Below are 72,089 nucleotides of genomic sequence, written 5' to 3'. Positions count from 1 at the left end.
GGAAGACCACATTGAAGGAAATAAGAAAGGCCTGTGTTTGGCATGGTCACAGTATAGAAAAACATGGGAAGAGTGAAGAAAAGGTTAGAGGAAGTCAGGATTTAGAAAACCTGTGGTCCAGGTTTAGGATGAGTGACATGGGGTGTCATTAAAGGGGTTAGGGAAGAGCAGTATAAAAAATAAAATTTGGCATTTCAAAAGGTCTATTTTGACTTATCTGTGAGTACTAATTGTAAGGTGCAAGAGTAGAAAAAGCAGAGAGACCAGTTAGGAGGCTGTTGGAAAAAAGCCTTTGTCATAAATGATGGCTTAGTTCAAGAGAGGTCATCCAAGTTTGTTCATATTTTGATGGTAAAGATGAGAGGGTTTATTTAAAGATTTAATGTAGAGTGTCAAAAAGGAAAAAAAAAAAAGAATAAAAGAAAAAAGAAATCAAGAATGCTTGTATTGATTTTTTGGCCTGAAAATCTAGAAGGATGGCATTGTTTTTTACTAGAAAAAAACTGGTAGAGGAACATTTCGATGAGAAGAATCAGAAATTGATCTTTTGACAACTTCTTTTTGAGATGCTTACACATAGATGGAAATCTTGAGAAGGCAGTTGGATTATGAATATCAAGATTAGAGAAGGAATTCATAAATGGAAATTATTACTGGGGACTGTTCAGACTCAAGCTTGCCAAGGGAGTAAGGATAAATACAGAAGTTAGAGGATTAAGCCTGTTTGTTAAACTATCAGGGAGATAAGGAGGATTTAGTGAGAGCAAGGAAAAGGAATGGCTGGTGACGAAAGAAGAGAGTGCTCTTTCAGAAGCCAAATGGAGACAAAATGTTAAGGAACGAGTCATTAATTGGATTTGCCTCTTCATTTGCCTTTTAATCAAACAGGATGCCAAGGGGTTGTTTCAAAATAAACATCAAGATCATGCTATGTATGATTATAAATTTTTAAAAAATTGCCTACTAGAAAATATTAATGGGAGATTTATGTATAGTTCTCTGTTCACAGAATTACTGGTTGTTAATTAATTCTTTTCCACATATTGGTTGAGTCTGAAGAGATTTGCTCTAATAGATATGTTTGCATTCTCATAAAGAAGGCAATAGGGAATAAGTCAATAATTCTGCAGACTATTTTCCCTAGAAAGTCAGTATAGCATATTGATAAAAACTTAGGCTTTGGAGAAAGAGCACCTTGTGTGTGAGCCCAGTTTTCAAGTAGTGAGACCTTGGTCAGTTTGCTTTGCTTCTCTAAGGCTCACTCCCTTTCTCCTTAAAATGTGGATATTAATATTTATCTCCCAGGATTGCAATGAAAATTAAATTTTAAATATAGGTAAGTTGATTAACACATTGTAAACATGTAATATTCTTCTCTAAATCACTAAGTACTATTTACATAAACTTGTTTTAAAAGAATTACATTTCACATTAACATATTCCACATGAATTGACTATGAACTACTTGTTTAGTGACATGGACTTAGTATTTATAAATTTTAAACAATTCTTTACTTTCTCCCAGTTTCAACTCAGGGTTAAAATAAATAAGTAGAATACCTCTCCTTACCCTTCTCTCACTGAGCCATTCTGGCAAAGTCTCTCAACCTGAGAGGAGTAGCTTTGTCTTCCCAAGATTTTGTTCAACCCAGCTGGAAGATACAAGTAAGAAAGACCTCCCTGAAACAGCTGTTGCCATCAAGTGGAGCAGAATTCTCTGGAGAGAATATATTTTAAAAACATAAATAAAATGATTTTGTGACCATTTTTAAAAAAGCACTGTATTTATCCTCTCTAAATCACTCTTTTGCACAAACTCCAGTGAATAAGGAACCTGAGTTATTTATCTCATTTCAGTCTCACAAAACAATTGCTATTTGAATTCAGATGATGGATCTATAATCTATTACGAAATGATAGAAAATTTATCTTCAGAAGAAACCTGAATAAAGAGAAGATTCTAATTAGATGTTATTTGCTTTTAATGGCCGTTTCTTATCCCTGGGGTAAGTTTCACTGTCACCAAGACACTCTGTCGTTCAATTGGTGTCCCTGTTCTCTCCTGGCCACATAGCAGAGCCCAGCAGGGACTAGATCTGGATCTCTTTAGAGTCCATTAATGTGTAGTCTCTGTTGACTGAAGACACAGATTTGGTTAAACCTAAAATGTTCTTTTTTATCTCCTAAGAGGTTGGCCTTATTGCTTCCAGAGTGCTTGAACTAAGGGCATCAAAGATAATAAAGCTTAAAATTCTAAAGTGGATTTCAGATGTGGAAGAGAGAATTTTCTTTTTCTAATCTGGGTTAGACTAGAAGTAAAGGGGGAAAACAAAACTTTCATTGAAAAAGATGCAAAGGATTACTCTAATCTTTGACCCTCAGTAGTTTAACTAGCGTTCACACAGTTTACTTGCTAAGCATTAGAAAATTAGAATGCATTATTCCATTTAGGATGAGTGATTTTTTTTCTTTGAGTAAACATATTATTATTTAAACATATTTTCAAAATGATAATGTATTATAATGAAAACATGCATTGAAAATTATTAATACATAGGAGATATTTGATTAGAGAACAAGGGAGTAATTCATTAGAGAATCAGATATTTCTCTTGAATTTCAAATAAGAAGAGTCTATGCCTTTCCTTAAACACTAAATAAAATCAGAATACAAATTTAACATTAATACTAGACAGATGGTTATTTAATATAAAGTGTCTATTGAGTCCTTGCCATGTGCAAAGCTCTGCACTAGACACTGGGGATTATAACAAGGAACAAAAATGATATTTATAACAGGAGCTCAGTTTCTGGTTGGCTTGGTCAAAACCTCAAATGAACTAAGAAAAAAGAAAGACAAATTAATGGTAAAGCAGAATTTAGTGGACAAATCAAGGTACACTGAAGCAAAAGCAGACATTGCTAACTAGTTATCATGGAAACCTACTACTATTTAAAATAGTATTGCATAAAATATGCTTAAACAGGGAGAAAATGGGATATTTCTGGTAAGTAGAACAGTTGAAGCAAAGCTGTGAAGTTGTCAGATTTGTTCAGAAAATGGAGAATGAACTTGGGTAGCTAGAGCATTGAGCCTGTGGAAAGATGAAATAAGAAAAAAGATTGTAATCATAACCTACACATATTCGAAGGTCGACCAAGAAGCCTGAATTTTATCCTATACCCGTGGCAAGCTATTTTGGGGAAGGGTATAGATAGTTCTGGTTAAGAAGAGTTAATTAAGACTATATTTAACTTCATCAGCAGAAATGTAATTCACTGTGCTAGCTGTAAATGATGAAGCATAATTTTTTTATATTGGTTCAGTCTGCTCTGAGTTCATCCTTCTTCTTAAAATTCCAAACTGAATTTAAAATTCTTTCCTAACATTTAAAATCCAGTGAGAATAGAAATACCATTGGCAGAATGTTCTATAGAATGCTTAGATACACTTGGCATCTTGGCTCATTCCACAGCCTCTGTCTTTCCCAGTTTGGCTCACTGATTTTTCCACCAAGAGGAAATCCTACCCTTCATTTTCAATACATCCTGAGATAAAACAAATCTCCCAACTCACACTTCCTTTATTCTACTAAAATTTGAGGGTTGTTGTGTTGATCACTGTCTGCCAGCTGAACCCAGAATCTAGTTCCTTCTGATGGCATTGACCCAGCAAGGGTATTGCAAGCTCCTCCTCCTGTATTTCCCCCCACCACCCTTGGGATTAGAACCCACTCCCAAAACCTATACCAGTGCCCATGGCCTTGCTGCCTACAAACAAAGAGATCCTGGCTGCCTGTCACTCTACCTCATCCGTAATTTCTGTCCAAATCCCATTGCTAAATGTTATCTGAGTACATCCACAGCCAATCTCTATATCCTGTTTACCTGTTGGGTAATATTTCTTGTTAAATCTCAGGGTTTTTTACTCTTCTTGCATATTTCCATTGTTATTAGGATCTATTGTATCTCATATATAAGTGTCATAACTAACAATCTTCACAACTGTAGACTCTCCTAAAATATAGAGATCTAGAAATTCTTTCACAGAAAATCAACAAAACATGAACTTTTGCACTACACGAATTAACATGATGATCAAAGGCTGTTTAGTCTGCATTTAAACATGAAGGAATCAGAAGCTTAATGCTTTCCTTTAACTAAAACAAGCAAGTAAACATCTGCACTCCTATGCTCTGTAACAGGCTCTGTGTTGAGGTGACTTATGTCTCCTCATGCCCTGTCATCACTTTACTTCTCAGCCAGAGTGCAAACTGTACTTAATAACATGAACATGCCTGGAATGCAAACAGAAAAAGAAGGAAAGCAGATCAATAGACTGTTGATTGGTCTGCTGGCTAATCCCATAGCAAAAGCAGGTCTCTCTCACTTTCTTAGCATCAAATTTATGCCTTCCTATGTAGCAGGAAGGTCGAGAAGAACAGTATAATGGAGGGAAAAAAACAACAACTTAGGAACAATTTTTAAACTATCTATCTTAATTGCATTTTTATCTGTGTTGCTAACTACTGGTTTTAGGAGCTTAAATTCTGCAGTATATGCTGGAATAATGAAGTGTTGCCACTCCACAAATGGGGGAATCATGGTTCCCTCCCAGACCTCTGGACTGAAGATCTCCCAGTGATGATGCCTGGTACCCATGTTTTTAATAAGCTCCTTGGTGACATGAATAGATGTTATAGTAAGAAGCACTGATACCCAGTACAAAAATTTTGAACTGATATTAATTTTTATTATATATTTTGACTGACAATTTCCTTCCTAGAGTTTTCTTTTATAATCAGGATATTCTTTACAGACCAATTGTGTTGATTTGCTTTTAAGTCGTATTTTCCACTCTTATGACAAAAAGAAACAATTAAAAAATCTTGAGGTTAGGACAGTGAAAGAAGTTAGAGAGGAACATAAGAAAATCTAATGAGGGAGCAGTAGATGAGGCTTTCCAGTATTTGCAGGAACCAGAACGATGGTTTTTATTCTTCTTTAAAATAGCAGTTTTTGGCTAGAGGAGTTGGTAAAACAGGGACTTGACATCCAGCAGTTACTGCAAACAGTTGTTTAATTTGCACTTGTTGCAGACAAAATATTCAGTCTATGTCTCAATGGAAAAGTTAATATCATTATCTTTATGGTAGTCATTTTCCAGTTTTAAAATATTCTAATATAATAATATAAAAGTATTAACATTTTCAGAGGCCTGACTGGGTGGTAGTGCAGTGGATAGAGCATCGGCCTGGGAGGCACAGCACCCAGGTTCGAAACCCTGGGGATGCTGGCTTGAACACAGACTCATTTGGCTGGAGCACAGGCTGCTGGCTTGAGCATGGGATCATAGACATGACTATGGGTGCTGGCTTGAGCTCAAGGTCCCTGGCTTGAGCAAGGGGTCTCTGGCTTGGCTGGAATCTCTCAATCAAGGCACATATGAGAAAACAATGAACAACTAAGATGCCGAACAAAGAATTAATGCTTCTCATCTCTCTCCCTTCCTGTCTGCTGTCCCTATCTGCCTATCTTTCCTTCTCTCTGTCTTCATCTCTTTCAGTAAAAAAAAAAAAGTTCGGAAGCATACTATTTGTTCACTGATCTTGTCAGACACACACTCTAGAAGAGATGAAAATAGGCAAGTACCAGTTAGGGGGGAAGGAGAAAAATTTTTGTAGAAATTTACCCCCGGAGTTACAGAGATTGGCCTGAATACCATTTAAAGGAGTTTGCTTCAGAATTGTCCAGGTGAGTCATATAAGCCAGTAATATACAACCTAAAATAACGAAGAGACTCAATCTTCCAGACAAGACCATATCCCTTGTAATACAAAGAAGGAAAAACAGTATCCCCACTGTATAAAACAGAATTTTAAGTCCTCCCACTGAAAAAGTCCAAGACAGTACATAGATAATAGATAATCCCATTATACCTCAACACTCTCTGACAAATGCAAACTAAGTAAGGCTAGGATCAATTTCAGAGATCACCAAAAGGGCATTTAAGGCCTGCCTAATTACCTTATTTTAGTTTTCACAGCCCTGGCTGCAAGATACATTTCCTATCTATTTAATTTAAATCATCTCCCTGGAACATTAGCTTATTTTTCCTTATACTCCTTCAGTGGAGATGGAGAACAGCTGGTTAACCCACCCTTTAATGGTATATGTGGCTATTCTATATTTCTTAATAAAATTCAAGAACTCTAAGCAAAAGTTTTTAGAAATTTTACCTCTTTTCCAGTTTCCTTCCTTTCTTCCTTTCTTTCTTTCTTTCTTTCTTTCTTTCTTTCTTTCTTTCTTTCTTTCTTTCTTTCTTTCTTCCTTTCTTTCTTTTTTTCTTTCTTTTCCTTTCTTTTATATAAATACTTGTTTAATGGAAGCCGAATGGATAGATTTACACAAGACTGTTTCTCATCTGTAATTTTGTTCTATTTATCTAAACTTCAGCATATTAGAAAAGCAATTAAAAATATGTGCAGTCCTTTTGAATTGACATTTAATTATTAATATTAATGATTAAAAAGGCCTGTGGAGTCCAAACATTGGGCAGTGAGCCCATCTGTTGCACACTTGAATTTCTTATTGGGTACAAAGAGTTTCTAGACAAATTGCTTTGTCATTTCGAAATACAATGAACAGATCATCAAGGGAATTTTAGCCTCATTCCCTTCTCCTTCTCTTTCACTGTTTTCTCTCAGTTCTGGGATTTTCCATTTCTTGGATTTCATTCTGGTAGCCTCACTACTTATCTTTTTATCACTTAAAAAACCCACTACTTCTTTCCTTCCTTACTCTACGCTTTAAGGAAAGGGTTTACTTGCCATGTCTTCTGACTCCTAAAATGCTGCCTAAACTGAACCAATCGATAAACATTCAAAATAAAGTGAGAGTGTCCTCTGTAATGACTAAGGAGAATGCAGAGAAGCTGGAGTGAAATTTAGTCACCAGGTGACAGAGAACTAGCACTCTGCTTTGGGAAGCATACAGCTACTTCTGATCTTACAAAGATGGATGTGGAGGCTTCACTCTCCTTTTTTTTTTTAATCTCCCTGTGTCATTAATAAAATTTCTTTTCTGGAAGACTGAGGATTCAAGGAAATGGGGGATATTATTTCCTTGAGTAATGGGATCATCTGAGGGGAAAGAAGTACAACTTGATCTGGCTTTAGAATCAACTAAATCTCTCAGACTGCCCAAGAAAGACAAACGAAACCACCTAAGGTAAACAATTGCCTATTTGGGGCCATCGGGAAGGTTACTGTGACTGTGTTAAGATTGGTTCTAAGGTTTCCAGGGTAAATTAGTGGGTGCCAGCAGCTTCATATGGGGGACAAGAAACCACCTGGGAGGGCTGCTTGTCATGCCAATGCTTCCTAGGCGAATTTTTACTCAGTGTGAGATTATAAATTAATGTACAGTGGTTCAAATTTGATACTTTAATAAATTGTAGTGAATAAATGGTGTGTTACATTTTCTAAATAATATTCCTGCCTAAACACAATAGGACATCATGCTGTACTGGGGATTTCCCCCTCCTCTGAATGGTAATTTAGGAAATGAGCCATAAACTCTATGTGCACAAGTGTACCATAAAAAGCCCATTAACTAAGGTGCAAGTGAAATGGATCTGACTACCATGTGTCTAGCATGCCATCTCGAAAGGTGCCACTTAATAGCATTTCTGACATCACCTTGAGCCCTGAATGAGAAGGAAAAATGAGAAGAAGGGGAGATTTACCCACCCACACACTTGAGCAAATCAAGCAGCGTTTTGTCAAAAGCAAAGCAAAGTCAGGATTTAAAAAGCAACAACATGTTATATCTTGGTCTTTTTCCAGAATTTGTGAGCGTTCTCGCCAAAAAGCAAGAAACAGTATCTGAAATGTTTGAAAGGCAAGAGGCTGTGCCAGCCTTCATCCACAAGGTTCCTGGAGATGGGAATGAGGAGTTTCTGAATGATTGGCATGACTTGTTGCCATTATCAATTAAGGGTTGGAGCATTCACTTGATATGCCTGGCCATTTTATCCCATGCCAGAAAGGCAGCATTTTTCCACGGTGGAGAGTGTTTAAGGTCTGTATAACATAGCTAAACACACAAGCACTCTAAATGCAACAATAAGTTTAGCTTGAATTTACTTGACAACAGTCATTGGATGTAAGCCCAGGCCATGGATAACACACCAGTCATCACACAATTTGGTCTTGATCATCTCTCTCTCAGGTCAACTGGTGCCAGAAGGAGGGCTACCCAGGACTTCTCACTTCTGGGGAGGCCACGCAAAATGAAACATTTGAACATGGCTCAAAGTGGCAAACACCGAGTCGTGGGGCGAGGTGCAGACAATGTCCCATTTGGTAGCAAACCTGGTTCCTTTTTCTTATAGACCTGACTCTTTGTGGCCCTGCAGGAGTGCAGAGGGAGAGCAGTCGGGCCAAGGTCCAGAGTAGTATGTACAGTTAGTACCCCTGATCCCTCTGCCTTCTATGTGAATATAAAACAGAATGGGGCTATAGCAATGTAGGCAATGGCAGGTATTTAGGACTACATCAAATGTATTTTATTCTTTCCTCCTTACTACTCTCCACCTGTCAGAAGGGACAAAAATAATTTATAGGGTTTTAAGGTATAAAATGCTTTTTCCAGGCCCTTCTAGTTTGTGAACCAGTTAAGTACATAATTTCTTTGGGAGGTGCACTGATTCCAGCAGGTCAATGAAATACCCATTTTAGGATTGTTTCTTCTATCTAGTGAAACCCATGACACTGAAAGATGGCCTATCTCATTCATTATTGCATTCACCACATATGTAAGTACCAAGAATTAAGCTAGGCTCTAGGAATACAGCAGTGTTAGGACATTAGCTAACTGACTGAGAAAACTACATTGCCTTACAGAAATTGACATTACAAACAAATTGAAAGTAATCGTTTTTTTCTTTTCTGTTTTATTCTTTTGGGCGGGGGTGAGTTCTTAAAGGGAGATTGACTCAGGTTACACAAGGCTTTGAATAATTGACTGAAATTTCATTCTATAGGCAGTATAATTTAACATGTTGGGTACATTGAATGCAATGTTAACTTTGAGGCCAATTTAATGGCTTTAGAAAATTTGTGCGAAGTGTCATTTATAGTTCATAGCTTCAGAATATTTAGAAGTCATCTCAGAAAAAAATATTCAACATTCTCAATTTAAATGAAAAAATAGATATCCAGAGATATTAAATTGAAACTTGAACTTAAAGATGATGGCTTGAATGCACCAGAAACCCCATTCAAATGACAAAGACAAAGAATGCCACAAAGACAAAAACAAAAGAAACAATTTTTAGGAAGCTAGGGTGCAGATGGCTGAGTGGTAACAGAATGGCAGGTTTTAGAATATGATATTGTAAGTCAGCAGTAGGAAAAGTGGAGAAGCAGGTGGATCTGGCAACTCAGAGCTTCCACTAGGTGAGGACTGGGTGGTATGAGGTACCATTATAAATGGAGATTATTGTGGGGACAGAAACAAGCAAACAAACAAATAGAGACAGCCCATTGTCATATCTGTGGATGAGACACATGTTGAAAAAAATCAAATAATATTTTAAAGGAAGAACTGCAGCAAGAGCCTTGAAATCTGGCTCACGGTACTGTTTTATTTATTATGTGTTTAGATGTACTGTGTGTGTATATGTTTGTGTGTGTGTGTTTGTATGTGTGTGCATGCATAGGAGAGGGATTATTCATAACACATTAGACACTAATAAAGAAAACTTAATCATTGATATATCTCAAAGGCTATCATAGAACTGAGTCATTATATGGAAATTACAAAGAATTTCTGCTCAATTGCTTAGATATTACTTGGAAAAAAAATTTTGGAGTGACTGACTTGATGTTATTTGCTTTATATATTAGTGTAGGTTGATCCTGAGGCTTTTTTTTTCTGATTAAATTATGGCTGTTTTTTCAAGGTGTCTAATTTTTTGTGCCAACCGAGGGAACGCTGGAAATTGGGCAGCCTACCGCAATCTGGGGTAACGTGAGTTACACGGCTCTGTTGGTAGACAAGGTCCAGGACTGCTTACAGACTCACAGTAGTCAGGGTTATAATTCTCACACTAAGAGGTAAGAAGAAGGCTGTTTAGAAACTGGAAAATTTGTTCTAATTTCCTCAAGAAGAGACTGAACATGTAAGGGGAAAAAAGTTATTTTAGAAGATATTTAAAAAGAAGCATTTAAAGACCAGAAAATCCAAAGATAAATTGAAAGCAAAATGCTATCATTTTGAAAAACTAATTCCTCAATTCTATAATGATCATATTCAAATTCTGGAGTTTAGAAATAAAAAGATAGAAAGCAATAATGCAGGTAAAGAGAGAGGAAGGGAGGGCAACTGGTAAGGAATAGAGATTATGAGCAGATTGGGAGCAGATCAGACCTACGTGCAAAAAACACTGGCTAACTGGAGATACTATGGTATTAAGAGAAATGTAGGGGATACACAAGGAAGGGAAAATAATGTGTTTGTGTGTGAAGCATAGGGGGAGAAGAGAGCACTAGTATATAAATAAAGATATACATGGGAGACTCAGAACCAAATTCTAAAACTGTCATCTATCCCTTTTGTAGATTATTAATAGCATCTCTTCACTTTAAAAAGTGTCTTGGTGAGAACAATAAACTATATGATCACCATAGTCCAGGGCTCTATGGTAGGGAAGGAAAGTTGAAGTGTCTTTGGAAGAGATGAGATTGAAGAAGGGTATAGAGAAAGTAGGACATTCATTAAAGATAATTTAAAGGAAATTTCATGGTTCTCTTTTATAAGAACCAAGAAATAAAATAATACAGTGTGGAATCCAGAAATTTGTGTGTTCTAAGAAAATATTGAAGTAACATTACTCTGGAGAAAATGAAAAGTTCATTGATAGTGATTAAGTTTATAATGCACAGGATCATTATTATTTCTATTAAACTCTATCTCAGTCCCTGAAACTATCTTAGAACACTCCATGGAGTCATTATTTAACTATAATATCTTTATTGTTTTTTTATTTTATTGAGATGAAACTTTAGTTCATGGTCATGACATAGAATAAAAATCCAAAACTTCTTATTCTTTTTTCCCATACATCATTCTTTCTTAGAGTGTAAGATTATGCCTTTATGATATTCATTAGCAAATCACATAGTGTTGTATCTAGTACCATAGAACAAGTAAGGGGAAAAAGATTATCTTTTGAAGTCTTTGGCTAAGGTCAAAGCTCTAATTATCTAATAATTAAAACAAGAGAAATGTATAAACTGAAAGATAGTTAATAAATATAGTATTCATTCAATCTACTTAGAAATTCAGCCAGAATTTGGTCTGCTATTGAAAGTTCACACAGGGTGACTAACATTCTAATTTACCTGATATATTCCCTAGTTTGGAACTGGAAAGAGTTCTACATCTAAGGAAATCTTCCATATCTAGAGTAACAATTGGCTACTCTAGTTCATATTGTGGAGTTATTATAAAAGGACCAGGAAAGCATGTTAGTATTAAAAAAATTTTTTTTTTACAAAAACTCAAACTCTTACCGATGTGCTAAAATAATTATAATGCATTTTTCTGTGTTAATTTCTTGTTTGCAGTTTGTAAGCAGCATCCGAACCAGAGGTGCCAAAAAATCTTTACAAAAGGCTGTTCGCCTGTAGTCCCACGCCAAGACCACTAAGAAAGAGCCAGATATGTCCAGGCCAATTTTGAAGACTTAAAAGGTTCAGATAGTTCGGATAAGCTTTGGACAAGCAGCCAAATTCTGGAAGCATATCTGAACTTCCTCCAAATCACAAACCTTTTGAGATTTGCTTCTCTTTAGTCCAAAGCCACTGCAATAGCTGACAGCCTCTTCACAGCTTTACATGAGCAATAATGAGTATGAAATTATCGGAGGCTCCAAGTAACGCCATTCCTTCATTGTTTGGATAATAAAGTTCAGAAGTACTGAGGATAATCTCACTAGAGAGACAGAGACTGACTTTTACTTATCATTCTTCTGTTTACTTCCTTTTTAGCTAATTAAACCTCAGCTCTTCACAGGAAATAAAACTTTGCAACCTCCATAATGGTTTGGCTTGGTAATATTGTATATATCTTTCCCCGGTTTGTCTGGAAAAACAGGAAAAGAGAGGTGCCAGTGTGAAGATCCAGAATGGAGGGTTATCTTTTAAATTAGCAGATTTTTCATTTGCACGTGGCCAGGGCTGGCTGTGCCATTGGGTCAATAGGGATGTCTACCCTGGATCTCTGGAAAGCTTTAGAAAGATGGGAAGGGAGGGGGGTGGAGGGACATGATAGAAGACCAGGGAGACGTTTTAGAACTACATGTGGCCCTATATAAATGTCCCAACAGGCCAAGTAGTAGGCTATGGAGTGTGCTGTATAAGGAGAATAATAAGGCAAATCTGTTTTCAGGTTTTAGGCATTTATAAGCCATATGGAAATTGTCTCTTTCCTTATCACTTTCATGGGGAATGTGAATCCACAGTCACATGTAGACCATAACTTACTGTTTCTTGTCTACTCAAAGCATAATGGAATATAGAAGAACAAAGATGTTTCGGACTAGGACATTTCACCATGTCAAACACAGTATTATAAATTCTGTTATAAAAGTAATCTTTTTATATAAATAATCTTAAATAATCAGAAAAAATTCTGTTATAAAAGTAGAAATTGTCTTTTTTCCTATCAGATTTCTAAAAAAAAATGTGAGGAGTGGAGAAAGTAAAGAGAAAGCTAGATTTAATAGATACATTTTCATACAATTAACACATTCAATCTATCACTTAGAATTTACATATGGAATCCAGTAAAAATTAAAAAATGTTCATACAAGATAAACTGCCAAGAAAAGTGTTAATTAAACAGATTTGGTGGAATAAATACATTAAAATTAGAAAAGAACTCAGCTGTAAATAGTACATTTCTTCTATATTTTGGTCAATCTTGTGATTTTCCACACCCCCAATTGTCATATCATTCATTAATAAAGATTACTTGTAATATTTTACCTATTGTGAGACTAAAACTATTTTATTTGTCATTAGTGACAAGCTTAGAAATAACAGTATCTCAAAATTTTTTTAAATTATCTTCTTTTGTACAATAAATACATTTTGGAGAATATTAAAATAGTTCACTGTAATTGAATAACAGATTTCTATTTAAAATATACTTTTAGAAAGTTCTATTATAAACTAAATACCTCTTTTGTGACATTCCTAAAATACTTCCTAATTTTTTCTATAAATTTGAAATTTCATGTATTGGATTCATTAAGAAGAAGTTGAATTTTAGTTGAATATAAAGTACAGATACATTCATAGAAAAATAGTTTTTTGTCATGACAAAAAAAAGGAGCATTGTTTTAAAATTTTAAACCTAAAACAGTGCTTAAAACAATAAAGTGACATTGATTTGAAAAAAGAAATGTGCAAGAATTTAGATGGCCTTTGTAGCACATAAATAAAACTCAATTTGTGGACTCATGCACAGATGAGTAGCCATAAACATCAAGATTTAAAAAATGATTCATTTCAGATTAAACCAATGTACTTTAATGACTATAATAATTAAGAGTCAGGGGTATTTTAATCTTAATGATATTAAGTGAGCAATTACAGTGCTTGCAAAATTGTGGGTTTTTTTTCCAAATATAAATATTGATGAATATAAGCATTAGTTATAGGTTACATGAACTAAATACTATGTTTTTATTCTTAATAATTTTAGCTTGCTACTTTCAGGAAGGTACGAGAGCTTTCTATGAATAAAAGAAGGAACATGAAAGGAAAATGTTACCTCTAATATATTTTTATTTTTCCAATTCACAATGGACAAAGTCTCAAAAGTGAGACTGGGTGTTAGAGGCCCCCTCCAAAATACATTTCTTTGGGCTAGAGAAATCTAATAAATGTTGATGGTGGTTGCTATAAACAATAAAACGATGGAAATAAAACAGTTCTGTTTCCTCATTTCCCTGCTTTTTAGATATTCCAGTGCTCCGGATTCTTTCTCTGGCCCCTAACACTGTTCTGACCTAAGGTAGCAATTCACTGGTTTGGAGCGTGCTGGGGACACATGCGTCTCAGGAAGTTTGTGTTTTCTGCATGCAACTCCTAGTTCAAACTAGTTTCAGATATTGTTAATAGCCAATAATGAGTTCCCTTTCCAGTTTCATTTCCTATAAACAATCATGTGATGGGGAAGACATTTTGAGATCGAGAAAGAGGCATGAAAAGAGTAGGGGGAAGGATGAATTTTTATTTCCTTTAAGTGGCAAAACATGATAGAGATAAGGCTTATATCCTTTATAGGACATTTGTGCAGTTTATTTGTTTCGAGGTCATAATTTCAAAAAAAATTATCCTGGTCATAGTCTCCATACTTTTAACAAATCCAGATTGCTGTCACAATTCAATAGAGACATTCTTCTCTTTCTCCTCCTCATTTTCTTCCTCCTTCTCTTCTTCCTTCTTCTACTTCTCTTCTTCTTCTTCTTCCTGCTACTATTATTATATAATTTTGAATAGGGTTACATCTTTCCCTGAGTATTATTTGTACTACCCTAGGGTGAGGCTAATAAAGCAACATTATTTGTTTATCATGTGGTTAAATTTATTATTTACAAAAGAAAATAATTTGAAAAAATAATTATTTTTGATTTGGAATTATATGTTTAATATTGTATTATATGTATGATTATAATTGTATGATCTATATCATCTCTTTGAATTGCATTTTATTAAAAATCAGTGAATTCATGTTAAAATATATTTTGTAACATAACTCAATGAACCCTCACTGCATATAAATATATAATGAGCTCAAATGTTAAAATGTAAGCTTATTTCTCTTCTCTTTTTTTCTCTCTCTCTCTCTCACCCAGACTATTGAAAGTTTATTCAGCTGTTTTTGATGCCTTAAACTACTTTTTCTAGCCATCTGTTGATTTTTTTCTTTTATAAAAATAGAATGAACCTGTATACACAGCATTTGGGTAAAATAATTATTTTGACTTCTTGTTGATTGCATGTAAAGAAAATTTAGGCTTCAAATTTAATAAGCATATCAGGAATATTCATTCTCACCATCCACCAGACAACGGTTTGAATTTCATATGACTGTTTTCTTTACCCTTTCTGTGCAGACAGCATTATTCACTATAAGCACCATTAAAGAACCACGTGTCAATGAACCCAGCAGTCAACTGACAGTTACTTAAACAGCACATGATCCAAAGCTGTTTGAGGAATGCCAAATGCCTTTTTTTCCCCTCCAACAAGTTCATTTCTTCCAAGGGGGAAAAAAAATCATTTCATTTAAAGATTTATATTTATGAACACATTATGAATGTTCTGGATGTTCCCTGTAATGTTTTATGAAAGATACAGATGCGTTTCCAAGAATGATGAAGCAAGCCAGCTAGCAAAGGAGATAGTTTGGCCTTTAGTGGGCAGATCCAAGGGATGGAAGGAGTCGGCCGAGCCCCGGAGAGGGAGCCCTGGAGAGGGATTACACTCACTTGACAGTGGGGTCTGCTGATCTTCCACCTGACAGTGTTCTGTGGTGTTCCCCTTTGTTCTGACTGCTTCCTCTCAACTCCCCCCAGATGGGTAGTGGGAAGAGACCAGCTGCTTGGGAAAATAATCAGGAGGATCATTCCTAGGCGCCCTTCCCAATAGTCCAGGTTGGAGGCCAACCACCTGAAAAGGTTGTTAGCCAAGAAGCACTTCTCCTGCTCTCTAGTGTACTGCTCTCTGGAGCTGGTTGAGAGCAGAAGGCCAAGAACAGCAGAAGGCTGTCCCAGAGAGAGGGAGAGATAGACTCCAGGGAAGAGAGCTGAAAGAGGATTCAGGCATCTACAACAAATGTCCCTCCTTTCTCAGGCTTTGTGTAGTTATCTATCATACTGGTGGAAATGGATATGCTGTCATTGAGACTTTCCTTGTAATTATAATTTTTAGATATTTTCTTTCATTTCCTGACTTGACTAGTTTGCGTGGTTACAGCATGTGGTGAACTAGGTGGAAAGGCTAGATAACTGGTCACTGGGAAGGATCTGTCAGCTTCTCTAGAGAAGAGCTTTGTGTTTATATCACTGGAGTCTGTATCCCTAAACCTGGCTACTTTCTCTGATACCCTGTAGTTGGTTAGAAGAGTAACCAAGGAAAATATGACAAAGGATTAAGTTTAAAACACTGCCTATTCTGGAAAAAAATGATTTAGTGTATATCTTTTTTTATGGTAAAGGACTCCAATGTGTGTTTTCCAACACCACCAAGCAAATCCCCAATTCTCAGTGGATATTGACTAGGCAACCTAGAAATCTAACTTAATTCTGATACTATTTATCAGACAGCATCATACCTACAGAACAAGGGCTCAAATCTACAAAATGTCCCCCATCTCATATGCCAGTCACATACCCAGGTTGTTACCTGTGCTTCTGACTGCCTGGTTATAAATCAGAGGTTCCCACTAATGGAACCCCTTCATTGGGTTCTGTTAATTTGTTATAGTGGCTCTCAGAACTCAGAAAACCAGTTTACGTTTTAGATTATTAGTTTACTACAAAAGATATTAAAGAATACAAATGAGCAAGCTCTGGAAGGGTATTGAACACAGGAGCTTCTATCCCCATGGAGTTTGGAGTATGCCAGCCTGGAAGCTTTCTAAATCTTATAGCTCAGGAATTTCTATGGAGGCTTCATTATATAGGCTTGGTTGATTAAATCTTTGGTCACTTGAACCCAATCCCTAGCCCAGCAATATGGGGGGCTGGCAGTGCAAACTTCTGATTTCATGGTTGGTCCCCCCTGCAACCAGCCTCCATTTTTAAATTACCTAGGGACTTTCCAAAAGTCAACTCACTGACATAAACTGAAATGTGGTTGAAAGGGACTTATTGAATAAAATGGTACCCATTTCACCTTTTTGTCTTTGGAGTGGTTTCTGAATTTCAAGAACTTAGGACAAAAGACTGTGGTAACAAAAGATGGTTCATTGCTTCTTATCTCTTGGAAATTTTTAAGGGTTTTGGAAGCTGTGAGCTAGGAATCTTGGATAAAAAACAAAATATATATTTATAAAAATCACAGTATCATAGCAACTTAACTTGGGCACCCCAGAAAGCAGAGTCCAGGACAAGAGCTTTTGTATAGTTAGCTTACTTTGGCAAATAATATTTTGGGAAAAATAAAAAAGGGCAGAAGGAAGAGGTGATATACAACCTGTGAATTAGCTGGTCACCTCTGGGACTCTATCTTCCTGGGAACTCTCAGACAGCTTTGTAGAAAGCCCCTGAACATTGTTTGAAGAACTGAGGAGAAGCATATTTACACCACTGTCATTCCCCAAGGTCAAGATATGCATTACAGGGTGGGAGTGGGGTTAGAAGTCCCATGAACTTTCAGGTTCACATATATTCTAATGGTTGAGGAAGGTCAACAGGTAACCCACACAGTGGCTGTGTTACAGATAAACTTCAGAATAGAGAATGAGAGATAGGCGGGTGCTGTCAGAATACACCCTGTGTCACTGGATGCTCAGCAACACCTGAAATGGAAAGCTGCACCCAGTGAGTGTGAGGAATGGCAGAAAAAGTGTCCCAAACAATGGACATCAGCATTGCCTGGAGGGACTGTGTCCACCATACATTCACCCTCTTAGCTCTCTGACTGCTACTACCATTTCCTCTCTTCAGGCCTGTATGTAGTATCTTCTACCCCTAAACTCTATTCTCACTCTCAATAATGGCCTTGATTTTTAATTTACTACTTAGATAACAGAATTAATGAGAAGAACCATTCTTCATCTTCCCACCACAAATCTAGGACCTGACATGCATCAGGACCCCCTGTGAGTTTTCTATGCTCTTACTCTAAGAAAATCACTCCACTTGTGCACGGAATCCCTTCTCCTCTAACCTACTAAAGATCTTTGCTCTTGTGCTCTCTTTCTCTCTCCTGCATTGTTATTTTTCCTTCACTACTGGATTGTTCCCATCAGCATATAAACATGCTGTAATATTTCCAATCTTGATAGTAAAACAGTCCTCCCAAGCATGAGGATGCTTCCACCTAACTAGATACTTCCATCTGTAGCCCTTTATGGAAAAATCCTCTAAACTATCTTAGTTTCTGTTCATACTCCCTCATTCTTTATATTCTCTTGAACACATCTCCAGTCTCGTTTTTATTTTAGTCCTACACTGAAATCAATCTTGTCCTCAATTTACCAAATCCAATGGTTAATTTTTGACCTTTTCTTTTTTGACTTTTTGATAACAGTTAATGTCGTGGATTTATGTGGTTGATCTGTCTTTTTTGGAATGTTTCCTTCTCTTAGCTTTTAGGACTGTACACATTGCAGATTTAATATTGGAGTTCCCGTGGTTCACTCCTCAAAACTGTTTTCTTTACAGTCACTAAATGATCTCATCCAGACTCATCTTTTAACTACTACCTAGAAGTGGTTGATTCTTACATTCATATCTTCTGTTCTAACTTCTGCCCTCAATCTTTGTCTCATGTAATAAACCACTTAGCTATTTAATAAATGTCTCAAAGTTAACACATCTAACATAGAGGTTTTGGGTTTTTATCCCAATCAGTGTTAATGTTTTTAAACTTTATAAAAAGCTCTACCATTCCTCAAGTGCTCAGGACAAAAATCTAGGGAACATTCTTAATTCCTTTCTCCAAGAGCCTCAGAGGTGACCTCTGCTTCTGCTTTTACTCCCCATCAGTGCATTCTCTTTCTGGAGCCAGAGAAAGCTTCTGAAATATAATCACATTGCTTCCCTGCTATAAACTGTTCAAAGGCTTTCCAGCATTCAAATAAAATCTGTAAACCTACATACAGGGTTGTGTGTGATCTGTTCTCTGGTTAACTCTTCAGTGTGGTCTCCTACATGTTACCCTTTACTCCACTCAATGGCACTGGCCTCCTTGCTATGCCTTGAACATACCATGCTTGTTCTTGGCCCGGGGACTTCATGTGTGCTATTCCCACTGTCTGAAACATGGTTCCTCAGGTTTTTACCATGCTTGCTTATTTACTTCATTCAGGCCTCTTCTTAAACATCATCTTGTAAGGAAGGTCTTTCCTGAGCACTATGACTAGAATCCTACACACAGTCACCTCTAGTTGTCTTAGCCCCGTTTACATGCCATTATTGTCTTTGAGTACTTATTACTTCTTGACCATATTTGCTTGTTTACCTTCTATCTCCATCCCTGAGAGTTAAGCTGTAAAAGATCATAAAGGAGGTCATTCTCTTAGTCACAACTGGCATGACCAGTACCTACAGCGACATTTAGGACAAAAGAGTAACTCAGCAAAATATTCATTGATTAAAGGAACAAGTGAAGACACATCTTAACTGAAAATATTGCTGCCAACTTATCATATAGAATCACTTACCTGAACCAGTAAACACACTCAGAAGCTTCCTAATTTAAAAACTCATCCATCTGACAGAGGTATGCAAATCCCTATAATATCCCTGAGGACTAGAGCAACATTTCTCAAAAGTGAGTTCTCAACAAGGAGCTTGTCCTGCAGGCCCTTCCATCCAACTAGTATGTGTGGGAAACACTCTCAGGCCCTGTGCCTGCTCAGGATCTCTTGTTCATATGCTCTCTTCTTGAGGAAGAGAAACTGGACTCTCAAGATTTTATTACGCACAACAATTGTAAGATGGATCAGAAAAGTTCAGCTACAGTCTGTTCATCTCTTTTTACTTCTAAAGGCAAGGCCAAAATCACACTCAGATGCTAATATTTTGTTTGATTTTATAAAATCATCAAGGCAGCAAAATGAGGAAGAAGGTAGGACTAATATCTTCTAGCTTTTAACCAATCATTTCTGTTTCTGAAATAGTAAGACCTAAGATCCAAAGGGGTTGGAGGAGAAAGGGCATCCAAGGTTTGTGGCTGGTTTTAATTTTAGACCATTTAGACCAATTTAATCCGAGCCAGAGGAGCTTTCCCAGTATATAGCGTCGATTTTCAAAGTTCTCTTTAAAATCGGGTCACAGCCATTGTTTGCCCTTATCCCGCAAACTCAGATTTCCCTAGGTCTGTGATGGCAAACCTTTTTATAAAAACCATCCACTTTTGCAGTGCTGGTCAACCTGGTCCCTCCCGCCCACTAGTGGGCGTTCCAGCTTTCACAGTGGGCCAATCGGGGTGCCGTTTGTTTGCTCTGCTACCGCCCACCATGAAAGCTGTGTTACATCTTGCTGCCAGCCCCTACTTCACTTTAAAATAGAAAGCTAATAGAAGTCTATTTACTCATTTGTATAGGAAACAAATTTCTTTTGTCCTAGCCTACTTATGAGGCTTGTCACTAAGCACTGAATATAGACTGCACAGAACCAATGTGGTTCTTTCCCTTACAAAACTTACATTATAAAAAAAGAAGTACGTATTTTTCCAACAATTTTTACTTAGGATATTTGTGTGTGGTCTAAAGAAAAGAACTGATATATTGGAAGACCTTGATTTCAATAGAGGAAGTGATCAAGAAGAGGAGGGGCATGGCGAAGGTTAAAGAAAAACAACCGAAAGAGAACAACACAGCTAACAGTCTTGAGGTAACAGGGAGCTCAGCCTCCAGGAAGAGAAAAAAGACAGAAGCTGGCATGAGGAAAGGACAGAAAAGCCCCTGACAGAGGGACAAATTTGATGAGGCAGATCATGAAGACAATTAGATTGTATTAAGGAGTCATGACTTAGCTGAAAAAACCACTGGAAGTCATTTCAATAACTCTTTAAACATTTTTTTTTGGTAAAATGTATTACTGAAAGTAAAAATGAAAGGCTATATTGGGATGTGTCCCTAAATGTCAGATATAGGTGATGGTGGTCTCCAATAGGAAAAAAAGCTAATAAAATTATCTGAAAAAATAAGAAATGCAAGTAGATTGAAATATATTCACTCAAAAGTTTATTTTACTGGCAAATTCAAAAGATTGTCTTTCATCACTTACTGCTTTGAAAAGGAAGGTGGCTTATAGTCGCAGGACCCTCAAAAACAGGAGTGAGAAGTTGAGTTGAGGGATTATTCACTGAAAGGAAACAGACACTAATTGTGTAAAACGCAAGCTGCATGGGCTTTCACAACCAAGCCACATGTCAACAACACACAGACAAATAACTGATAAGAAATATCTTTTTAAACAACTCTCTCTTCTACCATCTATAATACAATTTCTATCTGAAATAATGGCATGACAAGATCTTTAAAAACTGCATGACAGCTAAATGTATTCATTGATTACAGTAGTAATTATCCATGGGAGATATGTTCTAAGACCCTCAATGAATGCCTGAAACTGTGGATAGTACAGAACCCTTTATATACTATTTCCCCCCTATACGGACATACCTATGACAAAGCTTAATTTATAAATTAGACACAATAAGAGATTAATAATAATAACATCATAAATAAAAGAGTTATAACAGTATACTATAATAGAAGTTATGTGAATGTGGCCTCTTTTTCTTTGTATGTGTGTGTCTCAAAATATCTTACTGGACTGTACCCACCATTGTTCTTATAATGGGGTGAGATGATAAAATGCCAACCCTTTTCTTGAGTCTATGTAATCATTCTGACTTGCAGGGAATGGACTGGCATCACTTGTTTCAGGAGATCCCTTGCTGAAGTCTTTGTATAGACTCAGTGCTTTCTGGTTCAACATGTTGCCATCACTAGAAACACATTTTCTGCCATGTCCTCCACCCACAAATTTAATGCCTTCCATAACTAAGTACTTACCATGCACTATACCTGTAACTGGTCAGTTTGGTGTAACAGTACAAATCTCTTTTTTCTTCCTCACATAGTCACACATATTCTTAGAGTAGATCTCAGCAACCTCAACATCTGATTCTTTTCTCTTTGCTTATTAAACTGAGAACTTTCACCATTTTCTCTCTTCAAAAGCTTTTTACAGCTTCTTTGGAATATCTGGGTTGCCAGCCAGCATCACTATTCATGTGCTTTGAGCCGTATTAAGTAAAATAAGGGTTGCTTGAGCATAAGCGCTGCAATACCACCACGATGGATCTAATAGTCGAGCAGACTGCTAAGTGACTACTGGGCAGGGAGTATATACAACCTGTGTACACTGGACAAAGACAATTAACAACCCCTGCAGGTTGGAGCTGAGTAGTGAGAGGTTTCATCATGCCACTAAGAACAATGTGCAGTTTAAAACTTATGAATTATTTATTTCTGGAACTTTCTATTTAATACGTTCGGATAGCAATTGACCATGGGTAACTGAAACTGTTGAAAGTGAAACCACAGGTAAGTTGGAACTTATATATATATATATATATATATATATATATATATATATATATATATATAAATATATATGCACTATACTTTAATTTTTAATCTTAATTTTACCATCAATACGAAGAAAGATTGATCTATTCTTTTAGCTTTTTAGATAACCTTTTAAAATTAAGCAATTTTTGACTATAGCAAGGCAGTATTAAAATTTTTTTTTGCAAACTTCCATTTTAATTTGTGTATTCATTAGAAATCTAAGCAGTAAACTTGTTCCCAATTTCTTCTCATTCTCTATGACCAAGAATATCTTCCTGTTGTAGCTGTTGCTTTTGAACTTGGGCCACCTTTATTATGAGTATTAATAGTGAGTAAATAGCTGTCTGTGATTCTTTTCTGTTCCACAATATGTGTAAGTTAGAAAAAATTAAAGTTTTTGGAGCAGAAAGAAAAAACTTACATTATTGCTTTAAAAGAGATATTTCTCAAAATTCTTGTCACCTTTATGATTTCCATGTCCACTTCTGAAATATAGAAGAATGAATTTGAAGGTACAATTCTTCTAGAAGTTTTGCTGCCATGAACAGTTTCATTGTCCCAGGTGTTCTAAGAACTTGAGATAATTCCCGAACCAGAAACACTGAGGTTACTTGGCCATAAGGTAGAAATGGCAAAACCAATGCAAATACTGAGTGGGGGAAAAAAAGTCAACTGAGAGAAGCAAAATCGTTCATAGAAACCAGTAGATGGAGAGATAAGTAACGGGCAAGAGTCAAAAGCTAGTGGTGAAATATGGGGCATGAAATTATCATTAAGGAGGTAGTCAGAATGACAGAAACAAAATACCAGAAATGAGAGGACCTTGGAAAGAACTTAATGCTTGTTTTAGTGGGCAAGACAAAGCAGTGCCATGACCCCTTGTAAACTCTACTCACAGTGCCCTCCAGGGATCATGTAGCTCTTTCCTGCTCCTGGGCCAGGAAAACAGCAGAGGTTTACAGCAATAGTTTTAAAGGCTTTACCTCTCTAGGAATGGCCTACATATCTGATGATTTCACAGTCCAAGTCACCATGAGTATAAAAGAGGTCTGACCTATTTCCATCCAAAGTAACAATGCTATCAATTTCTATTGGTCAAAAAAAAAAAAAAAAAAAGACAGCTCCAAACATTCTCTTTTTTGAGCTAAAAAAAGAGAAAAATTTAATTTTGAAATTTGAAATTTATTTTGGCTTTCCTCTACTTTGGTCTGAGCAATAAAATAGGAAATTGACCCTGACTGGGAGGCATCCCCTCTCCTTTAAGCTCGTCCTATTTTGCCACAATTAAAATTTTAACCAGCTGCCCACTGTAATGATTACCTTATTCAGCACAGTCATCTATTAGATGCTTATAAGGATTTTACCTGGATGTGGTCTTCAGTGTGCCACAAGGGTCTAGCTTATTACATTTGGTGACATTTGCAAACTGTATGATTTAGTAAAAACACTTCAACTGTGCTTTTCCAAAGATTAACTTTATGAGCTCCTTCTGCTTCCCTTTAAAGACCACACGTGGGTCTGTTTCCTCTCTGCCAGTTCTTTCCCTCTTGGAAAGGAATGGGCCTATCCCCTTGATACTGCACTTCTTCTTTTGAGAATGAAGTTTTAAGGCATTTATGTTCTGCCAGCTGAGTATGTGATGCAGGGCAGGCATCAAGTGCATCTTCAAGGCTCTGTGGAGCCTTACGGTGATTTCTAGCCCTTGGGGTGTTGCTTTGCGTTTGATGTGAGGACCCCACCGGAATTTGGTGAACGACAATACACTAATTTGGGGACTCTTCTCAGTCAAGCTGTGGATGGCCTCAGATTTTCTTCCAAGCATTTTTTCTGTATCTCATTCTAGGAAGTCTTAGATTAGTTGAAAATATGTGTAAACAACTTCGTAGATTCTTTTTTTGTGTGTAATTAGTGTAATTTTTGCACTCTCTGTTCCGCTGATTGAAGATACCAAGTCTGGAGATCTGCGAGTTGTTAGGAGATAATCTTGTATGCAATTCTTCCATATAATTTAAAAAGAAGTTTCAAACCGAAAAATGAATTATAATAACAATATAAATAGCATATGTTTTGCAAATTGATTTAATAACAATCTACGAAATACTTAAATTGCTAGATGCCACTTTTTAGTTTGATTTCCATTAAGAAGGTTTTTAAAGAAAAAAATAAATTGGCCTCTTTAGAACTTTTTAAAAGAGTGTCTCTTATTTCCTGGGTGCTGCATCCACCAAGACATGTCTACACTGTATATTTGGGGAGAATATCTCACTCTTTCTAAGCCTTCAGAAACTTATGGTTAGAGAAATGGGCAAGATTCTGGTATTTTTATATGTATACATATTTAGCAAGAAACAGTGAATTTAAGAAGGACTTTCACATTTCGGACTTAACTAAAGTCACCAGAGCTTTGTTCCACTATATCCCGGCATGTTTGATTGCTCCAATTAATTTCTAAAAGTGTGAGATCCTAACAGCAGGGCTTAAACCAGACATTCTCAAACTGGATCTTACTGTCAGGGTCTTTTATTTTTTTAGGGGGAGAAAAGAAAGGGTTTGGGAATGAAATTCACGTTGCTCCGGGGATGGCTTTTTTCTCTGAAACAATTTCACATAAGCCTACTTTATTAAAACACACACACACACACACACACACACGCACTCATCCCTGATTTAATTGCCACTAAAATAATCTAGAGACTCAGGAGTGGGTGGTATTAAGGGTCACCAGACCCTCAGGGAACTGCAGCCTAGAATTAGCATGGCACATTACCAAATGTGACTGTGTGTTTCCCTTCTCGCTCCCTGACTATGCCTTCCTTTTCTTTCTCTCTCTGTCCCCTGACACTGTATCACTATTTTCCTTTGACAGTTCATTAAGGCACCAAGGTTCCAAGTTCCTTGAGAAAATGATTTTTTATATTCTCTATTTCCCACAATGGATCTGACCAAGGCATTCCTTAATTGTCTTCTTGAACTTGTTTATGGGACCACACAGAGCATTGCCCTTGAGATTTCACTGCGTTTATCTTTGCCACATTCCCCAAGCTAATCTACTCATCTGATTTACCCTGTACTTCTTCCTATTTTTGTCTCTCCCTCTTTCCTCAACTCTTTCCTTTACTATAGCAACTCTTTTTTCCATTATGTCACATTCTGTACTGACACTGTACTGGGGACTGGGACCATGCAAAGCATCAGAATAAAGATTCTGAGAGAGGAACCAAGTATGGGCACCATCTGGATCACTGGAGAGATACCAAAAACTTGAGTACATTGCCAAGACTCATTGAGAAATACTGAACTGGAAGCTGTATAGGTAGTAGAGGCCTAATTAAGGCAAATCAAATCAGTAGCCATAAAGTGTCAGTGCCAAAGGGGCATGGAGACTCAAATTTCTACTCAGACAATCTGGTGGAGTATTGGTCAATCACAGGGCAAAGATCTTACAAGGGTCTGCAAGTGTGAATAAATGAACTTCGTTAGCATGCTGGCAAACCTGTTAGCAGTGCTTAAAGAAGAATGTGGTTTCATATTCTCCCATACCCTACCCCCACTTCCAACTTGCCAGGAAAGTTTTACCCATCTAAATGGATGAAACCCACAATTCTGTCTTCACTCAACACCTGCCAGTTACCATTGCTTTCTTGTCTATATATAATGAAAATGTATTCTATATTTAAGTTCATATCACCATTTGCAATACTTCTGGATTTCCTCTAGATCCTTTTTTTTTTTTCCTAACGGGAGAGTAATTTTTTAGACTAACCCCTTCTATTTTTATAAAACCTAGTCCAAAGATAGTAAAACAGGTGCCGATACAGGACCTCCTCCACCGAGCCCACCTCTGGCAGCCAATGTTGTAATGGGGGCACAATTTCCTATTAAGCTCTGGCTGCACATCAGACTTCTCAGCAGAGCTTTCTGGGACACAACCACCAATTTAACAGAGCAGGCATCTGGATTGACACATGCAACACCATGGCCCATCCCTTGGTGCATCTGGGCAAGTAAATGTTCTGGATGGTAATAGTAGCCTAAGGCTTTAGGGGAATTGCTTTACTTCATTACCAGAAGTATAGCCAGAGCAATTGTATGACATGAAAACAACATGATGTAGACATTTGTAACTTGAGTTTGAAAATGAACATCAATGTTTCTCTCTGACAGGCACAAACAACTTGGGTGTGAATCTTTCCAATGAATCAAACCCTTAGCAAGAAGTTTCTCACTCTATAAATGGGAACATATTTAATCCTCTTTGCAAATACAGTCCCAGCTTTCAATTCAACAGGACTGCCTACTGTGTTGAATTATATACACAAGTTCTTCTGACATGGACTAGTCTCCCCTGGGGACAGGACCAAGACTATTAATTTTGTATAGAACTATAGGTCAGATTGAAACCTGTATCCCTCTGGCAAAGAGCCAATGCTTTATTCACTACATCACTCAACCCTTTCCCACATGCTATATAATTACAACATGAGCGTCCAACTTGACATTTCAGCCTGAGTAAAAGTAGACATAAAATTCAATCCAGACATATGACAGAAAAGATACAATTTTTACTTTAAAAAATACAGTGACTAGGTGAAAAGGGAGAATAAACAATTACAATGTAGGATGCGGACTTTCAGTGAAGTTGTATCACTATATGTCACCTGTACATGGATACCTAGGTGCAGAAACTTTGGGGAGAGCGAATGTTAAGTGGACATGCATGCATATTGTGTACTTATTTTCTTGTGTTTGTTAGGAGTGGCTTAAAGAGGTTAGTGGAGGGACAAAAGGAAGGTACATTTATTTTTCATCGGGTTTCACGAGAATGACTCTTGTTTTGCCACCATATCTTCCTGTAGGTGGCAGCACTAACAAGGCTGGGGTTAGAGAAGAAAGGTTGTGTTCAGATACTGAAGAGAATTTTTTAGTAATATGAATACAGAGAAAAATTAAAACGTGTTTTGTTCTTGTAATTGACTATAAATGCCACAAGTCTTTTAAATAACCAATTCGTTACTCAAGTGAAAACACACAGACACACACGTGCCTGCGCGCAGACACACACACACACACACACACACACACTGACATCTCATGTAAAGAAAACCGACCACAGTTGGATAACTTGGCATTACAATTGCACTGGAAAGACCTAGAATACTTCATGTTTTCTGAATGTGGGAGGATGAATATTGTCTGTACTGCTTGAAGTATCAGTTCTCATTGATATGCGTAAAGAAGAAATTTAACCCAGACCTGTTACTTTGGTGAAAACTCAAAAATTAGTCCTGATAAATTCGGTAGCTGGGGTTAAAAACTCAGACCTCATTTTTGAGGAAAATTGAGTGTAATTCTATACATTATCATTATTATTCAGATTAATGAAATGGTAATGAAGATAACAAAAAAAAATCCAACCAATTAACCAGTGTTAAGTAAATACCTAGATTTTATAATAAACCTAATAGATTGTGCCTGCTGGCATTAAAAAGTTCTAAAAGTGAGTGTAGCAAGTCTAGTTTTATAAAATTTAATTATTATAATCATAAAATTTTATATCCATATTCATAGCCATTGAATTAATTTAATATTTTAAAATTTGTTTACTTTACTTAATCCCTACATTTTTTAATGTTTTTGGGTTTGCAACACAAACCCTAAATTCCTGAATAGCCATATTATTTCATCTTCAGCAGCTCATCATTACTACCAGTTTGGGGGCAGTTTCTATATAAAATCTACTTTTCTACTTTATAAAATCCATTCTTACAAAGTGAAAAGAATGGTATTATGAAGATGGTACCTTTATCTTTCTTCCACACTATGAAGCTGAAGATAAGAAAAGTTTAGCATCTTGTCCAACGTCACATGTTGACTAAGGGCCAGTGCTATAATGTGAATTCTTGTGTCTTCAGACAATATCCTTTCGAGTTATTTCCACTCTCCTCCCTATTGAGGGATACATCCAATTGATGGAATCCATTATTTGCACATGTTACATTAAATAATTTTGGTAAATTCAACACTTAACCATATCTGTGCCCCAATGAATGAAGCATATTTTTATTCACAAATTACCAAGGTACTTTAATGCCATTTTTACTGGGAAGAAGCTTTCTAAAAAGAAGATAGAAGTTTGTTGCCACCATCTCCATTTGAAAAGTAACAAAATCTCTTTTGGGAGATTTATGCTTATATATTAATTATTAAAGTGATATTGCTTTATTTGATCTTTTGAATAATTTTGTTCTCACCTTTTAAATAGGAGTCTATATTTTTTTTCCCCAGAATTTTTCAGAAGGATTTGCTTTTTATGTTAGCTGGCTGATCACACTCCATCTTCCATCAACTAAAGACATTTTATGTATTTCCTCTACACAACACCCTTTCTGGAGCAACAACAACAGAAACAGACATATACTTTAGTCGTGTTGATGTATATTTAATGTATAAGAATTTCAGTCCGAATATCCTTAAAGAAAAGCATTTTTGTGGTATTTCTTCTGGAAATCCCTCAAAAACCGGCAATGTGGCAATATTTCTCATTGAAATACTGCATTTTTCTTTCACTGGTGTCAGAGGAAAACCCTGAGAAAAAGGACTTTTGTATCTCTTCTCTCACGCATCGTTTCTGAAGGAAAGCAGTGGAGTGGAGCCTGCAGGTGGTAACATTTAATAAGAGACCTTGGCATTCAAAAGCACCTTTGACCTTTTGAGCATTAATTAATTAATCTAACTTACACCCATGTAAGTAGGCAAGTCATATAACCAAGATCTTGTATTGATTGCTTGATTGCAGTTTTTTTTTTTTTGTTTGTTTGTTTTTTTGGTATTTTTCTGAAGCTGGAAACGGAGAGAGACACTCAGACAGACTCCTAGACACCCACATGCGCCCGACCGGGATCCACCCGGCACGCCCACCAGGGGGCGACGCTCTGCCCACCAGGGGGCGACGCTCTGCCCACCAGGGGGCGATGCTCTGCCCCTTCGGGGCGTCGCTATGTCGCGACCAGAGCCACTCTAGCGCCTGGGGCAGAGGCCAAGGAGACATCCTCAGCACCCGGGCCATCTTTGCTCCAATGGAGCTTCGGCTGCGGGAGGGGAAGAGAGAGACAGAGAGGAAGGAGAGGGGGAGGGGTGGAGAAGCAGATGGGCGCTTCTCCTATGTGCCCTGGCCGGGAATCGAACCTGGGACCTCTGCACGCCAGGCCGACGCTCTACCACTGAGCCAACCGGCCAGGGCTGATTGAAGTTTTTTGAGTATAAGAATAGCTCTAGAGCTGTCTGCTGTTAAACTAGTTTGGTGCGGTAGAAGGAAGCTTATTGTTACAGTGCAGCTAAAGGGGGAGCTAGGCAACTATGAGGCAAGTGCAGTGTTAGGCGCTTGAACTATGTCAACTTATGTGCACTTCATAACAACCTGGCAAAAAATTTATTGTTATTGTCACTTTCTGCAAGGTCAAAGGCCTCAAGTCTACTCAAATCCAAATACTTTATAGAAGGGGAACAGTATGTTTGGCTCTGAAATTTGTGTTTCCATGACAACGCACTGCCTCTTCAAGGATCTAAGTTAAGTTTTGTACTGAAACCAGAAGGATTCTCTGACAGAAATTGGACATCCTTTCACCACTCCTCCTCATTACCGCTTCTGGCTACATGGCTGGATTGGAACATCTTCACCTTCTGTTAGATGGGCAAAATGATTCAAATTGCTGGAGATAGGACTAGGAAGGTAACTATTGTTTTGCACACGTTTTAATGTAACTTTTACTTACCCTCTTTTCTCAGGTTGAAATTTGATTTCACACACTACAATTGTGTTCATAGATCAGGAGTGCCTAAGGCAAAGAATAATATCTCCATTGATTTAATCTTTCAGAATTTATTTCCATATTTATTGTAGGCTGGATCATCTGTAGAGATTTAATAAGCTAACAAAATCAGAGATCCATTTTACTCTGATATTCTGACTTTATTTCCTACCACCAAACATAATAACATTTTCAGATTATTAAAGCTAAGCAAACTTTGGAATTTTTACAACAATTGTGAACCTATTTTTATTTTTATTTTTTTTTAATTTTTTTTGCCTGACATGTGGTGGCGCAGTGGATAAAGCGTCGACCTAGAAATGCTGAGGTCGCCGGTTCGAAACCCTGGGCTTGCCTGGTCAAGGCACATATGGGAGTTGATGCTTCCTGCTCCTCCCCCTTCTCTCTCTCTCTCCCTCTCTGTCTCCTCTCTAAAAATGAATAAATTAAAAAAAAAAAAAAGATTATTATTATTTTTTTTATTTATTCATTTTAGAGAGGAGAGGGAGAGACAGAGAGAGAGAGAGAGAGAGAAGGGGGGAGGAGCTGGAAGCATCAACTCCCATATGTGCCTTGACCAGGCAAGCCCAGGGTTTCGAACCGGCGACCTCAGCATTTCCAGGTCGACACTTTATCCACTGCGCCACCACAGGTCAGGCTGTGAACCTATTTTTAAACTGTGTTATTTACAATATTGGTAATTATAACAAATATTTTACTAATATTTGAATTAGAGAGGAGAATACAATCTATTACTGTTTTGTGAAACCAGCATAGAGCTTGAAGAAAAGAAACAGAACAGATTTGGAATATGAAATTAAAGTGTCACCAAGGCCTCAATCCATTGGTGTACCCTACATATTTTTTATAATTAAGAAATGTTTCTCTCGACTACAGCCTGTCCCCGTGTACTAAAATTAATACAAAATGGATCAAAGACCTAAATATAAGACCTGAAACAATAAAGTACATAGAAGAAGACATAGGTACTAAACTCATGGACCTGGGTTTTAAAGAACATTTTATGAACTTGACTCCAATGGCAAGAGAAGTGAAGGCAAAGATAAATGAATGGGACTACATCAGAATAAAAAGTTTTTGCTCAGCAAGAGAAACTGATATCAAAATAAACAGACAGCCAACTAAATGGGAACTGATATTTTCAAACAACAGCTCAGATAAGGGCCTAATATCCAAAATTTACAAAGAACTCATAAAACTCAACAACAAACAAACAAACAAACAAATCAATAAAAAAATGGGAAGAGGACAAGAACAGACACTTCTCCCAGGAAGAAATACAAATGGCCAACAGATATATGAAAAGATGCTCAGCTTCATTAGTTATTAGAGAAATGCAAATCAAAACTACAATGAGATACCACCTCACCCCTGTTAGATTAGCTATTATCAACAAGACGGGTAATAACAAATGTTGGAGAGGCTGTGGAGAAAAAGGAACCCTCATACACTGTTGGTGGGAATGTAAAGCAGTACAACCACTATGGAGGAAAGTATGGTGGTTCCTCAAAAAACTGCAAATAGAACTACCTTATGACCCAGCAATCCCTCTACTGGGTATATACCCCAAAACCTCAGAATCATTGATACGGAAAGACACATGTAGCCCCATGTTCATAGCAGCATTGTTCACAGTGGCCAAGACATGGAAACAACCAAAAAGCCCTTCAATAGAAGATTGGATAAAGAAGATGTGGCACATATACACTATGGAATACTACTCAGCCATAAGAAATGATGACATTAGAACATTTATAGCAAAATGGTGGGATCTTGATAACATTATATGGAGTGAAATAAGTAAATCAGAAAAAAACAAGAACTACATGATTCCATACATTGGTGGAACATAAAAACGAGACTAAGAGACATGGACAAGAGTGTGGTGGTTACCAGGGGTGGGGGGAGGGAGGATGCAGGAGGGAGGGAGGGAGAGAGTTAGGGGGAGGGGGAGGGGCACAGAGAAAACTAGATAGAGGGTGACAGAGGACAATCTGACTCTGGGCGAGGGGTATGCAACATAATTTAATGACAAGATAACCTAGACATGTTTTCTTTGAATATATGTACCCTGAATTATTAATGTCATCCCATTAACATTAATAAAAATTTATAAAAAAAAAAAAAAAGAAATGTTTCTATAATTGATACCAATCAAGAAATTCTGCTAGAAGCTTTATATTGCTTTTTATAAAGTTAGTATAAGTTATAGATATATAGCTTCTTTTTGAAATATATATATAATATATATATGTTATATATATTATATATATATTACAATAAACTACATTTTAAACCCAACAGTCAGAGTGTTCCCTAGAAAGCATGAATACAGCAATGTTAAACCAGTCTTCAAAACCCTATGTTGGCTTCCCATCACATTTAGAATAAAGTCAAACAGAAAGATAGCCTAAAAAAACTCAATGACCTGTCTTTTCCCTTTCACAAGCCTATCTTCTACTTCACTTCGCTAGGTCAGACTGCTCTTTCTCTAGACACAGACCTCAGGACCTTTGCATGTTCTTATATCTCTTGCTAGAATTCTGCTTTTCTCACTCCCTAATTTTCCCATGGTTCCCTCCCTAATTTTGTTCATATCTTTGCTCAAAGGTTCCCTGTTCCACCATCATAGTCCACTTCTGCCTCCACTCTTTTTCATATATACTCAATTACTATCATCCTGGGAGGCTTTATTCTTTTCATTGCACTTATGATTACCTGTCTCATGTTGAATATTTATTAATTTATTTCTGCCATTTCTTACTAGAATGTAAGGTCTGTGAGGGCAGAGATTTTATTTATCTTGTCCATTTCTCTATCTCTGAGCCTAGAATCCATGACAAAATCTCATAAATAAAAGAGTGAATGAGATGCCTCATCATTTATAATATGAGAAAGTTATTAAAGGCTAGATATTTTATGATATTCTAATTGTATAATGAAACTTGATTTTTTTCAAGGCACTAAAATTCCCATGTAACAATAGGGTGCATTTGAAAATGCTTTCCAGTACATTGCTCCTTATAAAAATTCTTCATCTTGGCAAATTTTTTTGTTTGCTTGTGTTCTTTTTTTTTTTTTTTTTTAATTTATTTTATTTTATTTATTCATTTTAGAGAGGAGAGAGAGAGAGAGAGAGAGAGAAGAGAGAGAGAGACAGGGGGCAGGAGCTGGAAGCATCAACTCCCATATGTGCCTTGACCAGGCAAGCCCAGGGTTTCAAACCTGTGACCTCAGCATTTCCAGGTCAACGCTTTATCCACTGCGCCACCACAGGTCAGGCCTGCTTGTGTTCTTTATGGGTGTGATATCCTCAAGGATATGCTGAGCAGGAGCAAAAACGATAGCATTTCTTTGATTTATGAAATTTTTGGCACTCAATATTTTCAGAAACAAAATTAGTCTCTACCTTCAAGGCTGCATCACAGTAATTAGATGTCATAAATTTGCTCAAATGACTTTTGGTTTTAAGCCTTTCTTTATTATTACTAGAGTTAATCAACCAATAATGTATATCTACGTTCTAGAGAGCTGAATCAGAACAAGAAGTGAAAAATTGTTTATACACAGTTGTATATTAGATGAGTTGAAACAGAAAAACCAATTTCAGCAGTGTTTTCCATCATATTTTCTTCTCCTCGTTGAATGGAGGAAATGAGAATGCTTCCAGGGGAGATCTCAAAGGTCCTCACTAAAAACAAACAAATAAAATTTTTTTAAAAAAATTGTAGCTAAACTGGCCTCCAGAGAAAGACCAAGAAAGCATTATTAGTTTTACCACACTGCCTTTTAGCCCTTTATAAAGAAAAACTTTCCACTAAGGGAAAATTTTACTATCAAAATATAAAGAAAAGGGTCATAGAACATTAATTAACATTGAGGATCTTATACAAGATAGAAAAATTAATTTCTATATTTTTGCCTTGATTTTTTAAAATCAAAATACTTATTGTGAATGAAAATTTCTAACAAAGATTTTTGGGTACCCTTGTGTTGAATACCATAGAAATATAATTTTGGAATTTTAGTAGGCCTTGATGGGCTCAATCTCCTTGTCATAGATGAGTGGGCCAGTAATTCGACACTTCCTTGGAAATGAAGCTAATCTTGAAATTCTCGGTCAGTTCTCCTTATTCTTCAGCAAATAACCCTCCTAACTAAAATGGAAGTACTACCAATATATCTTATAAAAAGGATGTTTCTTTTTATTATTATTGTTATTTTTAAATTTTATTAATTTTTAATTTACTGTTTCCATGGATTTAAGTATCCCACTGAATAAAACTCCCTCACCCCCCACTCCTGTGTCTCTTTTTATACCCACTTGGTCCTCCTCCTCCTCCTCCTCCCTCCCCCCTTCCCTCTAGGATTTGCTGTCCTGTTATCTGTATCTCTGTGTTATGTATATATAGTTTCACTAATCCCTTCACCTTCTCTGATCCCATCCCCTCATCCCCCTTCCCTCTGACTGCTGTCCCTCTGGTCCCTGTGACCCCGCCTCTGCCTCTATTCCATTCCTCAGTTCAGTTTGTCCGTTAGATTCCACATATATGTGAGATCATATAATATTTTTCTTTCTCTTGCTTGGCTTATTTCATTTAGCATAATAATCTCCAGGTCCATCCATGCTGTCACAGAAGGAAAGATTTTCTTCTTTTTCACCACCGTGTAGTATTTCATAGTGTATATGTACCACAGCTTTTTAATCCACTTGTCCACTGATGGACACTTGGGCATTTCCAGATCTTGGCTATTGTAAACAATGCTGCCATAAACATGGCGGTGCATTTCTTCTTTTGAATCACTGATTTGGTATTCTTAGGATATATTCCTAAAAGTGGGATAACTGGGGCAAAAGGCAATTCCATCTTTAATTTTCTGAAGAAACCCAATACAGTTCTCCACATTGGCTGCACCAGTCTGCATTCCCACCAGCAGTGCAGGAGGGTTCCCTTTTCTTCACACCCTCACCAGTACTTATTCTGTGTTGTTTTGTTAATGAGCGTCATTCTGACAGGTGTTAGGTGGTATCTCATTGTGGTTTTAATTTTCATTTCTCTGATGATTAGTGACTTTGAACATTTTTTCATATGTCTATTGGCCATTTGTATGTCCTCTTTGAAGAAGCATTTATTCAGTTCTCTTGCCCATTTTTTTAAATTGTATTGTTTACCTTCCTGATGTTGAGTTTTAGAGGTTCTTTACAAATTTTGGTTAACTTCTTATCAGACATATTGGTGAATATGTTCTCCCATTATGTGGGTTGTCTTTTTATTTTGTTCATGGTTTCTTTTACTGTGCAAAAGCTTTTTAGTTTGATATAGTCCCATTTGTTCATCCTGTCTTTATTTCACTTGCCGTGGAGATAAATCTGTAAGAATATTGCTACGAGAGGTAATATTGGAGAGTTTACTGCCTATGTTTTCTTCCAAGATGTTTATGGTTTCACGACTTACATTTAAGTTTTTTATCCATTTTGAGTTTATTTTTGTGAATGGTATAAGTTGGTGATCTAGTTTCATTTTTTTGCATGTACTTGTCCAATTTTCCCAATACCATTTATTAAAGAGACTGTCTTTGCTCCATTGTATGCTCTTATCTCCTTTGTCAAATATCAATTGACCATAAAGGCATTGGTTAATTTCTGGGTTTTCTGTTCTGAAGGATGTTTCTTTTTGATCTAAAGTTCTGAAAACCTTTTAATTATCCACAATGTTATAGATATGTGGGGCATTTATTGGGTATTAGAGTTCATATTTATTGACACTACAAAAGTCAATGCTAAAAGTCAATGCTAAATATGCCATTTTGTGATTAAAGTTGTAACACATTTAACACAGTAGTTAGTGAATGACTGAAGGGAAACAGTTTTACTTTCAATGTGACAAGATTTCTTTAGTTTTTAGGGGGTAAGACTTTGTTCAGTATGTATTCTCACTAGAATAATCTTATTTATGTACTTTTATCTGCTTGACGAAGATAGCCTAAGACAAAGTTTCTCATTTATCTTCCTGTTTTCTATCATGAAGACAACTGCGGTTTGGCATGATTGCTAAATTTCTTCATTCTTTTTTTCCATACTTGGATTGGCAGTCTGGAGTGCACTGCAGGGGGAAGAGAGGTAGGTTTCAGAGGAACAGAATCAAATTGCAAATATGCTTGGGAGGTATGCTTGGGCAAGCTGTGGCCATTACTCTATAATCATACCCTACTGGGTTTTAAATGAAGAAACAGTTGTGAGCCTCAGGATCTTTGTTATTGGAATATATTGCTATATAAAGGACAATGTCAATGCATTGTTAAATGGTTAGATTAGAAATATGTTAAGGAAGGGATAGAAAAATTTTCTTCTTGTACCAATCTGATACATCCACCAAGTTTTCACCTATTTCATGAATTGAACAGATGCAAACATGTGGGCTTACTGTAAGAGTCCTTATCCTAGTATTTCTCTGTAGACCCCATTGGCAGTCAAATAACTACTATACCTGCAAAGTGAAGGTGATCATAAGTGATATTTTAAGGTATCTGCTGTAAAGAAAGCTATACTATATCACACTCCCAATTCAGAAAAACACTAAATTTCAGTTAGAGGATAGGAAAAACAAAACTGTGATTGTTTTTCCCATCATAGATCTGAATCTTAAGTACAGACCAACTACTCTGTGGACCTAATACTAAAAACCTCAGGTTAGAGAAGGAAGAACAACAACAGAAAAAAAAACTACTACAAAAAGAACACTTTTTCAAGATAGGTTTATTTATTCCACATTACAAAAACATCTAACTTATGTAAAATGTAACAAGGTTTAATTAATTCATACAAGGTCATTTTTATAAAGGGGAAAGGAAGCCTATGTTTGAATTTATACCTGCTTATCTTACCTTCTTCATGCTTTTAGACGTTTTTTGTTTGTTTGTTTGTTTGTTTTTTAATTAGGGTTTTATATTTTAGAGCAGTTTTAGGTTTACAACATTGAAGAGAAAGTACAGAAATTCCCCATATATTCTCTGCCCCCACACATGCCTAACCTCCCTCATTATCTATAAACCTCACCAGTTTTGAACTTTTCTGAAAAACGTGAAAACCAGATGCAGGTTTGGAGCAGTAGGATATCCCCCTGACAAAAATGGACAGAGAGCTTCTGGGTCAGTGTTTAACTCCTTCACTAGTTTCCTCGGAGCTCAGTAGTTTTCATGTTTATGTACTTAGGCTTCCTCTGGCCCAGCATCTCTTTGCTTTGGCTTTGTGTGACCGAGGCAATTGTCCAGATGCTTTTAGCCAAAATCCACTTTGGACATTTTCTGGGGTTTACATGTCCATGTGAATCTTGTACTTTATTCATTAACATTTTATGTTAGGTTAAAATTTACACTAAACATTGTTTACCTACAGATGTTTTAACAAAAGATCCTTGTTGACTGAAAGAGTTAGCCCTGAAATTATTTTCCCCTTCTTTTGGTAGTGTTGTTGTTTTGCTGAGACTGAAATTAACTTATGCTTATTGTTTAGTTAATATTTGAAATATATCAAAATACAGTTGTAAATGAACTGTGCGACATCATACTGAAAGGTAGGATTGTTAAGTTAGCCAAACCGATAAGATTCATGAAGTTATACTAAGTTGAACAGGAGATAAAAGAAAAAAGAGATGGCTCTGACATTTATTTCTGACCTCTTATGTATTGGACACTATGTAATCTCATTCAATCAATAATTTAAGAGAAATGTATTATTTTATAATATTATTGAAAACCAAAATTAAGAAGTAACTTTCCTGGTCATACTAATTGACAGATATGAAAACCACACCCAGGTATTTCTGTCTCTCTATGAACAACACTGCTCTAGTTGGGTAGCTAAGAGGAAAAAAACAACCATTATGAATATAATATTCAAGACATCTCATAACAGATTGACCTCAAGCCAACAAATATAAAGACACTGAAGCTTGCAGTTTGCTTTTTTTTCTTCATATTTTTCAGAGCAGTTAGTTTCTTTTTCATTTTATTTACTTTATTCTAAGCGGAGTTAAGAGATCATTTTTTTAAAGGCATAAAACTGATTAGTAAATGAGAAAGTTTACATGATCATTGAACCTATTGTGAAGCTATTTTTAAAACCACATTTAAATAAGGTATTACTTTTCCAAGTTCTATTTTTCATCTAAAAAAGACATTTTGTTAATAGATACAAGTCTTAAACCTGTAGTCATAAATTGCTTTGGTGTATATATATAGATATATTTGGTAGGTTTATTTTGTTACTATCAGATAGTGTTACCAGAATTTATTTGTGGAGGGAGAGAGTATGTGGGGTTGGGGGTGGGTAGGGAAGGAGTTGACCACAACAGAGAACAATCTTCTCTTTGTGTAAAGGTGAAAATTTCAAAATCTTCAGACATTCTCTTCTAGCTCCACTCTTTCTCTCACTCTCTTTCCGTCTCTCTTAGCTCTCGGACTGCTGTGTACTTTGGGGTCACTAAAAGAGCAGCTAACCATTTGACACAGTGTTTGGATTCTCACCCCCACACAACAGACCCTCATTACCAAACTGTTAATCACTGCCAAAGGAGCCAGTCCCCTGACAGCTTTCCAACCCCCAGCCCCCAAAGTAGATCTTTCCACACTTGGTATCAAATTGCATTGTGATTACAACAACGCAGGACTGCGTGGTTTAATTGTACATTAGCAACGAGGAGGCTTTTTTTCCAGCTTGGATTTAAATGTTTCTTCAGCTCTTTAGTACATGTTTGCGCATCAGTTAGAAACACAGAATTTGAAATTTGTTCCCACAAACAGGTATACGTTATACACAGTGCACCTGAAGCCCAGGACTCCTGGAGTCGAAGTTTCATTCCTAAGAGATCCAACTTTCCAATATGAAGTTTTATATTTTCTCGTCATTAGAAATTGCCTCATCTTTTCTTTTTAGCTATTAGGTTCACAGCTACTTATTCAAAAGAGAAAAGTCTGTCCCATCAACAGCCATTTTCTTTGATGCCAAAAAAGCCAGACTGGCTGATGTTTTCCACCCACATGGTGGACTCATTGAAATCCTCCTGTGCAATGGTAGTATATATACAGAGCCAAGAAATGAGGAGGTAGAATTTGATTTTATATAACAAACTTCTATGGTGAAATTCTGTCTTTCTGGAATTTATTTATTTATTTAGTCCTTCTTTACTCCCCTCCTCCTATATCTTTATTTATTTATTTATTTATTTAAATAAATTTTTATTTTAATGGGGTGACATCAATAAATCAGAGTACATATATTCAAAGAAAACATGTCCAGGTTATCTTGTCATTCAATTCTGTTGCATACCCATCACCCAAAGTCAGATTGTCCTCCATCACCTTCTATCTAGTTTTCTTTGTGCCCCTCCCCTACCCCCTCCCCTCTTTATTTTTTTTATTACTTTCTCACATGTGCCTTGGCCGTGGGCCTTCAGCAGACCCAGTAACCCCTTGCTCGAGCCAGTGACCTTGGGTCCAAGCTGGTGAGCTTTTGCTCAAACCAGATGAGCCCGTGCTATCTTTATTTTTTTTAAAGGTCATGTTTTCATTTCCTAAAACCTACAGCTTTATTAAAAATATAGTTTCTCAAGTGACAATGTGAGACTGAAGACAATTATGTAAATAGGCTAATTTGTTTTGTATTCATTTACATAGCAGATTAGCAAAATGGAAAGCTCCAGTCTTACTGGTGTAAGGTTTCTTTCTTTTTTACTTTATTAGAATATCAAAGACATTCTAGTGACACAAAATTGATTACCTTAAATTAATTCATATCCACTAAACCATCTTGAATTTTTATTCATATTTGTGGGATATTAATATTATCTAACTACAAACAAAAGTACCACCTGGTGATGATCAGTGTTTGTGCTTTTGTTGATATTTCAATCTTCTCCCCAGTATTAATCAAGACTTTATTGGTTGTAAGGGAGGGACTCCCAAGTCAAACTGGTTTAAACCGAAATTGACTTAAAATGGAAACTTCATATAATTAGAAAGTCAAAATAGAACGAGCTGTCTGCAAGCACTGTTGGAATGAGAAGCTCAAATGTGAGCTGTAGGCTGTCTCACTCTCTCCATCTCCTTGCTCTCTTGCTTTGCCTGGCTTCAGTCTGTAGGCTAGTTTTTGCCATATGCTAAATAAGATGGACCCTGGCAGAACTAGACCTTTATTTTTCTGGTAAGAGTGGTTCTTTCTGCCAATGTAACAGTTCCTGAAGAATACTGGGCTTTTCTCTGATTGAGATACAGGTCATCATTGGAACTATGATTGTTTCCAAAATAATTCAGAACAATACTTAGTCTAGCTTCAGTGATATACTCATTCTTATGGTTGTTGGCAGATTTTAATAATAATTAGAACCCTACCAAAAACTCTGTGGTCTGAAAGAGGGATGGTTTTTCCAAAGAAGTAATACAGAAACAAAATTGATATACCCCTCCCCCCATTACCACCACCTATTTCTAGCTGCCATCAACAAGGGCACTAGCAGTTTATAAAGACCTGCATTCAGAAAGCTGTTGTTATTTGCACTCTATACCCCCCAAATTAAAGTCTTCAACACAAAGACATAGCTTGAACAAAGCCATTTTCTTTACCCTTCTCATTCTACCTTGTAGTCTGCATCCATTTTCATTTCCCACTTTCCTAAGATTTCCTCCTTTTATTCATTATTCAAATTAGAATTATTTTGTTGGAAACAATTCAAACCTTCATCTAACACAAATTCTTACAAAACTAATAAAAAACATGTTTATATTTTTTCTTTCATTTCTTATAACACTGTATTAATCATATTTATGTGTTTTTCCCAAAAATATTACCTTATTTTCCAAGTGTAAATTTTGCTTCCCTCAACATAATAATATGGTTGCCCACAGGCACTGGGGAATTTGTCTGTTTATTCACATTAGGAATGGTGAGAAAAAGAAAGGGGGAGATTGAAACAGGGAGGAGAAAAAAGAGAGGATGAAAGAAAAAAAGAGAAGAGAGAGAAGAGAGAGTCCAGCTCTATTTCAAAGATCTAAGCAAGCATCTCTTCTACTAGCACTAACCCAGTCAGTCTTATCCATCCAAGATTCAACTCCTGGCCAGACGAGAGAAGTATTTGCTAACTATCAGTTGGTAAACTAATCATCTGAAACGAAATAAAATTAATAACCAGACTTCTATTATATCTAATCCTGAACTGAATCTAAGTAATGAGTCAAATGTAAATATAACTAGAATGGACTGTAATGAATAAAAGCATCTCCAAGGTGATTAAATAAAGTTAAATGAGTAGTAATTTATATATAATCCGTGTTCAGTTAGAATCAAAAGACAATTTTTTTTTTTTTTTTTACAGAGGCAGAGATAGACAGGGACAGAGAGAGATGAGAAGCATCAATCATTAGTTTCTCGTTGCGCGTTGTGACTTCTTACTTCTTAGTTGTTCATTGATTGCTTTCTCATATGTGTCTTGACCATGGGCCTTCAGCAGACCGAGTAACCCGTTGCTGGAGCCAGCGACCTTGGGTCCAAGTTGGTGAGCTTTAGCTCAAACCAGATGAGTCCGCGCTCAAGCTGGCAACCTAGGGGTCTCGAACCTGGATCCTTCCACATCCCAGTCCGACACTCTATCTACTGCGCCACCGCCTGGTCAGGCTCAAAAGACAATATTTTGCAACTCAAAATTTTTCTCTGTTCTATATATAATCATCAACCATTTCATATTATGGATTAAAACATTAAAGTATTTATTTTAATTTGGGGGTGGGGTGGGAGGAACTACAGCTTGGCTCACAGGAAGAATTTATTTTAATATTTGCTTCCAGAGAGTGCTTTCATCCCTATTTCACACATGTGAATCAGTTCACAATGTTATCTTTAAAAATTAGTATTGTTAACTGAGTTTTAGGTTTCTGGGATAAATGAAATAAAAAGATATTGTGTTATAGTTTAAATTTATAAAATAAACTATGAAGGTATTTAAAAATTAAAAAATATAAAAACATTTCTTCGTGTCACAACATTTTCACATAACATATTTTATTTTTAAATGTTTCTAACAGATTTATGTGACTTAAGAAATGGGGTACTAGGATGAAAAATATCCAGAATACTACCCCTTTTATGATATTAAGAAGAAATAGAAGCTATTTGCTGAGTGTAACCCACCTTTTTTTTTTTTTTTTTACTGGCCATTTGGGATATTTATTAATGAAGACCAAACTCCGAAGGGCTGTCCTCAATGCTCATTTCCATGATATTTAGAGTCAGTGCTTCCATGTCATGATTATTGTCACCTTTGACAGTGCAGAGCTGAACTGATTGGGGAAGTGCTATGCTAAGTCAACGTTAATTCATTTGAAGTCTCAACCTTTTCAGTATCCCTGTCACCTTTAGTGACATTCACGGAGCTTTCATAGTCTGTTAAGCTATCTGAAATACTTGGATTTTTTTTTTTTACCCCAAATTACATATCTGCAATTATATGTTTAATTGAATTAATTGGGGATAACATTGGGTTTTTTTTTTTGTATTTTTCTGAAGCTCGAAACGGGGAGAGACAGTCAGACAGACTCCCGCATGCGCCTGACCGGGATCCACCTGGCACACCCACCAGGGGCGATGCTCTGCCCACCAGGGGCGTCGCTCTGCTGCAACCAGAGCCACTCTAGTGCCTGGGGCAGAGGCCAAGGAGCTATTCCCAGTACCCGGGCCATCTTTGCTCCAATGGAGCCTTGGCTGCGGGAGGGGAAGAGAGAGACAGAGAGGAAGGAGGGGGGGAGGTGGAGAAGCAAATGGGCGCTTCTCCTGTGTGCCCTGGCCGGGAATCCGAACCCGGGTCCCCCGCACGCCAGGCCGACGCTCTACCGCTGAGCCAACCGGCCAGGGCCAACATTGGTTTTTAAGTAATCCCTAACTTGACACATTTGCATAGATATATTTTGCTCCCAAAGATTTGAAATAATTTATGATGAACATTATGAATTAAAATTTTTCCAGCCCAAAAAGGAGGTACTTAACCCTGAGGACCTCCATGTTAACTTCACTAATTTGTATTTATTCAATCAAATTCTTCTAGAAATTTAGTTACTTTCTAGAATAAAGTAGGGCTCCTTTGGAACACACCTCAGCTTTTCCTTACCTTGAGGATATTATTAAATAAATAGTTGTAACTTTCTAAGCAGCATTGAAAAGTGAATTCTCTGAGACAGAACAAAAACAACATGAAACAGCAGCCACAACACTTTTAGCTCCCAATCAAATAGTTCTGCCTTCTGGCTGACCTACACTGATAAATAGGATCATGGCCAGAGCCCTTTTATCCTTAAGTATCCTCAAATTGCTTAGACTTTAAAAATTAAAGAAAATGTCAAAACAGGAGAGGTCCTATGTACTACTTACTCGATCGAATTCTCTCAGTTTACAAATAGACAAAAGAAGAAATCCCAGTGAATTGGTGTCAAACTCAAGCTAGAACCTGGTTCACCTCTCTCCCCTTGCCCCCACCCACAGCTCTTCCATCAAGCTGTTTTGGGTATGGCATCAAAGGAATAAACACAATTCCCATAGATTTTTCACTTTGCCAATCCACTTAATTATTTAGTCCATTAATATATAATTTTGTCAGTTACCAAGTTCTCTTAAATTATTCTCCGGAATTTGGTAAAATCATCTAAAATATTTTCTGCCACCACATATAAAGAAGAGGATGAAAGAAAACACTAAGTTCTGGGTAGAAGATTTAAAACTTTCAAAGCGAATTAATTTGTATGGAGAAAAAAATTGCAACAAAGGGAGGGTGTGAGGCTAAATCTAGTTTACCGAGCTCCATTTCAAGTGGAAATTATCTTCCTTTGATCATCAAGACAGAATTTTTGAAAGATAATGATAATAATAACAGTCATGTTAGACAATGTTTTTATTTATATGATGTCATTTGATCTTTAGATAATCTAATGGGTAAGAATTCTTATTCACTTCACAATGGGTATATAAAAATAGAGGTTTAAATTTACTAACTGGCTCCTCCTCATAATAGAACTAGTTATTGTCAATGTTTGGATTTAAACCCATATGTTCCAACTCCAAATCAGAATTCCAGCCTTCTTGTTACTTATCAAATGTCTGTAAAATATATGGCACAAATCACATGGATTTACCCTTAATATGGCGAAAACATTTTTTCTATTATTTACAGCTATAAAACATTTTACATTCATTATTTCATTTGATAGCAAGAATAGCCCCATGAATTAGATAGGCCAATTATAATATGACTTCCATTTTATTAATGAGGAAACTAAGGGTCAGAAAGTTAAATGATTTAATGAAGGTCACACAGTAGCTATGTGACAGAAACATGCTTGATCCTCTGTTTCTCATTCTAAATTAAGCTGTTCGGGTCGCAGAGAAAGGCAAGCTGCCTACCACTGAAAGCACATATGCCTCCAAGAATTTACATGATTCTGAGTTTTTAGTGATTGGTTAAACATATTGCCTTCCAATAGCAGAGTTAGGCAACTCTACTAAATAATTATTCTAAGTGAGCGATGCCTGTCATTTAAAATGCATCATTAGAGATGTCCAAGATTCATCCAGGTTTAAGTAATGTCCAAACGATTTCTTCAATAGTTAAATATTTGTTTCACAATAACTTCAACACAAAAATGAAGTAGACAGACAAATCCAGCAACATTCGCTTAATCAGCACTTTTAAACTCCTTCCCTGTAGATGTTATTCTGAGGACTAAAATCTGCTTTCCCCTTTTGAGCCTTTATGAGGTATAACAGAAATGGCTGGAAAGCCATTAAAACAAAACAATCTGTGTATCCTCAAGGCAGAATAAAAATGCAAGTTCATTTTAGGCATGATAGTACTATGGAGCTGATGTGTTTTTTGGTTATTGTCCATGTTTATGTTCATTTTATGCAATATGTAACAGTAGCTTTCCATTTAGCAAATTAATTTCTGCTCTAATCCAATATAAGTGAAAAATATTAAAATCTGCCCTTTTTATCAGACATTTTCATTTCATAAGGCCCTGATTCCAAGAAAAGTATAATTTTGAAGTATATTATACATAGTCGAGTTCAACAATGAAATTACTTCTGCTTAAACTGGGTGTCTTGATTATGTATCGATTTGCAGTGATATTGTATTGATTTCTACTGAAAACAATATTAAGGCCTGAATTTTTGAAGTGTTTTCATGTAAAGGGGAAAAATGATAAGATTTCAGGGTTGCTTTAAAAACAATATGGAGAATCCAACAGTGAAACAGAATTTCGTAAGTTTGCTTCAACGTTTTGATGTTGATGTTGAGTTGGCAGCAGGGGTGGGGGCTGGAACAGAGTGGTTGAGTGGAAAGAAGGTTGTTATTAACTTGAGTGTCCCTGGAAGTTTCATTCCCCTAAGGAATTTTCAGAAACGCTGTTTCTGGTGCTGATACAAGTGACAGACTATAGTTTTCACATTATAAATTACCTTTGTTTTGTTAAAGTTTAAATTATTTTTATTAGCAGGTCACCTGGGATGTAAGAGTCAAGTTAAAACTTTCAGATAAGCAAAGCAGCTGTTGAAATCAGCTTTTTTCTCTGTATCCTTTCTGCTACACACTTTGGCTCTGCATTTTCCCCATCCAATCTCTCTTTCTCTCTCAATCGTTCTTTCATCGTCCCTTTGTCATTAAAATATCAAAATAAAGTGGCAGAACACATGAGTTTTAAGAGATGTCTTGCAAGTCCAAATATATCCATTTCCATCATGACAAAATTCTGCTTCTGATGGATTTGAGAGCAAGTGGTACGGCTGCTCCGTACTCCAGTGCATTCATTTCAAAGATTCAGCCAACTTTCCAATGGCATGACACAGGGAGGGTATGAGGTTGTTCATAAAAGCATCTGAGAGATATTTTGTTCCATGTAGTTAAAAATAGTTAAAAACTGTCTGTCTCGATTAAAAAAAAATACTGTTAAACCTGAAAACTGACTGAAGAGCTTTCATTTTATAAGTAATATTTGTTAATTATAGAAACTGGGGGAATGCCTAAAAATAGAAAGAAGAAAAATTAAATAGTATACCATACAAAGATTACTATAATTTTTATGTTTTATTGCCAGTATCTTTGAAATGAATAATGTGTGTGTATTTATCATATATACCTATGTTCATAATACATATTTTTCAATTATTTTTATTACAGCATAAAGATTGTCATATTACATAACCATTCCTATGGTTACATAATAATCATAATCATATAATGAATTTCCAATTCTTGAGTGAATTTATTTCAATATTTCATGTCATTGGACAAATAAATAGTTTGTATATTTTTGTGCTTAACATTAAAATGGTACTTTTCATGCATAAATCTTTACTATTTCAGATTATTTCTTGGTTATAGTTCTAGAACTGAAATTGATTGGTTACAAAGTATGTATATATTTTTAACATGAGAAGAGTGGGTATTAGAGAAAATGTACACCATAGTTATGAAACCTTCTACACCAATAGAATTCTTTTTTTTTAAATTTATTTATTTTACAGAGACAGAGAGTGAGTCAGAGAGAGGGATAGACAGGGATAGACAGACAGAACGGAGAGAGATGAGAAGCATCAATCATTAGTTTTTCGTTGCGCATTGCAACACCTTAGTTGTTCATTGATTGCTTTCTCATATGTGCCTTGACCATGCGCCTTCAGCAGACCGAGTAATCCCTTGCTGGAGCCAGCGACCTTGGGTTCAAGCTGGTGGGCTTTCACTCAAACCACATGAGCCCGCGCTCAAGTTGGCGACCTCAGGGTCTTGAACCTGGGTCCTCTGCATCTCAGTCCGATGCTCTATCCACTGCGCCACCGCCTGGTCAGGCCAATAGAATTCTTATATGCCTTTACCCTATTACTCAGTGTGTGAAATAATTAGCCCTAACAAGTGGAAAATTACATAATAGATTATTGCAAATTGCCAGAAACCCCCACCAAATGTTTGATCATTAGCACTCTATCTTATGAAGAATATTGATACATCACAGTGCAACCTGAGAACTAAATTCAGTAAGTTATCTACATGCCAGACAAAGAAAAAAATAAGTAGATTTATCCTGGACATCTTATGAGGAAGGATAAGAAGGATGGTGGACAGCTTTGCTTCACATCATTTTGAAAGGCCAATAAGTAAAAGTATAAAGAAACAGCTTCTGGGTCATTCATTGGAGCCCTTTATATGATTAGCTGTCGTTTACTGGAATAGACCTTTGTAGACCACAGGTCTTTTGAACATGTTTGCTCTGTTCTACATGTAAGGAGCTTCTGTCTGTGTATGAGAATGAGCTCAATGCCTTTTTCCCCAATATAAAATTTGGCAGTTTTATGACTTTTAAACACATTTCAAGTATTTCCAAATACTAACATTTTGCTTAGAAATTTGTAAATCTAATAAATGTAGCAATAAGTTTAAGGCTTAAATACTGTGAGTTCATAGAGAGAAGGATCCCACATTTTAACTGTAAGCAATCTTGTCAGTACTCTTGGCTCTCTCTTTTCTGGTTAAACTCCATGAACAAAGTGAAAAGAAATGATCAAGGGTACAATTTTTCATCAAATAACATTCTAGAATTAAAATATAAAATAGTTCTCACACAGTACTAAATGTCTCTTTTACTTCATGAAAATGGTTTTGATAACATTTTGAAGTTTTACAAAATATAAATGCAGCAGATAAAAATGGGAGAAAAGTTACACATTAGGAAAATATAAGAGATCTTTAATTTTGTTGTATCATCAAACTGCTACTTATAGAATATTTATAGCCTGACCTGTGGTGGTGCAGTGGATAAAGCGTTGACCTGGAACACTGAGGTCACAGGTTCAAAACCCTGGGCTTGCCTGGTCAAGGCATATATGGGAGTTGATGCTTCCTGCTCCTCCCCCCTTTCTCTCTCTCTCTCTCTCTCTCTCTCTCTCTCTCTCTCATTCTAACTTTCTCTCCTCTCTAAAATGAATAAATAAATAAATAAAATTTTTTAAAAAAAGAATATTTATGATCCTTGGGGTAGAATACATATGGTCATATAAGTATCCAAAGACCTAGCTTCCAGTTGGAATTGTAAGGTGCAATTATTACCAATCCGCTAGCTGGGGCAAATCAGCAAAAAAGAGCTGGCCAGACATTTTCCTCTCGCATTCCTAAAATAGTTCGAGGAAACCTCTTGAGATCCAATATCTGATTCTTCAGACTATCTTGGGAAAAGAAAAAAGGAAGTCAGAACAAAGTCATACATATTCTGATACAAAAATAAATAAACATGGGTTTAAAAGTGAAAAAATAAAAGATGATGGACAAGAACAAAAATGCCCTTAGAACTATAATGTGTTTGGTCTTGAAAACTTTAAGGCAACAAGGGATTTTTATATCAAGATGTGACAAATTCCTCATAGAGGGGAAAAGATATAAAATGCTGCTTTGTAAGCATTCATTTTAACCAGAAAGGATTTTCTCACACAATGACAATACACACTGTGTGGCAAATGATAAAACAAATAGATAGCTACTCAAGAATATTCTGCTACATTCATCTAGAGGCCAAAGCCACCAGGATGATCTCTACTTAGTTGAAACAAAATCTCTTGGTTTCAGAATGGCCACACAGATTGAGTTTACCCATCTGCTTGTGGGAAGAAGCTCCTTCACTCTGTTGACCTACTCTAGGATGTGGAGCATGGGAACTCACCTAAACAAGTCTGTCCATCCAAACAAGCTTATTCCTTGAATTTCAATTACCTTCAACACTTAAGTTTACTCCTCACCTCTGCCCAGCACAGCCACTGTGTTTCTCACTCATTCTTTCTGCGATGGCTGTCTGGCTAAATGGCATTGGCTCTATTCTGTTTACTTACTGACTTGCCATCATAGTTGGACACCTTATTTTATCTCCATACTTATTTCTAGGTTACTGAGCATCATAGGAAGGCAAAGGAAATTACACAAAATTAGGGATAAATAAATGGAAAAAGTTTAGCGTCTCAAAACATTTGAGAACAATGAGCTCTGAGATGAGAATAAATTACCTACATTTTGGGGATTTTGAACTCCCTAAAGTCATTAGGTACCATTTAGGGCAGTTTCCCGAACAACTAGTTCAGAGCCCAACATCAGTCAATGACCCCATTGTTATTCTTCCACAAGAAAGCACATTAAAGTTTATTACTCAGTAATTATAAAAATGATTGCTTTTCATCACTGATAGCAGTTATGATTGCATTTCACATATCCTCATTTCAGATGGGATGCCGCACGCAAGAGCAATACACACATTTCTCAGTTTGTCTTTAGCCTTGTGCCCTCCCGTCTTCAGAGAGAAGTCATCACTGGTGGAGTGGAGAGCAGGAAGGAAATGCGATACCTCAATAGTCAGGATGACAATAACACGCCAACTGTGGAAGAGAACGAGAACTAGGAGAATACCGGCAGAAGGGGATGAGAGTGGGAAGCAGAACCCATACCAAAATTCTATCCACTACAGGGGGGGGGGGGGGAGTCAAGTGATTCAAAAGGCAAGACATAAAAAAGTAAAATTTAATTTTAAAAATCTGGAAATCTTCATTGTTCTGTGAAAAAATAATACGTGAACACACTGTCAATTAAATTTTCTTGTTTCCGGCCCTGGACAGTTGGCTCAGCGGTAGAGCGTAGGACTGGCATGCAGGAGTCCCGGGTTCGATTCCCAGCCAGGGCACACAGGAGAAGCGCCCATTTGCTTCTCCACCCCCCACCCCCCCCCCCCCTTCCTTCCTCTCTGTCTCTCTCTTCCCCTCCCGCAGCAAGACTCCATTGGAACAAAGATGGCCCGGGCGCTGGGGATGGCTCCTTGGCCTCTGCCCCAAGCGCTAGAGTGGCTCTGGTCGTGGCAGAGCGACGCCCCGGAGGGGCAGAGCATCGCCCCCTGGTGGGCAGAGCGTCACCCCTGGTGGGCGTGCCGGGTGGATCCCGGTGGGGCGCATGCGGGAGTCTGTCTGACTGTCTCTCCCAGTTTCCAGTTTCGGAAAAATACAAAAAAAAAGAAAAAAAAGAAAAAAATTTTCTTGTTTCCAACATGTGTGTGTGGTAGTTTGAAAGCGGCAGTATTCCAGAATATCTCTTATAACTTAAAAGAATCTAGTAGGTTGACAGAGTTAACTTACTTCCATTAATAAAAGACATGCATTCACTTCTTACTGGCAGAAACAGGTTACATTTTTTAAGTTTTTAAAAAACAGCCATGTACATGTATGTTGAGATCAAAACTACTTTCCAACCTGCTGTTATTCATTTCCCCTCTCCTTTCCCCACACAAAAACGCTTAACTTCACCAGCTGTCTACCATATTGAATCAACCTGAAACACTCATGTACTTAGTGAATCTGCTCTGAAATCTCCATAGATATTTTGACTTAGATTACATCTATATATAGAACTCACATGTGGCTGCCTCTCTGGAAAAGGCTGTGTCTAATCTTCTGTCAGTGTGCTTGTTTGAGGATGACCCCTGAAACTCACATCTCTCACCTTTGTCCTAGTGAAAATCGACTCCTCCTTTATTAGATAAATGTCATCCTGTATGTCACAGCTTAAACTATTTCTGTGCCTAATAGTTAATACCTTTTCCAAAGTGCCATCCTGTATAAATGAGTACCTTTTGAATTATACTATTACTTTGTTGGCCTTCTATAGAAATGTGTATCTAATTTCTGTGATACCAATTATCTGATGTCTTTAACCCAGATTGGAATATAAGGAACCTCAGAACAGGGACGATGCTTTGTCTTTGTATCCACAATACATAGCATTTGACAGTAATACAAACCATGATGTTAATTGAGTTAATACATAAACATTGACTATATATGACCAGAAAACATATCTTTACTCATTTTAGATAGAATGCCAGGATTACCAAACAAGCTAAGAATGCAATTTAACAGCTAATAAGACACTAGTGTAAAACCATAGATTATATTTCTGTCAAACACAAATCTGTGCTGTCCATGATAACTGACAACAAAATGTATAATGTTTAGTGTAATAAAAACTGTGAAATTCTCTGATTAAGATTATCCTTCTATATACTGAGCCAACTTTCTGGTGTTTTATGAGTTTAAAACTTTGCAACCTAATAAAATTATTAATGATAAACAGAACAAACTATATTTTAATTAAGGAGGGATAAAATAATTGAAATACTAATTTTAAATTTGAGTACAATTTGAAAATGATTGTTTTGTAGAAATATACTCATTTTATGCATTTAAAATGTTCCATCCTATTCTAAATGAAAATACCTAGGAAATACATTATATCTAATTATAGCTGATCTTATTCTAAGTCCATGTACTACACATCTTTCAAATCTAGACTCAATATGAAGAAATAAATAATCTATAACCTGGGATTGCTTGGCTGTCATCTTAGTGCACTGTATCTCTTATTATACAGGTGAGGATGACAATTGAAGTTTGTCTTTGATGACCATCTCAAGACAAAATTGCACAATATGCACCCATAAACTTGGATCAATATGATTTTTTCCAAGCTGTAATAAAAACTTTTTAATAAGATAAAATGAAAGAAATGAATTCTGAGCTGCTCAACAAATATTCTGATTTTTAAAAAATGATTATGTACCATCTCTGTGTATGACATTCTGAAGTACTAAGTCAATCACTGATGATCAGATCTGTGATTCCAGAAGTACTATAAACATGTACATATTAGGTACATACTAAACTAATAATTGAATCCTTGTGAGCACTAAATAATCTTCTCCCAAAGAAAAAACCAAGGACACGTATTTCCTATTGCTGAAATTTTTACCTGTACTTTTTGCTGTGTTTTACTTCTTATAGATGAATACAGATTGTTTCTTTAATACATTATAATGGGAGAATTTTCACTTTGTTACTCAACTTTAAAGGCCACTTAGCTCTTTCCTTATTATGCCAAAGAAGGTTAGGGAACTGCTGTTTTCAATCAGATCAATATTTATCTAAAACTTTTCTCCAAGTTAAAGTCACAGTCAGTCTGAAACTAGAAAGTAACATTGACTTCTTTTTGTATTCTATTTATGTTTTAATATGGAGTTTTTGATATCGTCATAATTTCTTGCCCATAAGTTATGTCTATATTTGCAAGAACAGCCAGTAAACAAGCATTGATGCACAAGACTTTGGGGCAGAAGGATACTATTTGCCATGGAGAAACAAATTGTAACTTTATTTTAATTGAATCTTCATTAATGAGAGTCCCCAGCTCATAGAATCCCTAATTAGTATCTGTGTTAGATGCTATTACTGATCTAGTCAAACATTCTGACCTCTTCCCACACATACCTTGCTTATAGAACTTCCTTTTGTTCGGGTGTGGGTCTGTCAGCAGCAGTGTGCTATGACAGCATTAACGCCTCCCCTGTTTCTAAGAAGTAAACCATGTTTTGTTTCACCAGTAATGAAAAACACATACATTACCATGAATTATCTAGAGGTGATCATATTATATAATTCTGAAAATGAGACATAAATGTTTTGCGAAGAATTCTAAGCGTAAGTAGGGGAAGATGCATTTCCCCAATATATTAGGAATATTTGGAAATATGCCTCTTTTCTTTTTTGCTGCCTATTTTATTTCTTCTTGGTTGTGTGAAACCATGATACTTGAAATTGCCACAGCAATCCTGTAACCAAACACTGAAAATTTAGAGGGAGGATAAAAAGCCATAGCAAAGATGGCCTTCTATTCATAGGAAAGAATAGAAGAAGCTCAAGTCACTGTACTTGCTCTAAGCATGCCAGAATCCTCTGTCCCTCCAAATAATCTATTATTTGAGGTTAAACACATCCTGCTACACAATTCATGTTAAAAATTAAAAGTTGAGTCAATAAGAACATACATCCCATCTTTCTCTTTTTGTTAAAAAATGAAGACTAATTGTTCTTGATGTCATAATGCACAAAGTTAATTATTGCTTGTATTGATGACAAGAGCCAACAAGTTACTCCAATTGTCAGGTGCCTCCAATTCAGGCAATACTAAAGTTGAGATGCAACATCAGAGAACTTTACATTTGAAAACCGTGTGCCGCTTTATGACTTTGTCCTCTTCTCATGTTTCCAGGAGAAAGGACACTAAGCATTGGAGCTATGCTCTCTTCCACTAATATAAACACCATAGTAAATAAATCAGCAAAAAATTTAGGCGAATTTGATTTAACATCTCTGTATCTTTCAAATAACTCAAGAAACAGCTCCAGGAACTTAGCTGCAAAGTTAATGACGATATAAATTACCACGGTAACTGCATTTTCAGTTCCTGTCTTTCTTCTCTGGAGTTCTTAGATTTTTGAATTGATAGTGGAAGATGACCCAGTGTCCATCAGTTTTCTTCCTGGTAAAATGTGTGACCCAGTAAATGCTGATATGATAATAATCATAATGAAATTAAAAAAAAGAATACTATTTAGAACTTTAATTATGAATTTAATTATTCCAATACTGTCAAAACCACTTATAAGTGATTCTCTATTGTATATAAACTATTTAATCTCCTTTTTTCTTAAATTCAAAGTTAATTTACAAATATTCTCTAATGTTAATCTACTATTACTGAGAAGTATGGAATAATAGGATTGTTATTAAATATTTATTTCTGTAAATAAATATAGGTGTTACATTCAAGTCAAGTATATAGATAATCTAGATGTATCCCTGTGTTTGTTGTTGTTGTTGTTTTTGTGTAACAGAGACAGAGAGAAGGACAGACAGGAACAGACAGACAGGAAAGGAGAGAGATGAGAAGTATCAATTCTTCATTGTGACACTTTAGTTGTTCATTGATTGCTTTCTCATATAGGCCTTGACTGGGGGCTACAGCAGAGTGAGTGACCCCTTGCTCAAGCCAGTGACCTTGGGTCCAAGCTGGTGAGCTTTGCTCAAACCAGATGAGCCCGCACTCAAGCTGGTGACCTCCAGGTCTCAAACCTGGGTCCTCCGCATCCTAGTTTGACACTCTATCCACTGTGCTACCTCCTGGTCAGGCTTTATTATTGTTTTTAATTTTTGTTTTTGGAGAAGAATGTTATAAGAAAAAAGATTGTAGATGGGACACTAAGATTTGCTATAAAACAAAAATGCTAAACATTATCCACACTGTTAGATATAAATTATATTCACATAATTAAGCTTGGGCTTTGTCTGAACTGATAGATGTGTGTTTAACACTATGTTTCTGTGCCATAGTAAGTTCTTACTAGAACAGTTAATAGTATTACAAAGAAGCAGGTGCAAAACTAACATGAAGATAAGTGATAGTAAAGAAAAATGAGTGGTGTTGGTCTCCTTCTTCCCAGGGGCTCATGCTCAGTAAATACCTACCTTGTTAGAAAGATTTCTGAGAGATTATTCAATATGCTACTGTGTCATTCTTCAGAACTAACATTCCTGTCTAAGTTCACCGTGATGGCATGTTAATCCTCTTCTAAGGAGTATTCACAACCTTAAACCACAAAAATAGCTTTTGAGTAGTTGTCACACAGATCAATAATAAAGGTAAATAGTGACAAATTCCAAACAAACATAAAGAATTAAGATGCAGAGAGATTAATTTACTTCTGACTTTAAGTTCAATAAATAATCTTCTTATTGCTTATATAAATCAGTCTTCAAATCAAACTCAACTCTGGGATTCTGGGATACTTAGAAAGAGGAGTGTGCCAATCAGATGCTGGGTAATGGTATAAGAAGTGAGATGCAAAACTGCCTATTCTTTTGTAATCTCAAACTGTATTCAAACATAGATATAATTAAAATTCATGGCCCATCCATGTTCTCATGGCTGATTGTGCTTTTTGTTGCAGTACTCATCACAAGTTACTCTTTAGACATGTCTTGTGTATATGTTTTCTCTCCAGATTGTGGGCACCTAAAAGACAGGAGTCACAGTTTTTCCTTAAATCTTTATTTATTTATTTTTAATTTGTATTTTTTTAAGTGAGAAAAGTGGAGATAGTGAGACATATTCCTGCATGCACCCCAACCGAGATCCACTCAGGAACCCTGCCTAGGGCCAATGCTTATGTACTGGGCTATTTTTAGCACCTGAGAGCAATGTGCTCAGAAAATTGAGCCATCATCAGAGCCCAGGGCCACATTCGAACCAATTGAACCACTGGCTGCAGGAGGGGAAAAGGGATAGAAGTGGGAGAGGAAGAAGTATAAAAGGAGAAAAGGGAAAGGGAGAGAAGCAGATGGTCACTTCTTCTGTATGCCCTGACCAGGAATTGAACCCAGGATGTACATACACCGGGCTGATGCTCTATCCACTGAGTTGCCAGCCAGGGCCTTTCCATTACATCTTAATTCACCATAAAACCTAACCCAGTTCTTTGTGCAAAGTAAATACCAATAAATTTTTTCCTATGCTACATAAGACCATTTAAGTGTTTTCTATACCAAGCATTGTTTCTTCTATATTGGACCTAATACTATAATTACTATAGCTTATTTCATCACAAGGAGAACTTCCTAAATTCCAAGGTTTCTAAATTTTGGTCCTGGAGACACTTTTAGGACTATTTGGGTACTGAGGGTTTTTTTTTTTTTTAATAATTTTTTTTAATGGGGTGACATCAATAAATCAGGATACATATATTCAAAGATAACATGTCCAGGTTATCTTGTCGTTCAATTATGTTGCATACCCATCACCCAAACTCAGATTGTCCTCTGTCACCTTCTATCTAGTTTTCTTTGTGCCCCTCCCCCTCCCCCTTTCCCTCTGCCTCTCCCCCCTCCCCCCGTAACCACCACACTCTTATCAATGTCTCTTAGTCTCACTTTTATGTCCCAACTATGTATGGAATAGTGCAGTTCCTGTTTTTTTCTGATTTACTTATTTCACTACGTATAATGTTATCAAGATCCCACCATTTTGCTGTAAATGATCTGATGTCAAGATTTCTTATGGCTGAATAGTATTCCATAGTGTATATGTGCCACATCTTCTTTATCCAGTCATCTATTGATGGGCTTTTTGGTTGTTTCCATGTCTTGGCCACTGTGAACAATGCTGCAATGAACATGGGGCTGCATGTGTCTTTACATATCAATGTTTCTGAGTTTTGGGGGTATATACCCAGTAGAGGGATTGCTGGGTCATAAGGTAGTTCTATTTTCAGTTTTTTGAGGAAACACCATACTTTCTTCCATAATGGTTGTACTACTTTACATTCCCACCAACAGTGTTTGAGGGTTCCTTTTTCTCCACAGCCTCTCCAACATTTGCTATTACCTGTCTTGTTAATAATAGCTAATCTAACAGGTGTGAGGTGGTATCTCATTGCAGTTTTGATTTGCATTTCTCTAATAACTAAAGAAGATGAGCATCTTTTCATATATCTGTTAGCCATTTGTACTTCTTCCTGGGAGAAGTGTCTGACACTTTTAGGACTGTTTGGATACTGAGGGTTTTTTTTTTATTTTCCCATAATTAGTCAAAGGTTTTCCATTCTTTGGGAAATCTTCAAGCTTATAAGGTTTAGCTTAAGAGATCATAGGCCTGGCTTTTTGTATTATATAATTATATAATACTTGGGCTTCAGCAAATGTGTGTGTGTGTGTGTGTGTGTGTGTATATATATATATATATATATATATATATATATATATATATATATATATATATATCTTCATGAATCAAAATTTTTTTGACATCTGAGACCTGAAAATTTATCATGGATTACTTCTTCCTTGCTCTGTATTTTAAGACGCTCTCTCTTTCTCTCTCTCTCTCTGTCTAAAACACACCATTTCTACATTAACACTCTTTGTAGGAACCAGGCAGAACGTTTAACCAATGATATACCTAACTTTGTTCCAAGCCAAACAAGAGTCTTTTTATTTTTACCCAGGCCACAGGCTATCTGAAAGTATTAGAGGTAATGTGCAATCAGGTAAGTAAACCCATATTACATATCTGTAATTTTCATCCAGTAGAAAGAAAATATTACATTACAAGCCTCCATAATTACATTCAAATGTAATCAAATACAAAAGTTTAAGATCCCAAATCCTTTGAGTTACAAGATCTCTTTTTCTATACATTTAAGCAGTTTTATAGTTGCAAAAAGAAGTTAAAGTAATTCTGAAGGCACTAAAAAAAAATAACAAGATTGCCTTATACTGTAATTGCCTGCCCCAGGCTCTAATTCTTTTATAGCACTGTCTGCAACAGACATTTATGTGCTCAGGCAACAAAGGCCTAGACAGGGATGCATTTTCAAAACATGTGTTTGTAGCTAGGAAAATAGCCATTTGGAACTAAATAAAGTTTCTTTGGTTGGGGTGTTCGGTGAAAACTAATACTGTAATAAACAGAAGTTATACATTTCTTTTTTGATCTATGAATCAAGAACACAAGCCTAGAGGGTTCTTCCTTAGCATCAAAATTGAGGGAATTCTGTATTAAAAGAAAAGACTTAAAAAAGAGACTCATCAAAACTGGGAATAAGATTCAAGCTTCAAAATTTAAAGTGCATTATGTTAACAATAAGTCTACTTATTTACTGTGGCCTGCTTCCTTTCTTCCTTTTAAAAAAAATATGGGTAAAATATAGAACCACTTGAAAAATAAAGATAGGGTATGAAAAGAGATATTACTAACAATGTTGAATCCATCTGTGTCCCTCTATCCTAGACTACCCAAAGGGAAATCAAGTCTGAGTGTATAAAGGGGTTGGTGACATAAAATATACTAAAATGTTATAAAACTATGTGGCTAAAACATATTTTTCTCTGTTTTCCCCAAATTGCATTCATTAGAAATTCACTTAAGTTAAACACTTCCACCTTTAAAATTTAAACACTGTCTTCATACTGTGATTTCTTAGTATAAGATATAATTATTAGATGATTCTTTCTCCCAGGAATGATTATAAACCCTCCTTGCCTCCCCTCCAGCTGACTGAAGGCAGTTGAAAAATATCTATGGCAGCCATGGGGCAAGATCCTGAAGAGGAGGAAAGTGCATTTAGATAAATCCTACTAGGAAGCCATTGATTTTCCTCGTGAGCACTTGCTGCTTCAGAGTGTGGGGCATAGCGCTGCAAGTATCTGCTTAGAGCTCGAAATAGTCACTCTTTGCCAGGAAAACAGAAACTGGAGTTCAGGGTTACCAGGTCAGCCAGGAAATGAAGGGCCAGTATTTCTAAGAAAGGGAACCACACCAATATCACCCTGAGGTAAAATGCAATAACTGAAATTAAGGATTTAATAATGTGTTTAATAGCAAATTAGACACAGCAAAAAAGAGGATGAATGAACTATAATATAACCTAATAGAAAATTGCCAGATTAAAACACAGGGAGAAAAAGAAGTTGGAAAAACATTACAGAGCACAAGAGACATGTGAGACATTGTAAAATAGTATAACACAACTAGACGCACAGAAAGAGAGTGGAGAGAAAATGAAGGGAAGTTATCTGAACAGATACTGGCTGAAAATTTGCCAAACCTGATGACTGTAATCAAGCGTAGATTCAAAGATTTGAAAAAAGGTAACTATAATGATAACCACATCTAAGAACATTACAGTATTTACAGAAAACCAAACACCAGGGAATACCTTAAAAGCAGGCAATAAAGGAGTGATAAGAAGACCAAGAGCTGACTTTATACCAGAAAAAATAGAAGCCAAACATTAATTACATCTTAAAATGTCGAAAATGAATAACTTCAAGTCTAGAATTGTATATTAAGTTAAAACATCCTTTTAAAAATGAAGATGTAATAAAAATAAAGATTAAAGCTGAGAGAATTGGTCACAAGCTGATGACACACACTAAGAGAAAAATTACAGGTAGTTTTTCAGTCAAAAGAATAAGATGAAATTATCATAAAGCAGGAAAAAATGAAAGCACAGGAGGTCTACCACCTCCCCTGACAATCAAATAATTTTAATGCTACTCCTACTACTGTGTAAAATACAAAACTATGTATCTAAAACTAAGATTCATTATATTTATAAGTCTACATTGCCTGGAAAATGACAAAAGTGCTCATTAAGTATATATCTTTTCATTTTATAATTTCTGCTGTAACAACTAAGCGTAATAAAATCAAACATAACTAACAAAGTAAGGAGAAACTATAATAATGGAAAGCACCTTATTAATCTAGAGAAGAAAGAAATAAAAAGGCAGAAAATAAGGGGAATAAAAAATAAATATTAAAGTGATCTTAAACTCAAGTGTATTAGTTATTATAGTAACTGTAAATGGAGTACTCTGTTTGAAAGATAAATGTTGTTGGGTTGAATAATAACAATTAATGATGCTTACAAAAGCCCCTCCAGATATAAGAAGAGGTTGAAAAAAAAAGGATAGAAAAGGGTGTTTGCAAGCACTAACCCAAGAAAACCTCTAGCAGCTATACCAATGTGGGAGAAAGCAGACTGAAGCAAGAAGAATTACAGAAGATGCAGGAGATGTTGCATGCTGAGAAAGGTGTCAATTCACCAAGAAAATAATAATTTTAAAATTATTTACATCTAATAACATAACTTCAAAGTTTATAAAGCAAAGGAAAAATAAAGCACTAAAAAGAGAAATAAAACCTCTTTCATAATGTCATATTTGCAAGACTCCCTAAGCAAGCAAATATGTTGGTTTTCTTCCTTCCTTTCTTCCTCCCTCCCCCCTCCCTCCCTCCCTCCCTCCCTCTTTCTTTCTTTCTTTTCTTTCTTTCTTTCTTTCTTTCTTTCTTTCTTTCTTTCTTTCTTTCTTTCTTTCTTTCTTTCTTTCTTTCTTTCTTCCTTCCTTCCTTCCTTCCTTCCTTCCTTCCTTCCTTCCTTCCTTCCTTCCTTCCTTCTTTCTTTCTTTCTTTCTTTCTTTCTTTCTTTCTTTCTTTCTTTCTTTCTTTCTTTCTTTCTTTCTTTCTTTCTTCCTTCCTTTCTTTCTTTCCTTCTTTTCCAGAGGATATATGGAATTTTTAAACACTGAATTTAACATCAGAATATATATTCTTTAAAAGTTTACATGGATCTTTTGCCAAAATAGGTCATTGGATGGACTAAAGAATCATATATTATATACTCTTTAACAATGGTGTGATTAGACTAGAAATGAATAATAAAAAAGATTAGTAATAACCCTCAAATGTTGAAAAATTAAGCAGCACATTTATAGCCCACTGGTCAAAGGAGAAATCACAATAAAAGTTAGAAATAATTTGAATTGATTCATAATGAAAATGTGAGACCCTCCCTTTTGGCATTTTTCTCCTGGCCTGTTGCTTTCAAATGATTTTTGAATAGGATTCTTAATACAAGCCATGTCCTCTGCCTCTGCAACCCCAATTAACACAACCATTACCATGGCTACTCCCCCTTAAATAATTTATGTTTATACTAGTGCCTTGGCTTTTCCTCTGCTTTCCTCCTGCTTATCTCCTTTTATTTAACAGAAAAACAGTTGTAAATACATTGAAGAAAACTGAGCATTTCTCATATTTTTAAAACTTATTCAAATAACTATGCTTTTTAATACATTTCAGAGGAAATGAAATTTTTAAAAGTCCTAAAATAGAAAATATTAATAAAAGTAAGAGCTGATTTAAAAAAAATAAAATATACAAATTTTCAGCTAGACTTCTCAGGTAAAAAGATAGATAACACAGGTAAATAAAACTAGAAATAAAAGATAAGACATTACAACTAATAACACAGAGGATGATAAAAGACCAATAGGAACAATTATTTGCCAAGAATTGGACAACCTATAAGGATAAATACTTAGAAACATACAACTTACCAAGACTGAATCATGAAGAAATAAAATATCTGAACAGAGAAATTACTAGTATGGCAATTCAATCAGTAATTAAAAACCTCCCATCAAAGAAAAGTCCAGAAACAGATGGCTTTACTGATGCATTCTAATAATTACTTTAAAGGAATTAATACCAATTCTTCTCAACATTTTCCAAAAAAAAAAGAAAAAACGCTTTCAAATTTATTTTGTAAAATGAGCATAACCCTGGTACCAAAGCTAAAAAGGACATGGTAAAAGAAAAAAATTACAGGCTAATATCTCTGATAAACATAAATACAAAAATTGTCAACAACTCATTAGCAAATGAAATTCAATAGTATATTAAAAGAATCATACACCCAATAAAGGGGCATTTATTTCAGACATGAAAGAATGGCTCAACATCTTCATATCAGTGACTGTGAAACACAACATTAACAAAAGTACGGGAACTTATATGGTCATCTCTATAGATGCAGAAAAAGCATTTGAAAAAATTCATTATCCATTCATAAAACTTTTAACAAACTTGGTTTAAAGAGAAAATACCTCAACATAATAAAAACTGTATATCCACAACTAACACCATACTCCATGGTAAAAAGCTAAAATCTTTTCCTCTATGATTAGAAACAAGGCCCTGGCCGGTTGGCTCAGCGGTAGAGCATCGGCCTGGCGTGCAGGAGTCCCCGGTTCGATTCCCGGCCAGGGCACACAGGAGAGGTGCCCATTTGCTTCTCCACCCCTCCCCCTCTCCTTCCTCTCTGTCTCTCTCTTCCCCTCCCGCAGCGAGATTCCATTGGAGCAAAGATGGCCGGGGCGCTGGGGATGGCTCTGTGGCCTCTTCCTCAGGTGCTAGAATGGCTCTGGATGCAACAGAGTGACGCCCCAGAGGGGCAAAGCATCGCCCCCTGGTGGGCACGCCGGGTGGATCCCGATGGGGCGCATGCGGGAGTCTGTCTGACTGCCTCCCTGTTTCCAGCTTTGGAAAAATTAAAAAAAAAAAAAAAAGAAACAAGACAAAAATGCTCATTCAAGACTTTTATTCAACATAATACTAAAAGCCTTAGAGCACATAGACAAGAAAAAGAAGAAAAACTGTGTCTATTTGTGATTTTATATAAAGATAACCCTAAACTATCCACAAAACAAACAAAAACTACACTGGTAAAATTAATATATTCATTAAAGTTATAGGCTAAAAAACTAATATACAAAAACCAGTTCTGTTTATAAACACTGATAACAAACTACCAAAAAACCAAAGCAAAAAAAAAAATCCTATTAACTTCTAACTGCATCAAAACAAAACAAAACAAAAACACCTAGGATTACATTTAATTTAGGAGGTAAAAATCTCTACACTGAAAACTATATGTTGATAAAAAATATTTAAAGACACAAATAGAAAGATACTACATGCTCATAGATAGAATCAATAATGTCAAACTGTGCCTACTACCCCAAATCATATATTTATTCAATGAAATTTCTATAAAAATTTCAATGGCATTTTTACAATAGTAATAATAATAATAATAATAGCCTAAAATTTGTATGGAACCTCAATGACCCTGAATAATCAAAGCAATATTGAGAAAGAACAAGCTGGAGGAATCTAACCTCCTGTTTTCAAATGATATTACAAAGCTATAGTAATCAAAATAGTATGATATTGGCATAAAAACAGACACAGAATAATGGAACAGAATAAACAGCCCAGAAATAAACCCATGCAAATATGTTAATTAATTTACAACAAAGGAGCCAAGAATATACTGTGATGAAAGAATAGTTTCTTCAATTACATATGCTAGGGAAACTGGGCAGCCAAGAAAGAATAAAACTGGACCCCTATTTGATACCATGCCTCCAAATCCACTCCAAATGGATTAAGTACTTGAACATGAGACCTGAAACCATAAAACTCCTAGAAGAAAACCAAGAAATTGAATTGAACTCTTTAACATCAGTCTTGGCAATGATTTTTTTTTTAATTTAACACCAAAAGCAAAAGTAATAAAAGGGGGAAAAAAACTGGGACTACATCAAACATAAATATTTCTGCACAACAAATAAAATCATCAACAAAATAAAAAGGCAACTTTCTGAGTGAGAGAACGTATTTGCAAACCATTTGCCAGACAAGTATTTAATATCAAAATATATTAAAGCACTCACACAGCTCAACAACATAAAAAGCAAAAAATAGATTAAAAATGGGCAGAAAAACTAGAAAAGACATTTTCTAAGGAAAATATACAAATGGTCAACAGGTACATAAAAAATGTGCTCAACATCACTGAACATCAGAGAAACGCAAGCCAAAACCACAGTGAGATGTCATCTCATACCTACTAATTAATGGCTATCATTCAGAAGACAAGAGTTGAGTGTTTGTGGGATATAAAGAAAGGAAATGTGCAATGTTGGTGGGAATGTAAAATAATGTGGCCATTATGGAGAACAGTATGGAGGCTCCTCAAAAAATTACAGATAAAACTACCATATGATCCAGCAACTCCATTTCAGTATATATATCTAAATGAAATGAAAATAAGGTATTAAACACATATCTGAACTTCCAAATTCATTGCAGCATTTTCACGGTGACTAGTATATGCAAACAACCTACGTGTCTGTGAACAGATGAATAAATATATAGATTTTATACATAATGGATTATTATTCAGCCATTAGAAGAAAAAAAGATATAGATTTTATACCTAATAGATTATTATTCAGCCATTAGAAGGAAATCTTGTCATTGGCAACAATATGGATGTAATGTGAGGACATTATATTAAATGAAATAAGCTAGACAGGGAAAGTCAAATATTACATGGTTTAACTTATATGTGAAATCTTTTAAAAATGTCAATTCACAGAAACAGAAAATAGAGACATGGTTGCCAGGGCCTATGGGTTGGGGGAAACAGAAATAGGTTGGTAAAAGGGTAGAAACATTCAATTATAAGTTGCATAAGATATGAGTATCTAATGTAAAACATAGTGATTATAGTTGATTACACTGCAATATAATTATTATTAAATATTATAAGAAATTATTTAAATTTACTAGAACAATATAACATAAATGTTTTCTTCAGAAAAAGAAAAGTAAATGTGTAATTTGATGGATGTGTTAATGTCATCAATGTGTGCACTTTGAATATTTTAAAATTTTACATGTCAATTGTACCTCAATAAAGCTGAGATATATTTTAAAATGGAGAGGTAGAAATTGCAAAGCAGATTCTTGAGGATCAAGGAAAATTTCAAGCTCTGAAGCAGTTCATAGATTGTCTCTCTAGAAAAACAACCTACTACCTATGGGCCAAATTCCAAGACCTTTGCCTATTGTCTCCCAGGAGAAAACTATTTGGTCTAACTTGAAGCATGGGCTTATCTCTATAGTTGAAGGGTGGTGTTGGAATGAATTTATCTGATTGGCTGGTCTACCAGAAACATACAGTGTGGAAGAAAGTCAATTCCCCAGAGAAAGAGTGTTATGAACTTCAGAAGACCGAGGATGAACAGATACAAATAATACATGGTTCTTGCCCTATCAATCAATCCATTCTACAAGAATGCTATCAATGTCATGTTGATTTACCCTAAAAAGAGCAGTGACAAGCAGAACTTGAAATCTAAGACTGTTATATTAAGTGGAAAAAGTTTATTGCTATAAATTATTTTACTATTATAGCCCACGGGTTTAACCAATAATTCATTTAGATTTTATAATTATATATTTGACATTTATTAAGATGATAAAGAGAAAATTTATTTCAATATCTGCTTCCAGGCAGTGTTATTATCTGATTTTACACATGAGAATCAGAAAAGTTATGTCATTTGTCTTTTATACAGACTAAATGCAGAGGAATACTACAGTAGACAACGAATCTACTGTTTTAGTTCAATGTTCATATCAAGTGCACTTTAAATGAGTCCCATCTATTTCTTGACAATTACTAAAAGAGACAATAGACTAGATATTTATTTTTAATACTATTACAAAAAAATTATGTTACATAACCTTCATCTTTGGGTAAGTAAATTTTTTGAATGTATAACAATCTAAATTGCTGATATTGTAAATAAATGCTATATTTTTTTCAAATAGAAGGTGTACTAATTTTTTAATATAAAATAACTATATGATTTCAGACCTAGGTGGGATATAAAACTGAGATTTTTGGACATAGATAAAAGTGAATTGGTTGACAGGGCGAGGGGATTGTGGGATAGAAGTGGGAGGGGAATATGCAGGGACAAGTATGTGATGATGAAGAGTGATCTGACTTTGGGTGACAGGCAGAAAACAAAACCAACAGTTCAAATGCTATAGAGGTGTTTACTTGAAACTTATGCACTCTTATTGATCAATGTCACCCCATTACATTAAATTTTCTAAATAAATTTTAAAAAGTCATGTTACATTTAAAGTAATAATTTTAGTAGATACCTGAAGTAGAAATTACAATATTAGAAATAGCAGATTCATTCTATATCATGCCTAAATTGCTTTTATTTATTGTTATTATTTTTTATTAATTTTAATAGGGTGACATTGATAAATCAGGGTACATATGTTCAGAGAGAACATCTCCAGGTTATTTTGACATTTGATTATGCTGCATTCCCATCACCCCAAGTCAAATTGTCATCTGTCACCTTGTTATTATTTTTTTTACTGTCAAGATGACCATGGGGATTCAAAATGGATAAATAACTTGTTAAAGGTTAAATAGTTATTTGAAAAGAAATCTAAGGACAAGAGTAGATTATTTTCAACTGAATTAATGTGCTTCCCATCCCTAGGTCAAGGTTGGCTAGCTCTATGTATATAGAGTCCATGTGGCTGTTGAGAATACTATCTATTTTTTGAGGTTTTTGGATGGAATATGAAACAATCTGGGGCAATGCAGTTATTTGGAAGTTATTTCCAATTAATTCCCTATATAATCATTTAAGCAGTTATTTCAGGAAGATTTAAAGACAGTATCATTTCTCTTAGGATGTACCTACTACAGTTTGTCTTTGCTTAAACTATTTTCATTATGCCTTCATACTACACACAAATAAAACAATATTATTTTATCAACAGCAAGAAAAACTGACTTTGTTGCTTCACATCCATAGTCATAATACTTAAAGTCAACACTTACCTGCCTATATCTTTTATATTTCTTACAGTGCTGAAGTATTAGTGCTAAATAATGTTAACATATACCATAAGCTGTGGCCAGTTGGCTCAGTGGTAGAGCACTGGCCTGGCGTGTGGACGTCCCGGGTTCTCATGTGTGCCAGGGATGGTCTACCATAACATATAGCATGGTTATACATAGTAAATATATTTCTTGAATAAATAGCATACAAATTTATTTGAAAACTGTTATAGCTTTATCTCTGAAAGCTAATTTAAAATTTGTTTCATATTTCAAAAAATTAAACATCATTAATTCTTCCCTTTAAAACAGGCTTCTCATCATGAAAACTCCAAAGAAATGCATATTACTGGCAAGGTTACCAAAGAATACTAAAATCATTGTTTTAATGTGTTTTAGGAGACAGTATGGTCTTACCATGCCCATAAACCATCTAGCAGATCACATGTTAATTAAAAAACATATATGTATAATTATTTCTATCAAAGTTTTCTGGTAGTCATTGTCATAACCAAGTGATCAAACTTTGTATCATTGATGAGGGATACAACTGACACAATATCCTTTATGATGTGATGTGATTATATTAATAACGTAGTATTACCTTTGAACAATTCTTGCCACAATCACTTAACCTAATTTTAAGCTGTAAAATCCAATGTCCATTTTACAAAAAATATAGGGTACAGAAGAATAAGGTAATTATACCACTAGAACACATTTAGACAAATTCTTTAAGTTACATGTTTTGTAAAACAACTGACCTGGTTTCTTCTAAAAGCCAATATATAATAGGAAAAAAAGTAAAGAAGATAACTCTATGTTAAAGAGACATAATAACCAAAAGTAATATGTGAATATAATTGAAGCCTGATGCCCAAAATTGCCATTAGACATTTTAGGAACAGTTGGGAAATTTTGAATACGGACTAGTTATAGATATTATTAGAGAATTAATGTTAACTTTTGTAAATGTAACAATAGTAATGTGGTTATTTAGGATAGCATCCTTATTATTAGGAAATGATGCTAAAACATTTAGTGGTGATACATCAGTATGTCGGCAACTTATTTTCAATTGTTTCATCTGAGTATTAACAAAAGAAGGTAATAGGAAGAAAAGGAAAAAAAGAAGGGGATGTAAGTTAAGGAAGTAAGAGGGAAAGAAGGAAAGAAGAGGAAAGGAAGGAAAAGCAAGAGGGTGAGGAAATATAAAATATTATAGAATAAGATGAAGGTTATAGGATTATATTTCATGTTTTATACTTTCTAAATGTATAGAATATTTTTAATGAGAATATTGAGAAAACACTCATTTCTTTTAATTAATTGAATGTATTGGAATGATATTGATTTACAAAACCATATAGGTTTCAAGTTTACAGCTTACTAAAACCTCTGCTCGCTGCATCATGTGCCCTCTGCCCCCAGCAAAGCCTCTTTTTATACCACTTCCCCCCCTTAACTCACCTCCACCTGCCCCCAACCCCTTTCCCTCTGGCCATCACCACACTGATGTCTGTGTCTATGTGTTACGTGTTTATGTTTTTTGGCTAATCCCTTCACCTTCTTTCATCCAATTCCCAGAAACTATTCCCCTCCAACAATTATCAGTCTTTTCCATGTGTCCATGCTTCTGTCTCTATTTTGTCCATCAATTTATTTTGTTCTTTAGATTCCACATATAAGTGAGATTATATGATATTTGTCTTTCTCTGACTGGCATATTTTACTTAGCCTAATGATCTCCAGATATATACATATCTATGCTGTCGCAAAGATAATATTTTCGTCTTTTTTGAAGCCATGTAGTGTCCCATGTACCACAGATTTTATATCCACTCATCTACTGATGGACACTTGGGTTATTTCCAGATCTCGGCTATTGTAAATAACACCGCAATGAATATTTGAGTGCATATATTCTTTCAAACTAGTATTTAGGGTTTCTTAGGATATATTCCCAGTGGTGGGATCACTAGGTCAAAAGACAGTTCCATTTTTAATTTTCTGAGGAAACTCCATACTGTTTTTCACAGTGGCTGCACCAGTCTGCACTCCTACCAACAATGTGTGAGGGTACCCTTTCCTCCACAATAATGACAACACTTGCTTGTTGATTTATTAATGACAGTTATTCTGACAAGGTGTAGGTGGTATCTCATTGTGGCTTTAATTTGCACTTCTCTGATGATTAGTGATGTTGAGTATTCTTTCATATGTCTACTGGCCATCTGTATGTCCTCTCTGGAGAAGTGTCTATTTATGTCCTTTGCCCACTTTTTTATTGGATTGCTTGTTTTCCAAGTGTTGTGCTCTATAAGTTCTTCATAAATTTTGGATATTAATTCTTTATCAGATGTACCAGCAAATATACTGCTCACAAAAACTAGGGGATATTTCAAAAAATGAATATTAAGCTATAAAATATCCCCTAATTTTTGTGAGCACTATATGCTCTCCCATTCTGTGGGTTCCCTTTTCATTTTGTTGATGGTTTCTTTTGCTATGTGAAAGCTTTTTAGTTTGATGCAGTCTCATTTGTTTATTTTTTCCTTTGTTTCTCTTGTCCAAGGAGATATTTCAGCAAAAATATTGCTACAAGATATGTCGGATATTTTATTGCCTATGTTTTCTTCTAGGATCTTTATGGTTTCAAGACTTACATTTAAGTATCTTATCCACTTGAGTTTATTTTTGTGCATGGTGTAAGTTAGTGTTCAAGTTTTGGGGTTTTTATTTTTTTTATATATATACCTGTTTAATTTTCACAACACCATTTATTTAAGAGACTGTTTTTACTCCATTGCATGTTCCTGCTTCCTTTGTCAAATATTAATTAACCATAAACGTGTGAGTTTATTCCTGGGCTTTTTGTTCTGTTCCAGTGATTTATATACCTGTTCTTATGCCAATAACAGGCTGTTTTGATTACAATTGCCTTACAGTACAGTTTAGATTAGGAATTGTAGTACTTCCAACTTTGTTTCTTTTGGGGGGGGGTATTTTGTGTTTCCATATAAATTTTTAGAATATTTGTTGTAAATTTGTGGAATATGCCACTAATATTTTAATAAAAATTGCACTAAATCTTTAGATTGCTTTGTGTAATGTAGATATTTTAATAATGTTAATTTTCCCAATCCATGAACACAATATATGCTTTCACTTATTTGTATCATCCTCAATTTCTTTCTTTAATGTCTTATAGTTGAGAAATAATTCTTGTAAATATGAGCTAGGAGAATAACCGCTACCTTCAGAAAGCTATTGTCTTGGTCTATAAAAGATATTGTCTTAATGAAATAAGCTCAAATCAAGTCAATTCCTCACAGTATGTTTTAAAAGTATTTCTAAATAAATAAACCTTGATATGGGAGAAAGAGAAGGGAGGTCAGCTTATCTTTTATTCATTTCTGAACTACCTTTTTAAAACTGACTCCAACAAAATCACTCCTTTTTTCTCTTCTTCTTTTTAAAGGTCCATTAAAATATTTTTGCATATAAAGATATTCTCTAGAGGGCTCATAAAAAAGTAGCATTTCTTCTTTCTTATAACAATCAATGTGCTTTGTTTGAAATCACCTGAAAAAAAATGTGTCATTTTCTGGTTTCAATTAGTATTATGTGAACAAAGGATTATAGGATAAATACATTACAACCTTCTCTTACTTTTTGTCATTAAAGTTCTATAATAGATACATATTGTAAGATTTCAACTGGTTGATAAAAATACTCAATTCCAGGAATTACAATTTATAATAAATCTTAGACTTTGGTAATTTTTTTTCAAAGAAAATGCTGAGATGATTTTCAATTCCTAAGGGCCAAATTCAGTTGTCAGTTATTCATGTATGGCTCCCATTGACTCCAATGACTCTCATTGACTATCATGGAAGAAAGCCAAATTCCACTCGAGGATATGTACATACAACTCTATTTGAAGTTAGTGGGGGTCACATACACATCCTAGGGCAGAACTTGGCCCAAGGATTCTATACTAATCAATTGTTGTCTTGCATTGCAAAACAATGGGAAAAAATATTGCCACTATAAAAGTAAACCAAATGTTAAAGGCAGCTAGCTCTCCAAGAGAAATCAAGAAAAGACTTCTTAAAGAAATATAATAACATTGTTATGCCATTATTCCTCTCCTGGAGACTGAAAACAATTAGGATTTTAGTAAGATATATGTTGCAATAAAAAAATTTCTTGGAGGATACAACATTCTCACACAAATCTGGCCCACTTAAGGATCTGGCCCATTTCAAGCTTTGGCTTTTCCTTCTATGAATGTGTTAATCTTCTGACCTTTCTCCATCCTTAGCTCCCACAATTATTTTAAATGACATTTATGTCTTTTGTATAAATACAATACTAAAAGCGGCTAGTCAGTTTGGTGCCTTCTTCTGTTTTGTCCTAATTAGTTCCCCAACGTTGGATACTCTGTAGTTGAATGCATCAAATAAACACAATACAATTACTATAGAAGGGAGAAATATAACAATAATCATTTTTATCTCTAATTTTCATCTTTTTCAAGCCCCTTTCCCAGTCTGGATGACAAATCAAACCAAATAAGCTTCATATGATTAAACAAAAAATGTGGTGAAATGTCTCTCTTTGTTACTACCTTAGCAATACTTCTTTCTTCTTTCTTTAAGGCAAGAGATGCTCATTTTCCGTATCTTCGAAAGTTTACATATACACAAAAGTGGGCACATACCACAAATGTATTTATAATTTGTTCCAAGCTGAACAGGATAATACGGGTACTACCAGATCAAGAAAGTAACACTGTCAGCACTCCAAAAGCCTTCCAGCTCCCATTCTCAGCATGCCAAACTTTCTTGGAACTGCTAGTAATTTTCACTCTCTGCCTTTCACAGCCTCTCTCTTTTTGCCTCCTCTGCCCTCTGTGTACCATTTCTCATTCCCATTTTATCCACATCAATTCTACTTGTCCTCTGAAGCTTGCTTGATCTGATTCTTTCTCCCCGAAGGCTTCCTTTTGGTGCAGCCCTCTTGGAGCCATGCTCCCCCACAGGCCTCACCACTTTGAGGCAACCTTGAGTGCCCTCATGAGTATTCCATCATGCACTGTAAATATCTATATTATTTTACTTATTTGTGCATCTGTGAGTTCTTTCAAGGCAGTGACTGCTTTATTCATTACACTAGCCCTGAAATTTACCAGAAAGCCTGCATAAAACATATGCTCCATAAATATTACTTCTTTAAATAACTTAAAATCAGAGACTTGGGTTTTAATCACAGATCTACTTATCATCTACTTGATTTTTGACAGATGACATATCTTATGTGAGCCTCGGTTTTCTTACCTGCTAAAAGGCACTCATAATACACACCCAACCAACTACAGTTGTTAAGGTTAAATGAAACAGTGCAGTCTCATAGCCCCTTTTGAGTTATATATAAGTTACTCATTGCACTAGCTCTGGAATTTATATATATATATATATATATGTATGTATATGTATATCATGTATATAACTTACATATAACATTTATATACAAAATATATAAAATTTTAGATGAGAAATTTTGTTTCACTTGATATTTTAGTTGGGGTGAATCTATTATATGAATCTTAAAATTCTCATGTTATTAAATATGAGAAACTGTGCTTAAATATACAGCTAAGGAAGTTAGGTTATCAAGTATTGCATCAACCAGCTGAATATAAACTGAGACCATTTCTAAGTTAAAATCTATAGATTTTTGAGTTGACATTGCTTATTCTAACTAAACCTTTGGTTTTCATTTTGTGTGGCAAACAGTAATATTATCTTGGAAGAAATTAGGATTTGTGCAACACGATCC

Source organism: Saccopteryx leptura, chromosome 3 (assembly GCF_036850995.1).
Source record: "Saccopteryx leptura isolate mSacLep1 chromosome 3, mSacLep1_pri_phased_curated, whole genome shotgun sequence".
Taxonomy (NCBI): Eukaryota; Metazoa; Chordata; class Mammalia; order Chiroptera; family Emballonuridae; genus Saccopteryx; species Saccopteryx leptura.
The sequence above is the reverse complement of the archived record's forward strand: the minus strand, read 5'-3'. Positions refer to the sequence as shown.